Below are 70,839 nucleotides of genomic sequence, written 5' to 3'. Positions count from 1 at the left end.
TGGTCTGAATAAGTGAGGGACACAGTCAGTGGAAGGAATATGCAGGGAAGAGGTAAGAAGTAGTTAGGGTGAGGCTGGTTTTGGAGGACGTTCAAAACAGGACAGAATAATCTAGATGTGATGCAGTAAGATTTTCAGTTGAGACAGTGGTGTTGTGAAAGGCCTTGGTGGGGTAACTCATGCACAACTCACCCGCCATGGTGTGCAGGTTGGATGGAGACAATACAGGCACACCTTGGAGACAGTGCAGGTTTGGTTCCAGACCACTGCATTAAAGCAAGTATTGCGATGAAGTGAGTCCCACGAAGTTTTGGTTTCCCAGTGCATTGTAAAAGTTATGTTTACACTACACTGTAGTCTATTAAGTGTGCAATAGCATTATATCTTTAAAAATGTGTATACTTTAATCAAAAAATACATTATTGCTAAAAAATGCTAACCATCCTCTGAGCCTTCAAGGAGTCATAATCTTTATGCTGGTGGAGGGTCTCGCCTCGATGCTGACGGCCGCCGACTGATCAGGGCAGTGGGTGCTGAAGGTTGAGGTGGCTGTGCAATTTCTTAAAATAAGCCCCCAGTGTTGCTATCACCCCCAAACAATTACAGCAGTAACGTCAGAGATCACTGATCGCAGATCACCCTAACAAATGCAATAGAAATAAAGAAGCTTGAAGTATTGCGAGAATTACCAGAATGTGACACAGAGACACAAAGTGAGCAAATGCTGTTAGAAAAATGTCACCAATAGACCTGCTCAGTGCAGCATTGCCAGAAACCTTCCGTTTGTAACAAATGCAGTTATCTGGGAAGCACTGTAAACCAAGGCCTGTATTAGTGGCAGTGAGGTCATCTCAGAGGCTGTTGGCTTAATCTCAGAGGGGGACGACAAAGACTTCAACAGACCCCCTTGAAGGGAAAAATCAGTGGTACTTGAGAACTGGCCGGATTTGATTTATCAGGGAGAGAGTTGAGTCCAAAAGTGTCCCCGGGCTTTCAGGCAATGCTGTCCACCCTGGCCCAGTGTTGGTTGAAGGACGAGTAAGGGAGTGAGAGGTGATCGCTGAAGGGCGAAAATGAGTGACAACTCTGAGGGAGGAGATGTAAAAAGAGAGGGGAAATCCTGAGTAATCCCCAGTCTTATTTTTAATAACAAGTTTCACCTCTTCTTCTCTCCAAACATTTACTGGTAACAAGTACCAGAACTAATTGTAATTTTGACTTTTATTTGGTAATTGCTGCGTAGAGCTAAGGTTAAGGAGCAGAAGAAATGACCAGAAAATTGGCCGACAAAGAAGGGAGGAAACAAAAGATGTAACGCAGACATCGGTCATCCCTGTGCCAGAAGGTGCTCTTTCCTTCGTATTTTCAAGGAAGCTGTATCTTATCCTGTGCAGTTCTCACTAACTTGTGTTCAGTGTTCACAAGCACGTAAATGAAATTAAGAGAGTAAAAAAGCCTTAAAGCAAGAGAGAGGTGTCATCTTCCTACAGCAGATGTCCCCAACCTGGGGAGCTCACTGCCCCTCCCCACCACTGCCTCCTCACAAGAGACTGAGCGTTCCCATTCTCTCCCCAAATCAAAACCAAACCTCCCCCCAAAAGGTGGGGACACCTTTGATCCTGACTGTCCATGGAGGAGAAGGTCCCCTTCAGAGGAGAGTCAGGCAGCCTTCGGGAAACATGGCAGACATGAGCACTGTCTGGCTCAGCGTGTTCCCAACACCACCCTCCTTCCTCGCCCCCCAGAGGCGGGGAGCCCGTTGCCAGGGAGAATCTGAAGCCTGCTGCTCTTTCTCCAGAGTCTCCTTTCCTCTGCCTGCGGTAAAAACCATACCCATGTCTTGGGAGAAGTAGGATCAGCTGTGGTGGGAGGCCCCGGCCCCTCAAGAGACAAGTCATCACTCAACACAGAGGACGCAGGAGGCACGTCTGGTGGCGCGCACAGTTGGAGTGTTCCTTGCAGGGAGCAGCAGTGGCCAAGCCTTCGAGTTGCGTGTTGGGCTGTGGCACAGATTCCTGATAGTAGACTCTCTGGATGCCTCCTCACCGCCTCCTCGGTTCAGCCCCTAGACCAGCACCTCCGAACCCAGCGATGGGGCGGACAGACAGTGCCGTGGTCCCCAGAGCCCTGGCGACCAGAGCGAGGAGGAGCCATGGCAGAGAGCTGCAGCATCTTCTGCTTCCTCACCTCGCTGCGCAGAAACTGCTTTGTGTTTTGCTGCGAAGGATAATACAATACAAAGTGTCTGAGCCCCCCAAGCTGGCCGATGAACCACAAAGAAAAAGTGGAACCGAGAGCTGTGAAACTAGCCTGGGACTGTGTTCAAGTCACCATCTAGTTTCCCTCTAGCTGATTATTTTCTCCCAACACCTACTGAGACGGCTCACTGCCCGGCAGCCCAGAAGGATACTCTAATGACTGTTTCCGTGGCGTCTGTGCACACGTGAGGACGTGGCACCTCACACGCCGTGGCCAGCTTCCGTCTCCTGCGTGCTTCTACTGTCCGTATTCCTACGGCGTGACCCTTGAATTGCTTTCCACATATGTGATAGGATTTATTCTCGGCCTCGTGATCGTCCCTCCATCTTTCATCCGTGTGATGAATGTATGGCTAGTTTGCGGGAGTGGTGGTGGTAATGGGGTTTGTTTTGTTTTTCTTTCTTTTCCTTTGTTTTCGGGTTTTGCCATGAAGCTATCAGCTGATGACAGCAGCCTCTGGCAGTGTTTCTCTCCTCTATGTTGGTAGTGCTTATTGTTAGTGCTAAGTCTAATGAGACACCTCTCACGTAGCCCTTGGTCACACGCTGCATCTTCAGTGCCTCTTGTTTACTTTCTAATTGTGCCTTTGTTTTGTCAACTCAGCTAAGCTCTTCCAGGGCCGTAGGAAATTAGTCATTTCTCTGTGTGTCACAGCGCTCTTTACCTGGCCCCAGTACAGTGCACTGCAAGTAAAAGATAAAGGAATGAAGCCAAGCATATCCGTAGTTACACTGTGAGCTGTAGCCGCCAAGGGGCACTCAGGGCAGTCCAGTGCGTTCCAGATGCCCCCTTCTGCGAGGAGTCCCCATCTGCAGTCTCCCAGCAGTGGTCCTTTGAAACTGCTGGTTCCTGTGTTAGAGGGAGAAGGTGTCTCGTGCCCTTAAAGACCATATCAGCCATGCGGTGTGCTCTGCTCTCTGAGCCTCCTTGCGTCATCCCCTCCCACCCTGTCCATCCTGACACTAGGGCCTGTGTTACAACGAGCTGTGAGGTCTTTGCTGAAGAAAATCCCATAGAACTTATCTCAGCAATATGCTTTGCTGTGTATTTGTCCACGATTTAGTCATTCAGCAGCTATTTCTTATGTACTTGAATATGCCAGGTGGCAGGCAAGGCTGGGCCTGCAGAGAGAAGATGAATAATCTCAGCCTTCATGGGGCTCATCACCTGCTGTGAGATTCCTACCAGGGAGCATGTCACTGAAGGGTAATGTACCAAGTGCTGTCCTTGCAAAGGTACAGTGAGATGTGAGGGTACATGAGAGGAGCAGCTCACCCCAGACTCAGGGGAGTAGAGAAGCCTTCTGGGCAGGAGTCGAGAATGTGAGTCCGGAATGGTGAGGAAAACCATTGGAACGGTGAACAGGAGGCTGGCGAGCCCTGGTGAGAAACCTGAATTGCACCCTAAAGCCAGTAGGGACTTGAGTAGTATCAAAGAAGAATACCTACGCTTATCTGAAAAGGCTCTTAATATACTCCGATTTTTTTTCTAACTATATATCTAGACGTGGCTAGATTTTTTTATATACTTCAGAAGCCAGAGTAGCGTGTAACAGAATTGACTGCAGAAGCAGATACGAGAATCCAACTATATTTCGTTACGTCACACAAAAGAAGTTTACAAAAATAGAAAATAATGACATTCTTCTCATTAATTATTTTTCTGTTTTGGAAAACGTTTTTTTATAAAAGTATGTCACCAAATAGTGATTTTTTGCGATTGCTATTAATGAAGAAAAAAAGTATTTTAAGATTAATGAAAAGACAACGGGGAACCATTGAAGAGTTTTTAAGTAGATTCTTCATGACATTTTTTTTTTCTTAAATTCCATATATATGTGTTAGCATATGGTATTTGTCTTTCTCTTTCTGACTTACTTCACTCTGTATGACAGACTCTAGGTCCATCCACCTCATTACAGATAGCTCAATTTCGTTTCTTTTTATGGCTGAGTAATATTCCATTGTGTATATGTGCCACATCTTCTTTATCCATTCATCCGATGATGGGCACTTAGGTTGTCATGATGAGCTTTGTATCTCAGGATAATCACTCTGAAGCCATGCCCGCCCTTGATGGCCATCTAAAATAGGACAGTGAGAGTCAGGATGGAGAGAAATGAATGGACTCCAAAGGTATTTAGGAGTTATAATTACCAGAGCCTGGTGAGCTGGCTTGTGCTGTGGAAGGACATTGGTGTCATTCCCCAAGACTGGGGACAGAGGAAGAGGTACGGGGTTGACGATGAGTGTTGTTTGGGATACGCTCCATTTGACATGTCTCTGGAACACCTAAGGGGAAGCATCAGGAGAGTTGGTCATGTGGCTCTGAGGGGCAGCACCTGGAGGGGGAAAGCGGGTAGGAGTCTCCACCACACGCAGGGAGACTAAAACTCTCGGGACAGACATGGAGAGAGAAGAGGAATAATCCTAACAGAACCTTAAGGGACACCAGCGTATAAAGGACATGAACCGGAGAAGGCGTCTCTGAGGGACGCTCAGACCAGACGGCTTGAAAGACCAAGAAAGTGTGATTCCACAGAAGCCAGAGAGAGGTGTCGGGAGGGGAACGGTAGGGCCCAGTGCAGCCAGGGGTCATGGCGGGCGGACAGCGGAGGAGGTACCACTGATCAAGCAGAGGGTGTTACGAGTAACCTGGAAGAAAAAGAAAAAGCAATTTAATGGTTAGGATACCAGACTGGGAGCTTCGAGAAGGCACAGACATTGTCTTAGTTCTCTTTTTAGCTTCATGGTTTCAGGTACTACCAGGTACTTGAGTAGACACACAATAATTCCATTGATTTTTACCTTAACTGATGCACCTGAAACAATCTGGTCTCCTCTGCGTCTCAACTCCATGATAGCCCGTCCCCGGTGTAAACTGCTCACCTTAAATGTGCAAGTATTTCCTTAAGGTCTGTGGCAGAACTTCCCGAACACCGTGTCACGGTCACAGATGGCCTGATGAGGTGTTGATCCCCTCAGCCTTTGGGGCAGCTGGGAAGGGCCTGAAGCTGCCAGGCTGATTGCATGCAGCTTTCTCTGTCCTGTGTGTCACACAAATATATCTTTCTGTGTGTGCCATGATGTGGAAAATACTGGACAGCCATGGTCTATAGCAGGGTTAGTAGTTCCTGTATAGGTGCCACCTCGCCTCCTCCGTGCCCAAGGCAGGTATCACTAAGCAGTCATGTCACTGTTTCCTGATGAACCCATACCCTCCCCCAGAATCTTCCCGACATGGTCCGCAGGCAGCCACAGACAGTGCCGTGGAGGCGGCCCCGCCTGCTTTACAGTTCAAAACGTAGCCCTCTGATAAAGGGTTCCAGATCACCAAAGATGGAGAATAAAGGATGCATTTTTTTTTCCCAGTGACTGACCTTTTAAAAATAAGATGAGGATGCTTTTGGAAAGAATTTTAATTGTCCTAAACCATCACATTCATTGTGCCTGCTCTGTAATCATTCTTTGCTGGGGATTCAGCTCAGGCTGCACTGAGCTGAGAGCTGTGCCGGCCACCTGGGGAGTTTCATGCAAATCTTACCCCCAATGCAGCTCTCCAGGGTGCTATAGGCTAGCTGGGAAGACAAGAAATACCACTGTAAGATACAATGCAAATATTGGATAGTAATAATAGCTAATGTGTATGTAATAAGGTTTTAGAAGTTTTCAAGCTCTGTTTTAAATGCTTTACATATATTAACTCATATATTTCTCATATCCTTATGAGGTGAACGTAGTTATTATTCCCATAATACAGATGAGAAAACTGAGGTTCAGAGAAGTTTAAAAAAAAAAAAACTGAAGCCTAAGTTCACATAATAAGTGGCAGAGCTGGGATTTGAACCCAGGTATTTTGGCACTGGAGACTGCTCTCGGTCACTCAGCATCCTCTATTTTTCGTTCCTCTGTTATTTCTCCTTAGCGTTGCTTTGGCCCTTGAAGTAGGAATAAACCCATTCTCAGTCCCCTGTCTTTGAACAGGCTGAAAAAAATGCCTGGTTCTCCTCTCCATTGTTGAAATCATCCTCATCCTCTAAAACTCCGCTAAGCCCCCATCCTCTTTGTAGTTCTACCCCCGAGCTTTGGCTGTGCCCTTTAACTGATGCCTCGTGGCTTCCTTCCTGGTTACAGACCATCTTGCCTGCTTCTGGCTTTTCCCTTTCTGGATGTCATGCCTTCCCCGAGGAGATCAGGAGCTCCATGGGAGCAAGGACCAGAACGTGCACCTTGCTCCTCTCTCCCGTGGGAGCTGCAAGTGCCCCCAGAGGACCCTGGGGGGCTCTTCTGACCAGGCTTCTCGGTATAGACACTGCCTGACCTGATCGTCCCTTCAGAAACCCGCCAAGGCCTTTAGAGGTGGAGTTCTACTCCATGTGACTTCCACTTGATGAACCGTTAACAAATGTTTACTGCTCTCAGTTGGAAAATTAGTTGTTTATTAATTTTCACAAGAAATTTTACTTCATTTGAAGATCTCCTTACAACTAATAACATAAAATGGCTGTTCAAAATGCAAGCTGTTTCCTTCTTCCTCTTTTGAATATGTGGTTATTGCTTTTGAAGAAGACAAAGTGAAGGAAGCGTTTCCTGTTTGCAGAGGCTCAGGCTGAACCTACAGAAAGAGCAGATTAGTGTCAAAACATCCCAGAACCTAGAGCTCCTGTAACTTTCTGCTTTTTAAGCACTTTTTTACTATCACAGCTTGAGGTTTAGTTTTGTTTTGTTTTGCCTACTCTTTCACTCTCCCTTTGAAGAATAAAATGTTACAGAATCAGCCAAAGTTTCATTCCTCTTCCCAGCGTTCCATAGCAGTTGTGTCGTGTCTGATGCGTTTGTATGGTATCCACTGCCGGTGCGTGTTTGTATCTTCGCTACCTGTGAGTATATATCAAGGCTTCTCAGCCTGGACACTGTGGGCATTTTGGTCCAGGCCATCCTTTGTCGCGGGGTCTGTCCTGTGCCTTATAGGATGTTTAGCAGCATCCCTGGCCTCTACTCGCTGAATACCAACAGCACCACCATCATGTCCCCAACCTCCCACCCCCAACCCAAGACAACCAAAAATGCCTCCAGACATTGCCAAATATCCCCTGGGAAGCAGAATCACCACTAATTGCCGTATGTATATGTAAACTGTGTATATGTAAACTATCCGTAAAATAGTTTAAATAGTATACTATTCTAAATATATTTTAATTTATGTAAATGGTATTGTACATCCATATTCTTATACAACTTTCTTTGTTCATTGTATTTTTGAGATTTATCCATTAGATCTAGTTCATTTATTCTAGCTGCACATATATAATAGAACCACTTAATAATTTATTTCCCTCTTTAGGGACAGTTGAATTTTTTACATTTGCTTACTTAATATTATAATCAGTGCTTCACAGAATATCCTCATAAATGCCCCATTAGGCACTCATAGCTCCCTGGAGATGAAATTCCTAGATCAGAACATCCTCAGTTTTACTAGATCTTGACACATTGTCCTCTAAAATGTTTGTGCCCATTTAAACTCTCATCAACAATATATGGAGTTCCTATTTCCTTCACATCATCCGTATCCTTGGTATTGTTAGACGTTTTATTTTTGCCAGTCTTACAGGTATGAAATGACTTATTGCTGTTTTAATTTGCATTTCCTAATGCTAGTGGGGTTGAACATCTTTTCTTATGTTTATTGACTCAGGGTTTCCTCTTCTGTAAATTGTTTATTCATATACATTTATTCATATACGTCCGCTTTTCTCTTGTATTATTTATTTTTTCTCATTGATTCTTTACATATTCTGGATACTGTTTTGTCAGTTATATGTTACAGACATTTTCTCTTAATCTGTACTTTGCCTTCTAGCTTTATTTTTTGAATCATACAAAAGTTCTTGTTTGTAGTAATTGTTAGCAATCCTTTTTTATGATTGATCCTTTATATTTTTGTTTTAGAAATCCTTTCCTATCCCAGCAACATAAAGAATGCCTCTTATTTCTTCTAAAATTTTTAACAGTTTAGCTTTCCAGATTTAAATCTTTAATCTATGGGGTTTATTTTATTTTATTTTATTTTTATATTTAGTCATCTTGGCTGGTTTAATCACATTGTTGTTGTTGTTTATTTTTTGGCTGCACGACGCGGCGTGTGGGATCTTAGTTCCCCGACCAGGGATCGAACCCGCACCCCCTGCATTGGAAGAACGGAGTCGTAGCCACTGGACCGCTGGGGAAGTCCCTGTGGGGTTTATTATAAAATAAATTTGTTTTTGTATACGATATGAAGTAAAGGTCAAATTTTATCTCTTTTTTTAAATTAATTTATTTATTTGGTCATGCCGCACAGCATGTGGGATCCTAGTTCCCCAGAGATCCTAGTTCCCCAATCAGGGATCGAACCCATGCCCCCTGCATTGGAAGTACAGAGTCCCAACCACTGGACCACCAGGGAGGTCCTCTCTTTTTCCATCTCTATAACCATTTGTCCTAGTACTGTTCATTAAGTGGTGTGTCTTTTTCCTGCTGACTTACAATGTTTCCTCCATCATATACCAAGTGCCCATGTTTACTTTTGATTTGTTGACTGTCTCTCCTGTTTCTTTGACCTGTTTACCTATCATGTGCTAATACCGTCCTACTTTCATTCTTGTAGTCTAACAGTAAGTCCTAATAACTAGTAGAAAAAAAAACCCTCCCTTATACTTCTTGAAAATATTCAGGTCTAGTCTTGACCCTTGAGGTTGTCTCGTTCAACCAAAGCGCACATGCGCATGTGTGTGAATTTTGAATATATACCCATTAGGAATAGGTTTAGCTCCATATGACAGAAAACAAAATCACAGAAACCTAAACAAGGCAGAAGTTTGTCTCGTTTAAAAGAAGTCAGAGGTTGATAGCCCCGAGCTGGTGGGGCCCCTGCATGAAGTTGCACCCCGAGGCTCCTTTTCTCTGGCTCTTGCCCTGTCCTCAGCCCGCCTGGGCTCCAGGAAGGAGGAGGAAACAATGAGGAAGGGTGCATCCCTCCCTTTAAGATCTCTTCTGGAACGGGGTGGGGGAAGGATGGATTGGGAGTTTGAGATTAGCGGATGCAAACTAATTTTATAAGATGGATAAACAACAAGGTCCTACTGTAGAGCACAGGGAACTATATTCAATATCCTGTAATAAACCATAATGGAAAAGAATATGAAAAAGAATATATATATGTGTAACTGAATCACTTTACTGTACAGCAGAAATTAACACAACATTGTAGATAATTTTTTTTTAATTTAACTCATTTAAAAGAAATAAAAAGAGATCTCTTCTGGAGGTCCCAAGTGCCCTTTTTGCTTGCATACCAATAGCAGAACTGAGTCCTCGTGGGGGAAGCTGAGAAATGTACTAACTGTGCGTCACTCCCCCCCAAAAAAGTCCTATTTTTAAAGGAAAGGGAATGTGGATATTGAAAGTCAACCAGCAGTCTCTGCTACAGCCTGGAATTGGCCGAGTGTGAAAAGATGACAGTATTGAGTCTTCCAGGCAGGAATGTGCTGTCTTTCCACTTATTTAGGTCTTCTGATATCCTTCAATCAAGTTTACCATTTTTCATAGAGATCTTGCAAATTTTTTGTTAGATTTAATTCCTAAGTACCTAATGGTTTTTATTTCTCTTTGTAAATAGGAATTTTTTGCACTTATATTTTCTCAGTGATCACAGGCAAGGAATGTTACTTTTTTTTTTTATTTTGTACTCATTGGTTCTCATTTTCTAGGTAGACAATCATCATGTGTGATGACAGTTTCTCCCTTTCCATCCTTCTGCATTTTCTTTCACAAGTGGTTGGTTTCATCCTCATTATGCCATGACTCATGTTGAATGCAAGTGGTGATAATAGGCATTCTTGTCTCTTCATCAGGTTTTATTAAATTATTTTTATATCTGTTGAATGTGAGCATTTGGTTTTCCTCCTTTAATCTGTTAATGTGTGAATTACATTACTATATTTTCTAAGATTCCTGAGATAAATCCTAATATAGTATATCATAATGGATAAGATGATGATCTTTTTTGAACATTGTTGGATTGAGTTTGCTAATCTTTTATTTAGGATTATTGCATCTGTCCATAAATGAAAAATAGATTGTTTTATAATTCTTCTTTCTCATAATAGCCTTCTCTGACTTTTGGAAACAGCGTTATATGGCCTCAAAAAATTAGGTGGGGAGCTCTTCTTCTTTTCTGTTCTCTAGAACAACTTGTGTAAGATGGCAGGCCCTCAGAATTTTCATAGACTTCACCTGTAGATTTTTGGTAGGTAGATTTTTAAGTATTATTTCAATTACATTAATGGCTAAACGTCTAATCAGGTTTTCTATTTCTTTTTGTAACTTTCTATTGAAGTATAACATACAGAAAAGTTAGCATTATATAAAAGTAATCATACAAATGTACTTTTTGGTGTTTATTTTATTTAACATTTTATTTGAGAGATTTAGTCATATTGTTGCACATAATTGTAGTTTGTTCATTTGAACTGCTATATAATACTACATCATGTGACTATACTATAATGTATCCATTCTACTTAATGGGCATTTGGGTAGTTTCCAGTCTTTGAGGTTTACAAGCAACACTGCTGAGAACGTTCTGGTCCCTGCCCTTGGTGAGCATGTGTTTGCATTTATGTTGCCCAGGAATGGAATTTGCTGAGGCATCCACGTATGTGCAGCTTTAGTCGACGTTCCTGAACAATTTTTAAAACTGATTACCAGGGCTTCCCTGGTGGCGCAGTGGTTGGGAGTCCACCTGCCGATGCAGGGGACAGGGGTTCATGCCCCGGCCCGGGAGGATCCCACGTGCCGCGGAGCGGTTGGGTCCGTGAGCCATGGCCGCTGAGCCTGTGTGTCTGGAGCCTGTGCTCCGCAACGGGAGAGGCCACAACGGTGAGAGGCCCGCGTACAGGAAAAAAAAAAAACAAAAAAAAAAACTGATTACCAATTTCTATTCCTTCTTGAGTTTTGACAAGTTATATTTTTCTAGAAAATTGTCTATTTCATCAAAGTTGTTAGCACAAGTAAAGTATTCTTATTTAATATCTGTCATTATGTTCCTTGTGTTATTCCTAATACAATTTGTGCTTCTTTGTCATTTCACTAAGCATCAGGTTTATTCATTTTATTTGACTTTTTCAACAGTCAGCATTGGGTTTTCATTGATTCCTTCTGTTGTGTCTCTGTTTCCCACTTTATTAACATTTGCTCTGTACTTCATTCTTACCAATTTCTTTAGACCATTGTTACCTTCTCTAACTTCTTAAATTGTATTTAACTGTTTAATTTTCATTCTTCATTTCTTTAAGCTCAATATTTTAAAATTACATCAACTACTTAATTATATCCCACAAGCTTTGATTGGTAGTAGTCTCAATTTTATTCACTTTTAGATATCTTCTAACTTCCATTATGATTTTTCATTTTTGATCCCAAATGTGTGCATTTTTGTTTGTTTTATATTATAATTTTGATATTTATTTTTAGTTGCATTGTAGCCAGAGAATATAGTCTGTATAATATTTATGTTTTGGTATTTGCAGATATTTTATATAGGACTTAGTACACTGTCACTTTTTTAATAAATAATTTACTTATAACAGAAAAGAATGTATATTCTCTAAAAATTGAGTGCAGGCTATATATGTCCATCTAGACAAACTTGTTATTTATGTTCTATATTGTTATTAATTGTCTGTCTGCTTGATCTATCAGTATATGCTAAAAATTAAATATATGTCTAGATGTTTCCACTTCACTTGTAATTTTGTTAAATTTTACTTTCTGTATTTTGATGCTGTAATGTTATATATAAATAATATCAATGTATTTTAGTGGTTTTATCCCTAATAATGCCTCTTTTGCCCTTGAGGTCTGTTTATTTGACATGAATATAGCAACATCAGTTTGCTTTAATATTTCTTTTTCCATCTCTTTACATCAACTTGTCTATGTCTTTATATTTTCAGTTTGTCTATTGTTGGGTTGGGGGGAATGGGAGAGATTTCAAAACTGACAGTCTCAGCCTTTCAGCTTGTGAGTTTGTCAGTGTAAATTTAGTGTGATCATTAATATATTTGAATTTATTTCTACCAGTATCTGTCCAGAACAGTTTTGCATAATATCTCTATTTTTAGTTTCCCTATTTTTTAAAAAAACTATCTTTTTTTATAGTGTCCTATTCTTTTTTTTTAACTCCTTCTGTATCTCAGTCATCTTAAAACTTCTAATTTTATAGTTTTTCTCAGAATGTTGTAAATTTGCGTCCTTGGGGATCTAATCCTCCTATTTATTGTACACACTGACTCCTGCTCATGATGGGTGTTTTCCTCATGGGTTTTGTAGTTTGGGGTCCGAGTCTTCCCCCACTGGAGCTGTATCTGTGAATCCCATCTAATTCATCTAATTCCAGGATGAGAGAGTGTCTCTCCAGAATAACTTTAGATTTGCCTCTGCTTGGCTCCTTAGGTGTATCCATCTCCAATCCCAGAACGAATTTTATGTACTTTTCGATGGGTTCTTAGAGCAGATATGTGGTGTAACTTGAACCCCAAATTTCCCTGCAGTTCTCACCTCTCAGGCAGACCGAGATTTCTGCTCCCTCCCTCAGGAAAATCTGCTCTTTGGTGGGTTTTTTTCTCATCCTCTCTCACTGGGGGTGCTGCCATTTGAGGTTGTGCCTTTAAGGAGGTAATGAGCTTAAAGTCGCTGCCTCTTTCAGACCCAAGGCCTCCTCTCCTGAACCCAAATAGGTGATAAAACCCAAGTAGCGGGCTTCCCTGGTGGCGCAGTGGTTGAGAGTCCGCCTGCCGATGCAGGGGATGCGGGTTCGTGCCCCGGTCCGGGAGGATCCCGCGTGCCACGGAGCGGCTGGGCTCGTGAGCCATGGCTGCTGGGCCTGCGTGTCCGGAGCCTGTGCTCCGCAACAGGAGAGGCCTCAACGGTGAGAGGCCCACGTACCGGAAAAAAAAAAAAAAAAAAAAACCCAAGTAGCTCTGGACTAGCAGGATGTGCTCCCCCTCGCACCATATCCTCTCTTCTTTACTGCCCTGGTTTTCCAGAGCTTGTTTCTGGCACCTTGGGGCCTCCATCTTCCCTTTATGTTCAGCTATGCATATGAAATATTTTTAAATTTTATCTAGCATGTTTAGGTATTATAATTTTCCTGTATTATAATAGGAAAAATTTTAGGTTTTCTTAGTCTCTAAATCTTCCAGAACTAGAAGACGTCCAGAAACAGATTTAAGTTGATAAATTTAAAAGGTGGCATATAGGTAAGAAAGTCAAGTTTTTAAAAGCATCGTGCAGTGCTTTTAAAAAGCGGTGCATGCGGTGGAGGAGGCTGCCTGTCTAGCCACATAGTGGCTTTTTTTCATTGATGACGTAGAAAAGGCAAGAAATGACATCGCCACCAATGTGAAGTTATCCATAAAGCCACACAGAAGACAGGTGTGAACCTCTTGTCCCTGTGTGTAAGGTTTACCGTCACATTCCCGAGCCTGTCCCCCAACCTGGGTTTTATCTCCACCTGCAGTCTCTCTCCGTGGACCTTGCTCAGAATTTACTCAAATTTTTACAAAGAACAAGAACAGGGAGAAGAGGAGCTGGAGGAGAAAGGGGGAGAAGCACCATCTTAAAGAGCTGCTGAAGGAAGCTCCAGGTTTCTGGTTGCCTGCCCTGAATGAGCCTCCACTCGCGTCTTCCCGAGTCCAGCGGAGTTGGGACAGTGTCGGTGGGGACACCACGGGGCTGAGGTTAGGAGTGACTGCATGTGTCTTCCACTGCCTTCTGGAGTCAAGTTGCACAAATCCCTTTGGCAGTACCTGCTACCTTCTTTGCTCTCTGTGCACCTACTGCAGGCTGCCGATTGTAGCCTGTTGATTCAGCTTCCACTCAGCAGGTCCGTCAGACATTTTATTTCCAGTCTGCAGCTGTGACTGCATTGCAAGAGAAAGCTTTTTAGTGCGTCACCATGTTTCTGCTCCTCCCCTGTCTGATCGCTGTGCATTGATCTCTTTTTAGGGAGGAATGATCAACTGGAACCGTCTTTTCCCTCCTCTACGTCAGCGACGAAACGTAAACTATCAGGATGGTCGGCAGTCTGAGCAACAAGCGTCCCCCCCTCTAGAGGTTTCGGAGGAGCAGGTAATCAGTAACACCTGGTACTTACCCTAAACCCATGCTTCACACTCCAAGCAGTTTTGGTGAACGAGACTTGAAAGAAATCAAGCATATAAGTACAAAGATTTTGGTATCAGGTGAACCACCTGGTATCAGGTAAACCAGTGATAGATACTTGGGCCCTTTATTGGCTACTGTGGTTCTTATGAGTCTGAGGAAGGCATAATTTGAAAAAAAATGCATTGTGATCGCTTATTTTTAAATCTGTGATATTTCATGTTTACTGAAGTTGGTTCACTACGCAGGCTGGGAGAGAAGGAGGCAGAAGGACAGGGAGCTTCTCTGTTTGTATGGTTTTCACTTAGGAACCAAGTTAATGTTTTACATACTGAAAAAGCAAATCAGCAATGGGGACAATCATAAAGCTAAAAAGAAACTGAAATAAATGTTCCAGCTGTATCTTAAGTGAATAATATAATCAAAAGAGAGAGGGAAAATTAATTTCGGTAACTTTTGAACATAATATGCCCTCTTAGAAAAAAGAAAACTGCAAACCTCAAACTCTTCATGGGTTTATCTTTCATGGTGGTATGAGTACAGCAATTCTGAAATTATATTGTATGTATTGTAGATTAGAGGAAACGAGGAAATAGGATGATCTAAAGGGACAGGATGTATGCAGCTTAATCTCAGGTGGCTCAGGAAAAATAAATGGGAGTGTGTGTGTGTGTGTGTGTGTGTGTGTGTAGACAGAAAGCAACTGTGGCAAAGTAATAATTGGTGAATGTGGATGAAGAGTAATTGGGTTCTTTGTGCTCTTCTTGAAATTTTTCTAGAAGTTTGTAATTATTTCACACTGGAAAGTTTCTGAAAACCTAAGCTAGTAAGTTGAGAGCACTTCAGTAACAACCCTTTTAAATTTCATACTGCAAATGTTGCTTTCTTCTCATAAAAGCAAATCAAGGTCAGTGTTTCATAGCGAGTCACCCACTTTCCCATCCCCTGTTCCCAGAGCCAACAAAAGCCAGTCCGACCCAAGGCACTCGGTCTCTGTGGCAAAGCTGTATGTATCCTGACTTTTTCTGGAACTCAGGAGGGGCTTCTGGGCAGGGCCCCCACTGGCACCTCTGGGTTAGGCCACCACAAGTGAGAGAAACCAATGGAATATGCCTGATGAGCTGACCCAACCCCTCACCCTTAACTTCTCAGCTCAGACTCATCCTTTTAGCAGCTCGTTAGGGTTGAGAGATGGATTAAGGAGCCTATAGTTCTCTTCCACCTCCATTAGTGAATTTCCAAAAAACTGTTAGCCCCACGATTAGAAAATAAAGCCGAGTAACTCAGCATTTGTAAGGCATTTATAATAACAGATTAAAAAATAAACTAATACTCTCAAATTCAGGTGAAAAGAAAGTTCTGTTATATTACTGTTTCCTTGATAGAACCCAGGTCACATCCCTCACAACAGAGCAACCGTTGATGATAGAAAGTATTTAAAGGTGAAATAGTTCTTAGTTTTGACACTTGAGGGAAAAAAACTGTCAAAAAATGATAACAAGGTGAATGTGTGTAACTGAAGTCTTTAGGGTTGTTTTTTTTTTTAATGAATCATTCTCCTTGATCCTCCCAGAATGACGAGAGCGAGGTTAACACGATGTCGATATCAGTTCTAAATATCATTTACTTCTTCTTGGCTCTGTTATGAAAAGATGTAAATACGTGAGAGGTTGTTTTTAACGTGCTTCCTTATTCATTGACTTTTCTAGATCTTGTCTTTTCTATTTCTTGATTATCCCGAAATGGCCTTACAGACTGCCCGGCATTAAGACACGGAGGTCCCCCTCAACATTATCTCTGTAGACCCTCAGTAGTTTTTGTGGTAGGTGCTCAAGAGACTGTAAAAGAGAAGAAGGATGTTGTTCTTAGCTCAAGACATTTACAGTAACGTTTACAAGTGTATAGTTACATATAATCTCTTGGTTAGTTGGAGGCTAGACACTGTCTAAAATATTATTTGGGGCTTCCCTGGTGGCACAGTGGTTGGGAATCTGCCTGCCAATGCAGGGGACGCAGGTTCGGGCCCTGGTCCGGGAGAATCCCACGTACCATAGAGCAGCGGGGCCCGTTCGCCACAACTGCTGAGGCTGCGCTCTGGAGCCCATACTCCGCGGTGGGAGGGGCCCCCCCAGGGAGAGGCCCCGCGCACCACGACAAGGGGTGACCTCTGCTCATGGCAACTGGAGAAAGCCCACGCGCGGCGACGAGGACCCAATGCGGGCAAAAATACTTAAATAAATAAATTTATTTTTTAAAAAAATTATTTGTTAGTAACATTAAGATAGTTTGAATTAACAAAACCTTTTTATGCTTAATTTTTCAATTAGATGTGCTGTACTTTAAACATCAGTCATGTGATTTAAATGCATTTAAGAAACTTAGTAATTTTCTAAACCAAGGAAAAGAGAAATGATTATTTGAGTTTTTTCTGATGTGAGCAAATACTTCAGGAATTTTAGTGAGAGTTATTAAAGATAGGAAATGTAGTCCATCTATTTTGAAAACAAAGAATATTATAAGAAAGAATGTGCATCCCCCATTACGTCTAGTAAGACTCTAACATATGACCATAGAAATGTTTGCCACCTTTTCTACTATTGCTATTAAGTTTCTGGATTTTTAGTTCTTCACGATCCACTCCTACTATTTTTCAACAAGCACCTTTGCCAGTTCATCACCCCTTGCAGATGCCACCCCAAACCCTACTAGTATCTTAAAAATAAGTGTATGCATTACTGCGTTTCTGTCTCTTTTTATCTTTTTCTTCTTAACCAAGGATTTTCATATTACACCCATACGCAAAATTAACAAATAATGAAATTTTGTCATATTGGCCTCATTTTTTTTTTGTTTTAAATCAAAAGGGAAAAAAGCTTCCCAAGTTTGTCTCTCTTAAGCCCTCCCCAAGCTTAGAAGGTGTCCCTTCAGTTTATGCTTAATGGGACGCACAGGTGAAATCGGACCAGGAAGTTAAACAGGACTAACTGAGCCAATGCTGGCATTTAACGAAAGGAGGACAAACATGGACTTCACAAATGTTGGCTTCCTCACTTCCAGCCACGTCTTTCCTTCCTTGTAGTCAGCCAGCAGTTATCAGCTGTCCGCTCTGCCCAGTCTAACTACTGGGCTAGGTTCTTGAACTACGGAGATAGGTAAGGCAAGCAATTCCTGCCTGCACGTGATGCAGAGCCCAGCGTGGAGCCTGGCTCAGGGGCAGCTCTTGCCAACTGTGAGCAAATCTTCCGATGCTGCTGAAGGATTGCCAGTGTGGGAGGGCGGGGGGCAGTGCTCTTTGTAAAGACGTGGCCTGGTGAAAAGCACATCAGATCTGGGGAAGCACAGGTGTGCGGCGAGCCGCCTCCGACCAGCAGAATGACGAGTCGCCACACGCAAGATTCTTCTCGTATCACACTTTATTGGAGCACAGCTTGGTTAAAGAAAAGATGGAAGGAAGACACCGCAATCCTATAGCAGTCTGCTTATATAGGGATTAAGAACATGTGTCGCTCTGTGATTGGCTTTCGCCGATGGTGCGACTTGTGAGCCAGCATCGGATAGGTCGCTACTTTAAAACCTCATTAGTATACTTAGCGCAAGCGCAGTGGCCACAGGAAGGATGATTCAGCTTACTTCAGCTTCCTGCTGCGTGGCAGTTAGCTGACCGCGCCCTACACAGGTGGATGAGGTTGGAGCGGAGAGTGACTCCTGGGGCAGGGGCCTCACGTGGGGAAGAAGTAGGGAGGCTTCCCAGTGGTCCTCAGCGGGGCATGGACCTCTGCTTCCGTGCTGTAGGCATTAAGGAACAATACAGGATTTTAAACAGGGAATCCCAGTGTTGGATTTCCCTGGAGGATGGACTCGATGTGAAAGAAGGGGCATGTTATGCTCATAACCACGTATGCAATGTCTTCCATCCCTGCCCAGGGAACATGTTACAGTGCAGGTGCTTATGAGACTCTTGCCCACTCGAGATATGGTACCACTTCGTACGTTTATAATACGTGAGACCCGTCGTGTGGATTCCATTCATGTCCTCTGAAATATCCGTCGGCCCAAGAGAGATGGCACACAGACCCTCGCAGTCATAGTGGATAAGTAGTGAAATGTATTCAGTATGAGAGAATCTGAATCTCGGTGAGTCTCTCTCCTCATCTCTGGAGTCCTCACCACTGCCTCTGAGAAACCTGTCTAAACTTCAAAATGCTCACCTTATGAAAACTTAGTGCTTCTGCTCTGAGTATCTGGACCACAGTGAGTTGGGTGTTGGTATAGAGACGCCCATGTCATCTGGTTCCCTGGCAGACGGTGAGCTCCACGAGGGCCAGTAGCATCTCTTCCACGTTTCCCTCCTGACACAGAGCCTGACACACAGCAGGTGCCCCAGTGGCGGTTAGAGCAGGGCTGAACGTGAAGGTGTGGTTGGAGGGCTTCTTTTTCAAAAGAACAATTTTTTTCACTTAAAAATGTGTTAGAGGGTGGTCCTTCGTCAGACCTTTCCACCTCTAATCTCTAGTGCTAGTGTTAGAACATGTTATCCATTAGAATGAAATATTGAGTGGCAGTCAAATAAACCAACTTTCGGGGGTGCCTGATTCTGCTGAGTACTGAAAGATGCAAGCAAACGAGCCCCCCAGCCTGTAGCGAGGGCCTTCTCAGGACTAAACCCTGAAGCTAGCAGGAGAGTACAAAGATGAGGGGCCGCTGAGCCACCTGCGGCCGGGCGGGAGCGTAAGATAAGCAGGTCCAGTCCGCTCAGCCAACCGTGGGATCACAGGAGTTCAGCAGTTCCAAGGAGGAGAGAGGGGGTCAGCTGATAGGGAATGAGGGTGGCACTGACCCACAGGGGTCTGGCATTGAGCTTGCCCTGACTGGTGACAAATGACAGCTATAATGAGGGCAGGGAAGGGCAAGCCTACCTCCCAGGGCCTCTCTGGGGTCACTCCTCCCGGCAGGGTGCGCACATGGCCTGGGAAGCGGTCAGCCACCATGGGCAGCCCACAGGGGCCTGGTCGGGACTACCTTTCAGGTGGGCGTTGTTTTCTGCAAGAGTCAGAATTGGGGAAGTAAGAACCCCAAAAACGATTTGTTTCTGACACCCTTAGCTAAAGGGAAGTTAAAGAAAACCACAGTCTTTGAACAAAACAAGCAAAGGAGTGTTTCAAACTGAGAGGAATTGCTATAAATCTCATTGGAATGAATGTCCTACTTCACTTGTGTCAAAGAGTAGCAGAGTGTTAAAGTGGGGTTTTATTCATTTTCTTGAGTAAGAATTACCTTGAGGTAGTAGGGGCACAAGTTCCAACCACGGAGGACCACGACGGTGATTCTCGGTGTCCACCACGGGGGCTGCAGCTGTCTGCTGCGGCCCTTACCGTCCTGGCCGTGCGCTGCTGAGCCCCTGAGGAAGGGCAGCAGTGGGAAGGAGGCACAGCCCCCTGCCTGGCTGCGGCTGCCCCAGCCAGCGCTGTCCTCTGCAGGATGACGGGGCAGCAAGGAAACACCGTCGGAACCCCTCTCGCTGTCCTTCTGGTTTTCTGACTGTTATCCTCATACCCACGCCCGGGCATGCCATTTCATTTTTTGTAGATGTTTACAGTTTTGGACACTAAAGGAAACTTACAGATGCCCTTTCTTCCTGTGCTTGTTCAGTTTTTAAATAGCGTTAACACTGTTTCTACTTTGTGAGCTTTCTCATCTGGTCAAAGTACCAGGTCATCCAGCAGTGAAAATCCTCTGATCACACTCGTCTTCTCACCCCTGAAGAAATGCAAAAGGTTCCAAAGCCAGCTTTAGGCAAAGGGCTGCGATGGCCACTCAGCCACTGCCTGCACAGGACAGCAAACATCCTTTTCAGTGGAGACCTGAGAAAAACCCAGCTCAGCTGTCAAAGCCAGTGACGGCACGTGTGGTTGTGTTTCTGAAGAGAGAATGAACCCGGAGGAAGCCTTGTGTGCAGAGAACGCGTTTCTCCTCACACCAGACATCAGCCCCTCGGGGGCGGCCCGGCCAGAGCTTTTCCCTCGGGGCCGCAGTGCCACGGCTGCTCTGCTCTGTGTGTGCAGCAGCCTGTGCTCAGCATCTCCTGGATTTCGGACCAGACTCGGGAGTCGGTGGAGAGAGAACTCCAGTATGGTTGGAAGCTGTGGCCGGCAGCCCCGCCCAGTACTAGCGCCGGGGCGAGGCTCACACAGCATCAGCTCCAGGCTATGAATCGTGAATTGCCATACAGGTGGATTTGCTCCTCTCGGCTGGGTGCAAAGGAGCAGCCAGGCGTTAGCTATGCTTGAAGTACTAGAGGTGACAGCGAGTGTAGCATTTGCCACACTGTTCACCGTCACTGAGAGCGGCCACATCGTTGGCCCGTGGCATCATGTCCGTGGGTGACAGAGAGAAGGCAGGCAGAGCTGCCCACCCCCTCACTGGCCACGTTCACTCCACTAAAGATAGTGGTCCTTAACCGGAAGTGACTGGAATAAACATCGTAAAAGGTCATTTCCGTCCAGGAGTGTATGAAATAGCCTGGCCACAGTACCCAGACCAGTGAGGTGGTCTCTCCCTGTTGACGCACATCCAGCGGGTCCCCGAGTGCCGCTCAGTGTGAAATGACCCCAGGGAAAGGCAAGAGTGTGGATTCTGATCATTGAACGGCAAAACTCATGCGTCACGTGTGGCAGAAGCCTGAAATAGATGATCGAGGAGATACTTGCGAGAGGTAAAGAGCCTTGTGGTCTGAAGGCACCAAACTGATCCTGTTGACACAGGATGCCACCAAGACATGTGCACTTCTTGCCGCGTTGGGAGAGAGGGTAGTGACATTGCGACAGATAATAATACGAAGTTTGAAACTGGTTAAAGTTCAAGAAGCCTGTTGATGAGCTGCTGGATGGAAAGGGGAGGGCTGGTGAGTGCTGGGCCCTGCCCTTGCCCTCGAATGCTTGGCATTTTAACTTGAGTGACGTGAGTTGTCGAGCTTAGCAAGTGTGCTAATCAGATGTGGGGATGATAGAGTTTGAGGGAGCTAGCACAGGAAACAACAGAATTTAAGCTGACAGTAGTTTTGGTTGGCTAGAAAACGATCAGAGGAAGTTCGACAGAGATGCTCCCAGTCCCTGGAAGAACAGATACAGACGTACTCGGAGGCCCAGCCTGAGCGCATTTCACTCAGGGTTTATAGCAGGCCTGCTAACTCACCACCCCAGGATGCTGTAGCTACACACTCGGGACATGTGTACACGCACACACGTGCACGCACACCCACTGTGCCAAGGGCTGGGGTGGCACCGTCTAGCCGCCCTCTGCCCTGGGCAGACCACGCCAGCAGTACCATATTCTGCAGCAGCACAAATGGACGAGCGCTGGAAGGGGCGGGGCAGGCTGGAAAGTGCTGGATTCTGAAACACAGGGATGAACGAAGGCAGCCAGGGTCCTTACAGTATGGTGGTAAGGAGAAGCTGTCGGCCCTAAGTCACAGCTGGGAGGAGCACAGGACAGCGGTCAGTGGGACCACGAGACCCCTACTCTGGGTTTCTCCTCGGCTGGGAAACGTGGGAAAGGGCCACAGGCCGCGAGATCAGTGGATAAAGACGAGTTAACCAGGCCAAGGGCAAAGGGGAGAGCCTCCCAGCAGAGGACACACCGGCAGCAAAGGTGGGAGACACGGAGCCACACAGCCTGGGACGGACCAGGAGCTGCGTGCCTGCAGAGGTGGGGAGGCCACTCGAGCGCCTCGTGCAGAGAAGGGAATGGGGCTGTTTCCTGTGGCTTCAAAAGACAAATTAGGGCCTTTGAAGTCCCACGGGCGGTAACTAGTTAGACTCAGATTCGGCTCCCTTGAGGAAGAGCTTTGCATCCCGGCCAGTGCGTGAAGAAGTGTTCCTGAGACTCCCGAAAGGGCCACTTTTTCCCAGAGCGGGAGATGGAAGCAGGGATCCCTGCCGTTCTGCCCACGCCAGCAGTCAGTCGGTCCATTACCCCCGGAAGTTGAGCTGGAAGTCGGCGGTCTCCTCCCCCAGGCCGGCCCTTAGGAGGCGTGTGTGGAGGTGGAGAACTGGAATGAGGTTCCTTAGAGGGAGGACCCTCGCTGTGTGCTTTTTTTTAATCCTAGTCTCAACGATCCACTGATGAGGGATCAGAGTGTCAGTTTCAAAAAACACCAGCTAGAACCCCAGCTTCTGAAAAGTGGGCCGAGTCTCCTCCCAACCGGTTAGCCTCTCCCTAAGGCCCCCTGAGGGACGAGGAGTCTGGGGTCTCAGTCACCCCTGCGGCCACCCGCTTGACCCACCTGCCCTCGCCCTCCCGCGCACACCCCCCTCAGCTGGGGGGAAGGAGAGGCAGCGGGGCTCTGACCACTGGGGAGCCCCAGGGCATCGCGTTCTACCGGAAGGAAGGTGAAGTGGTGACTAAGTCCCCAGCCCCTTGTCAACTCACACCTCCTGGAAATCTCAACATTTATAAGAGTATCACTTTTCACTATATATTATTGCAAATGTAGTATATTTCAAAATAAGTAAAAACAAAAAACACCACCACCTGCGGCTAGTCCAGGGTCATAAATGTTTTTATAATACATTTTAAAGTGGGAAAACAGGTTACGAATACACTGTAGTAACACTGCCTGTTTTGACCTTGGAGACTGCCTGTATGTAAAAGTACAGGAAACCTCTACGTTCACAGACTCGGGATTTGTGGTCTTAAAGATGGAGGCCTCGGCCTCCCTGCCCTCGGTGGCTTTAGCTGCCTCCTCCACGCTGTTCTGTCCGGGCTTCGCCCCCTCTGCGCAGCTGCTGCCCGCAGGCCGGCGGGGACTCCGGGGACGCTGCACCTGCCGTGAGACGCCGGGGTTGGGGTTGGGGGCGGGCTCCCCAAGGCCGTGCTCTGCCTGAGCCAACAGGAACGCAAAGGCGCGTGCACCCTCGGAGCCCGCCAGCCTCGGGACGCCTGCAGCTTGGATACGCTCTTCCTCGGGAGTCAACTTCGACCCTAAAGGAGTGTGGCTGGTGCAGACCTGCTTCCCAGGCCCCGCGCCACAGCTCGGCTGCCCCCTGGCAGGTCACTGCCCCCTTCCTCGTCTCTAAAGTGAGGACTCAGTGAGGAAACGTGTATTTATCGGCTGTATATAGTGAGCACCGTGAAAGGTGAGCCGGTTGTAATTTTATAAGCTTCAGATTCCACACTAAAATGAAAACCGGTTGTGTTGTTGTTGCTGTTTAACCTGTCCTACAGAACTCACACGAGGAACATTTGGGGGCTGGTGGGTCAGTGGTAGTGTCGTCAGCCTCATCAGGCTTTTCTGGCTTTGTTTCTGTTTTCAGGTTGCCCGGCTCATGGAGATGGGATTTTCCAGAGGTGACGCTTTGGAAGCCCTGAGAGCTTCAAATAATGACCTTAACGTGGCCACCAACTTCCTGCTGCAGCACTAACGGTCCCAGCGGACAGCACAGGGGCCGGCAGGCTGCTGACCACAGCAGTGCCATCCCGCTACCGGCTCAGCCCCAGGACCTGGCACTCTCTGGCGAGATGTCCTCCCTGTCCTCCTGAGCAAAGGGTGGTCCCCGCTGCTCCCTCCCTTAATTCCAAGATCATTACCATTAAGTATCCAAGATAAGTTTGCCACGAAGGAAGCATGTATTTTCTATCTTTATTTTTTTATGGAGTATTTTCCTTGGTTTGGAGAATTCATCTCCCATTCCTAATGTGTTTAAAATGCATTAAAATTACAGATTTCTGCAAGCAGTTGAACAGCACTCCAGATGGGAAATTACTGCTCTTGTCATATTCTTTTTACTATAATGCATCTTCCTACATTATATCTGATCATACGCGCCGGAAAGGGGACTGGTACTCAGAAAGGACCTGTCAAATTTTCTTTATGGACTTTTTTCATTGCTTTTTTTTTTTCCCCCTCAAATTTGCTTTCAAACCCGGGTGGCAGTTCAGGGTCCCCCCTCCCTAGGGATGAGCAGTTCATATCTGCCACACGCAGAGTTGGCCAGACCCGGCCAATGAAGGAGAGACGGGGAACTGAACCCTCTTCCACCTGTTCCAGCCCACTCCAGTCTAGGGGATTTTTCCCAACTACTCCCTGCTTCCATTAAAAAATAATAATCAGGTACCGATTCGAGGTTCTGGAATACTCCATGAAACTTAACTGGAGTTAATTTTGCTTAGAATATGCACAGTTAGCCACTCAGGCTAGGAGTAAAAATGGGACAAAGAGAAGAGTGGGCTCACTGGAGCAGTACGGGGCGTCCTAGCTGCAGGGCCAGCCCCTCTGGAGGCAGGTTCCGCCTGGCCCTGGGGTGATCGGATATCAGCCTGAGGCAGGGTAGACTGACCCCACCGTGGGGAGGAGGGGGTGGCCGGAGCAGATGAGCCTGAAAAGATCTAAAGCAAGATTTAAGGAAACTTGCAACTCTTGTGTTCTGCAAAGCCAGCAGAAGGGTTGCAAACCGATGCAAATTTAGACATGCGTGGTACTTACAATAAAGTTTTTAATGTGTTTTACTTTTTGGTGTTTCTTTATTAGACTTACCTAAATAAAACTTTGTTCTAGTCTGTACTATTCTTTACGATCCAAGCAAAAAAAAATGTTTTTTTTATCAGACTGCTCATCTTTCTTCAGAAGATTTGGGTGCTTTCTTTGAAGTGAGAGGAGTCCTTTGATTCCTTTAAGTAGGACTGGCCCTGTGAGGCCCCATTCTGAGGCTTGTTGGGGCCGTCAGGCTGCTCAGAATAGGGCTGAGGTGAGTTTCTGGGAGCCTAGCTGGTCCCAAGCACAGGCCCTGACTTGATCTGAGTGTCCCCATCTCAGGTGTAAGTACAGTTGACAGTGATGGGACGTCCTTGACCACGGTCACTGGCAGGGCATGACTAGAGGGCCAAAGAGTGCGGATTTGTGTATGACCTCTGCAGCAAATCTAAACCCACCCTCTGGGCTTCCAGTGCAAAAAAGAGCGACCGTATCCAAAAATACACCATCTCCTGAGTTCCTTCTCACCTCCAGAGAGCGCCTAGTGAAGCGAAATCAAACCGGAGGCAAAATTCTCACTCGAGACTTTTCACTGCTTCTCTCTCAGAGGATGGGGAGCAGAGAGAGCCCGCTGTTGGGATCACAGGGTGAGGTGCAAAGAGGATTCACCACCCCAAGTTCTTGTTTGTTTTCTTGTCAGGATTCCCTCCTAAATGAGAGAGCCTTGTCCAGCTGAAAAGAGCCTCGGTGACCCTCGACTTCAGTCCTTTACTAGAAATCGAGGTCCGTACAGGTGGCGTGACCATTGGACATGCACCGACGGTGGCAGAGCCAGGACCCCTCAGGTTTGGCTTCCTTCAATCTCTTCCAGTTCCCTGCGGCTGCCAAGGTCTCACCTTCCCAGCGGTGACCCGTTATTTTAAATCCTTTTCCTGCAGCTTCCAGGCCGTTGTCCCCCTTCATCTGTCACCACCCTCTAGGGCGTCCCTGACCCCACCCACACCCCTGCACACCCTCCACGTCTGACTTCACTCTCGGACCAGTTGCTGCAGTTCCCACCCCTGACCTGCTCTTGCTTCCTGCACATTTGACACAAACGGCACCCACCGCCGGAGTGTGAGTTCCTGAGGACACCCACACCTCTTGTCAAGACACCCGGAAGTCTTTCAGGCTGATGGGACCCCTAAAGGACCCCATTTGCGTTCATGCATGGGGACGCGTGCCGTAGGGGTGCATCAGCGAGCCACTCGGTTTGGTTTCCTAAGAAAAGATCATTTAGGCTTTTGATTTTGTGCAAAAGTTATCAGATTGGGCCTGATGTGCAAGTGAGCAGATTCCAGATTGTAAAATAAGAAAGAAGAAATTGTCCACAGTGAGCCACCCCTCCCCTTCCCAGATAAAGGAAACCCTGCCTTCGAAGTCCTGATTCATAAACCTAGACTGAGTTCGGATTCAAAAGGTAAACATTTTAGGGAACTTGAGCACCTGTGCTCCAGTCCCTCAGGCCCTGCCCAGGGCTGCTCCTGGAATCGGGTCACCCCTCCCACAGTTAGCATCTGTCCCTCTGGCTGCTCTAGAGCTGGGCTCTGATAGCCTGCTGGGGAATTCCAGCCCCACATGCAACCTGCAGGGGCAGTGGGAGGAAAGAAGGAAAGTTTCATGTGTTCCACCTCCAGACTTTCCCCTGGGGACTGTCCTGGCCGCCTGCCTCCTGCCCCACTCCCCGCAGCTCCGACCATGTCGGGGCCACTGTGCGAGGCCAGGATTCCTCCTATGGGGCCAGAATTGTCTTTCCAAACCACTAAATGTCCCCAAAGCCAGGTCCACCCAGCTCTCCCCAACTACCCGGGGTTCCTGGGAAACCGCAGCTGCTCTCCTAACACTGTCAACATTCAAGGTAAGGATGTTGACCCCCCAGACTTCTCAGGAGCCTTGGTGGTGATGCAGTGTCTCCCCGTGAGATTAAATTGGCATTAAGGTCAAGTCTCCTTTTCAAAAGTGGCCCGGTAGACTGGCCTTGATGGCTAAACAGCGGACTGGACTTGATGTCTTTCGGGGTCTTTAACCGGAGGCCCTGGGTTCCTGTGGTGCCGCCTCACAGCCTTTGTAAACCCCTTATTCTGAATTTAGCACTTGAGTTCAGTAGGAAGATTGTGGCTGTCAGGTGATCCCTGTGACGCTTCCCCCTCACTTCCAGGCCAAAGGTAAAGGGGAGGAGTTATCAGAAGGCCGCAGGGAACCCAGGGGCGAAGGCCTGTGTTGTGGTGGGAAACGGGGTCCCAACTCCATGCTCCTCAGCCTCTCTGGTCCCCCTGCCCCTGCGGAGATGCACTGGGCCCCCTGGGTGGGCAGTGGGGGACCCGAGCCCAAGTGTCTGACTTTTCCGTCCTACAAGATTTCCATTTCATTTCTTCACAGGGGACCGTGGTCAGTTTTGCTCTTTTGCTATTCTAAGAGCTGTGTGTGCGGAGTTTTTATTGTAAGATTATGCAGTGACGTTCCACAGAAGTACTGTGTTGTGTCTGAACATTGCTCAGCCTAGTACTCTCTGTGCAAATTTTGTAAAACCCTTATTTCGGTAGCCTGTACCTGACCCCAGCCTTTCCTGTGCATCAAGCCGCCAGGGTCAGAGGTCCTTTCAAAACCCCCCAGTGGGCATGGAGGGTCAGGGCTCCCTCCTCAGCAGGCTGGGTCCTGTCCAGTTTAAATCTACACAGACATAAATATGACACCTAAATCAAGTGTCCATAAATCAACACCTGCTGGTGCCTTAAGGACCTGTTTAAAGGGGCAAAGCTCACTTGTTTTGTTCAAGCAAAACAGTCAAGCAAATAATTGGAAAAGCCAGCCCCTCAGCAGAGTGGACAGAGACAGCCCCGGTGTCAGCAGAACAAGTAACGCCCAACACCCACTCCCAGCCTGTCTTATTTCTGAGTGTTTCTATGAGGGGCCATTTTAAACATCTATGAAATTTCTAAATTTGGAGCTCAAAACCACTCCAAATTTGAGGATACTGTTGCTTTGGGCAGAGGAGGGAAGGAAGTGGATATATGGGAAGAGGGCATGGGGCATACAGGGTGCCTGTTTCACTCTTGTTTTTAATATTTTACATAGATGCTGTACGTAGTATAGGGGTTCAGAATGAGCTATAATGAGGATTATTTTGAGCTAAAGGCAGTTGAGATCCTGTGGGTTCAAGGGAAACTACTGCCCTTCCCCTTACTACCTAGAAGAGTTGAAGCTGGGCATTTTTCCCAGGAAAGAATTATTACCAGAGACAAATTTCACCAAAGTGGCCCCATCTGTGTGTCAGGACAAACATCTAATTACCCAACATCTGCTCTTCTTCTCGTCCTGTGAGTGACCCTCCCATCCTCAGAAGCCCCGACCCCGTTCCTCAGCTCAGGATGGCGTCTAGACCTCATTTTATCTTTCTGTCTCTGACCCTCTTGTGTATGTGGGCTTCCTGTACATACGAAAAACTAAATTGTATTTTCTCTGTCTAATGTCAATTTAATTCTTAGACCAGCCTGAAGAACGTAGAAGGTTAGAGGAAACCTAACCAACAGTACTCTTCTGTATTACAAAATATTCAACAAAAAGTTGAAACTCTCCAAAGAAATCTCGCATCCCCCCTTAAGAGCTTGCAGACTTCTTCCAGAGGTTCAGACCAAGAGGGCCTAGTGCATCCCCTACATTGGGAGGGCCCCAGGGCCCAGGCTGGCAGAATGTGGCTGCAGCCCCCGGGCATTAGAATGGGGGTGGTGGGGGGAAGACAGCATCCTTGGGGAACTTCTCCTACTGTGCCACTCATTTCACAGTGAGGACACTTCCAGCCGAGCTCCTGGTAGAGATCTGGGGAGGGCACAGCATGTCCTCAGGACTTTCCATGGATTCAGACACTTTCCGGGAGATTCCTTACATGGTCCAAACCTTATCCCACCTGTCCAAAGCTGGTGGATATCCTCAGAGTGCCAGACCCAGGCCTCCCCTGGACTGTGATATCTGGTGGGGCTTGTGGCTTGGGTGGGAATTAATCCACTTCGGTCCCATCTATGCTCCCAGCCTAACCATGTTGGGGTCCAGTTGAAACAGGAGGGAAGGGGGCAAGGCACAACCTTTAAAAGAATGACATAGCCATAGGACATGACAAAAACTGGTCAGAACCAACTAGGTCCAAGATGGCGGAATACGACTTCCAGTAACCTTGAGCCTCACTATACGCTCATTGTAATACATTAGCTGCTAAATGCCACACCCACCAGCGCCCTGACAGTTCTGAGGCCAACCATAAAAGGCCAAAAGGTGGGCAGTGGCCCAATACCTGGAAATCTCTGTCCCTTCCCCGAAATAAGTGGAATAATCCTCCCACTCATTAGCTGGTGAAATTACCCAGCCCATAAAAACTAACCACGCCATATTTCAGGTCTCTCTCACCTTCTGAGATGGGCCACACTCTGTCTGTGGAGTGTGTTTCTCTCTGAATAAATCCACTTCTTACCTATCACTTTGTCTCCCACTGAATTCTTTGTATGAAGCAAGACATCAAGAACCTCAAATTCACTGGGAACACAAAAGCGCCTCAGGTGCAGGACAAAGACCTACTGGGACTGAGGACTGAGGAAGGGGCTGGGACCCGGGGCCTGGGGCCAGCACCCCACAGAGCAGGATGACGCGTTCCAGAACCAGCTGCAGCGCTCCAGGGGACCCTCCCAGAACCTGAGCTGAGTGACGCTCCTGGTGAACCTGACAGGTAACCAGCGATTCTATGAATGCCAGTCATTCACCACTGCCTGCCTCACGCACCAAGGGATGAAATAACCGCACTAAACCCCTGTGGGCAAGGGCTTTGCCACCAGCTCTGCCCCCGCTTCGCCCACTTCCCCGGGGGTCCGACGAGCGAGTGAGTGAGGATGCGAAAAATTAACAAAATACAGTCTCCGCCATCTGGGGGAGTGGCCACTGTAAAGCATTCCTGGACGTGTGTGTGTGTGTGTGTGTGTGTGTGTGTGTGTGTGTGTGTGTGTGTGTGTGTGTGTGTGTGTGTGTGTGTGTGTGTGTGTGTGTGTGTGTGTGTGTGTGTGCGCTTCCCCACAGGACATTCTCAGATGCCAGCAGGTGTCCAAGAATTCAACTCAGTTCTAGCACAATCTCCTGGAGATAGAATCAGATTCCACAGGTGAAGGGCTCGGTCCCACGAGATGCTTCCACTTCAGATACCAGTCACGAGCCCAGGTTGACCACCTGGCTATAAATCAGAGTCCCCACAACCCCCTCCTCGGGTTCGGCTAATTTGCAAGCACAGCTCACAGAACTAAGAAAACTCATTTGCTCACTAGATTACCGATTTGTTTTAAAAGGATATTAAAAGATAGGAATCCACGGGCAGATGAAGAGATGCATAGGGTGAGGTAAGGGGAAAGGGTGCGGAGCTTCTGCGCTCTGTCTGAGCCCCACTCTCCCCAGATCTCTACGTGTTCACCAACCCAGAAGCCTCTGAACCCTGTCCTTGGGGTTTTTATGGAGGCTTCATTACATAAGCACGATTGATTAAATCACTGGCAATTGGCCGTTGATTCGACCTCCAGCCCCTCTTCCCTCCCTGCAAGTCAGGGGGTGAGACAGAAAGTTCCAACCCTCTAATCAGATGGTTAGTTCTCCTGGCAATCAGCCCCCATCCTTAGATGCTTCCAAAAATCACCTCATTCTCCTAACAAAAGACACCTACATCATTCTCTACACTTAGGATATTCCAAGGGTTTAGGAGCTGTGAGCCAGGAAATGTGGATGCAGACCAAATATATATGAGAAATAATTTGGGTCATCTGAATGACCAAATATATATATTTCTTATGACTGACAATATTGCTCCACTATTTTTAATACAAATGGCACCTGCCAGAAGCCCTCTCATCCTAGGCTGGGAACTGGTAGTCAGTCAGTTAATCTTAAAAAGTTGGGTAAAATGCAGAACATATATACACACACAAACGGGCCCTGATTTACAGTAGTTTGACTTATAATTTTCCGACTTTAAGATCATATGAAACTGATACATATTCAGTAGAGACCGTACTTTGAATTCTGAATTTTGATCTTTTCCTAGGTTGGCAATATTCTTTTCAGTCCGATCCTCTTCCATGATGCTGGGAGTGGCAGCCGCAGCTCCCTGTCAGCCTTGTGATCACAAGGGTCAACAACCATTCTGCACCCAGACAGCCATTCTGCTTTGCACCGTCAGTACAGTATTCAGTACATTATATGAGGTACTCAACACTTTTTTTAAAAAGTAGGCTTTGTGTTAGATGATCCTGCCCAGCTGTGGGCTAGTGTAAGTGTTCTGAGAACGTTTAAGGTAGGCTGAGCTAAGCTGGGATGTTTGGTGGGTTAGGTGTATTGATGCATTTCGACTTAGGATATTTTCAACTTACAGTGGGTTTATCATAAAGCAAGGAGGACCTGTATATATACATACATACGTGCATACATACATATATATACATACATACGTGCATACATACACATATGCTTATGTATTGTGTATATATACATACATACGTGCATACATACACATATGCTTATGTATTGTGTATATATACATACATACGTGCATACATACACATATGCTTATGTATTGTGTATATACACACAGAAGCCCATACAGTGAATATTTTAAGTTAAAACTTGTCAATGTAATTAATTCACCAGTCTTCTGGTGTTGATGTCGCCAAGGCCTTTTTTATTTTTTTTAATCATAGTTGTACTAATTAGAAACTTGTGTCTTTCATAATCCACACCCATACTGCATCATTTATGAGTTCCAGTTTGGATTTTTTAATTACAGTTAGCCCCAGAACTCAGCAAAGCAATCAGATTGTGCGTCATCTTGGATTTTTACATTTCTTCCAACGTCCTATAAATGTTACACTCATATCTATTTTGACAGCACATTTGGTTTTGTAAGCAATTCACCTTTATCAAACTTTCGAAAGCGTTCAACTGAGTTCTTGTAACAACAACTCTTTCTTTTTGCCTTTATACTTTATTGGTTTATGTAATACTTATTTAATTTTGATAGCAACTGATGTGAAAAGGTTTGGGAACAAACACAGCTGTCTCTTGGGGTGCACAGGGCCCCAGTTGTGGGCACAGAAGAACAGGGGCTGGGGAGAGGCCACCAGTCACAAGCAGGCTGTGAGTGGTGGGCGACCCTCAGACCCACACGACTCCTGAGATGGCTAAGTGCGGTCCGCTAAGAGAATTTCTATCGTAGCATCAATCAAGGATAACGAGAAAGGCATTCATATTAGGAGAACCGCCAAAGAGGTCTCCCAAAGGGCGGCAGTAAGAAAGTTTAGTGGCCTCTGCCCCTGATTCCTTATTCCGCTGCCTAGATGGCCCCCAAAACCTCACTGAGCTGGAACAAGTGAGTAACAGGGTGTCACCAGTTCCAGTGCCACGATTAGGGGACAGGGTTTCTTGCTCAGCATCCCAGGCGCAGCAAGCCTGTCTCCCAGCTCCCAGCTTCCCTGCCTCCAACCGCGAGGTCCTAGGAAGAGCACTGTTTGGGAGGGGGGTTTCCCCCTCTGACCCTTCTTGAGCTCTTGTGGCTGGACTAATAATAAAATTGACCCAAGACAGACTAACAGGAGAGAAAGAAACAAATATGAATTCTTACGCAGGGAGGTCTCATAGAAACAAGACCTAAGAAGTGGCCAAAGGAGGCAGCTTCTATACTTTTTAGACAAAGAAACAACTTTGTGAGGAAATGACAGGACAAAGACACTTTGGCTTTGGTGCTTAATTAGTGAAGAATCTAAACAGAATGTGGGCATGGGGTAGTCAATGAAATAAGCAACAAGGTTTGCTTATCCAGGCTTTCTGCCCGAACTCTCCCTCTCTGGAGTTTAGGGTGTCCTTCTACTTCCAGGTGCAGGGAGTGGACCTTTCGTAGGAGAGATTTATTTCCTGCCTTCAGGGAGACAGACAGGGTCAGAGTGTCCCTCTTACATCAGCTCTTTCTTAAGTAACTTTAGTTCAAAATAACCAATATGCCATTGGTGCACATTTGGGGACACATTTGGGGGCCCCCTGCCCTGGGCCCCGACAGCATCGACCAGACGTTCCGCGCAGTTGTTGCTGAGCGGGGCGTCCCCAGCCTCCCTCTCCCTGGCTCTGCCCTCCTCTCTCCTCCTCCCCTCTCTTTTCAGGTTTCTCTCCAACACTGTTTGATACCAGCCCCACGCCAGCCATTGTTTTCCCAGATGAGGGCGGACACCAGCCTGAGGCTAAACCTCTGAACTGAATCAAGTCCCCCCACCGAAGTCAAAACGAAAGCTGCCAAAGATACACCAAGACAGGCACCGGGCAAACCCGCGGACTCACAGGAAACCAGGCTGCGCCTGCTGGGCTTGCCCGTCGCGCCCGCAGAAATCCCAGTGCTCAGAGCTGGAAGGACATCAGCCGGCATCTTGATGAACATCCTCCTTTCGCCCTTGAGGCCAGGTTCTGGAGCTGCCAGCGACTCACCGAGGCTGCCCGGGGCCCAGTAGGCCTTTTAGAGAAAGAAAGAAAACCGGTGAGAATAATAACATTCACTGTGTCTTGGCTTCCGTCATTCTTTCAACAGGTGGTAGGAGGTGTGAAGTTTGAAAGAGACCAGGATCCACTTACTTTCCTTAAATCAGGTGGAGAGATGAAGACTACTGTACCGTCTGGCGGGGGCTGCCATGAAGTCCCACAGGCTGGGGGGCTTCAAGAACAGGAGTTAATTTCCTCGCCGTTCTGGAGGCTGGAAGTCTGAGGTCAAGGTGTCGGCAGGGCTGGTTTCCTCTGAGGTCTCTCTCCTTGGCTTGTAGATGCTGTCTTCTCCCTCGGTCTTCACATGGTCATCCCTCTGTGTGTGCTTGTGTCTTAATCTCCTCTTCTTATAAGGACACCAGTCATCTTGGATTAAGGCCCACCCTAATGACTTCATTTTACCTGTTTAAAGACCTTGTCTCCAAATACAGTCCCATTCCAAGATATTGGGGGGTTAGGACTTGCGCATATGAATTGGGAAGTGGGGAACACAATTCAGCCCCTAATACCTTTTCCAGCTTCTGGATTGTTGTTCTGTCCCTCACACACGCACATACACACACTGCCTTAGCAGACCTGGAAGGAAGTACACTGATAACGGTCACCTGGCCCTTTCCTGACCTTTGTATTTGATTCTGAGCTGGCAGCACCTCTGGGATTTCCTTTGTGCCTCAGAGTGTTGTTTTGTGCCTCAGAATCCATTGCTTTGATTTTGTCAAAAACGTCTCCCGGGCTTCCCTGGTGGTGCAGTGGTTGAGGGTCCGCCTGCCGATGCAGGGGACGCGGGTTCGTGCCCCGGTCCGGGAAGATCCCATATGCCGCGGAGCGGCTGGGCCCGTGAGCCATGGCCGCTGAGCCTGCGCGTCCGGAGCCTGTGCTCTGCAACGGGAGAGGCCACAACGGTGAGAGGCCCACGTACCGCAAAAAAAAAAGGACACGACACTGACAAAATGCCCCTTCTCACCCGACTCCACAGTGATGCAGAAAGGAGGCAGGTAACCTGCCTCATCGCACCTGAATAATAATAAAACCTACATTTTAAAGCAGACCGTCCACTCCCCCTGGAAATAACATCCACTTCATGCTCCCCAGTCTGACTGAAGTCTGACCCTAGACTTCTCTTCTAGGCTTCAGGCCTTAGATGTCCTGCTTTGTACTGTACACCTCCATACGTCCGTCCCAGGGGCACCCAAGCCCACCTTCTCCCTATAGCTTCTCCTCTGCTCCCAACCTTGGGAGTGATACCACCATCAATCCAACTGTCTATCCCCAAACCTGGGAGTCCTCCTGGTCTCCCCAACCTCTCCTCCTGTAGTTCATCAGTCTCCACTGGACACTTAGCACATTGTGTGTCCTTGTCTGGTTACAATTGTATGTGTCACCTTCTGGTCTGTGATCCATGAGTTTTAGGGGCCGTGGCTCCATTATCCCCACTGTATCCTCAGAGCCTAGGCTAATACTTGATAAATGTATGAATTAATGAAGAAGTGAATGTTGGGGAGGAATCTGGCCCCGAGACAGAATTGTAAGTTACAAGAGAAGCGGCGTGTCGCCAGCCTGTCCTTTCTGCAGGGCTCTCTCCCGTCCCCCTGAGCTGCCACCTACTGTCAGGGGCAGCAGCAGATAGAGCTGATGAGTGTTCCTGGGACTGAATGTCTGGTAATGTCCTACCTCTGTCAGTTTCTGGGACTTCACCCTTTATGTGCAGCCGGCCAAAGGGAATACTGTGAAGCATTAGCGTTAAGCACACAGACAGACACGCAGGAGGGCGCCTCGCTGGCTTGGGACGGGCCACCTCCCCTGCCTGCCCCACTGCAGAGCTACCAAGGCAACAGGGCACATGTCCGGGCTTCCTGGAATCAAAGAATGTGAGCACTGGAAGGTGGTGTAGACCTCAAAATTTCAACAATTACAGAGGAAACGGCATCCCTGTCACGAGGGATTCATGTGGCCTGAGGTGTGACCTGACCTTCAGGGTTGGAGTCCCCACGGGGGGGCACAGCCCATCCCTGAGCCTGGGCCCACAACCCACACACACGCCAGAGGGACTTTGTCTCTGTGTCTGCCCCGTATGCAGTCACTTGGCGAAGAGAGAAAACTGTAGTGAAAGCTGGACCGTGGTTAACTTGTGGTGTGTGGCGATGCCAGGGGAGCAGGAATTCTCAGTGAAAATGAGATTTCTGGAGAATGCCGAGAGCCCGTAGAGACATTTGGGTATCTACCAGCTCAATTTATGAAACTCCGTTCTTCCTCCTTAAAATGTCAAGCAATTAAAATGCTTAGACATCATCATGAGACCCTCCACCCAAGGGGAGAATCTCCCCGACACCTCCTCTGGTTGTCTGTGCCCCGGAATGGGACTCAGGGCTCCTCATTACAGAGCCCATGCCTACAGGGCTGCCCTGGGCCCTACACATTCCTCTGAACTCAGGTCCCACATGCAGAGTGAGGGGACCCTCCGAGGGGGTCACTCTGATGCTTCCATTTTGACATGAGGTTGTCTTGATTGGACCTGAAAAACAAACCATGGCAGTTCAACTTTTTTTGGACCAACTAGTGTTTAAAACAGACCCCTTTTACTCCTTCCTCCAAGTCTCATCTTGGACATGGGGCTCTGATGTGGTATAATAGGGGCTTAGAGCTGGAGAGGGGTCAGGGATGGGATGAGAGTCAGAGAAGAGTGTCTGGAAACAGGGGTGCTCAGAAATGGGTGGGTGTTATAAGTAGGATTTTGTCCCCCAAAATAAGATTAAGTCCTAACCCCCAGCACCTGTGAATATGACCTTATGTGGAAATAGGTGTAATCAAGTTAAGGTGAAGTCTTGGCAGGTGTAATCAAGTTAAGATGAGGTCATAAGGGTTGGCCTAATCCAAAACGACTAGCCATAAAAAGAAACGAAACTGAGTTATTTGTAGTGAGGTGGATGGACCTAGAGTCTGTCATACAGAGTGAAGGAAGTCAGAAAGAGAAAAACAAATACCGTATGCTAACACATATATATGGAAACTAAACAAAAAATGGTTCTGAAGAACCTAGGGGCAGGACAGGAATAAAGACGCAGACGTAGAGAATGGACTTGGGGACACGGGGTGGGGGAAGGGTAAGCTGAGATGAAGTGAGAGAGTGGCATGGACATATATACACTATGAAATGTAAAACAGATAGCTAGTGGGAAGCAACCGCATAGCACAGGGAGATCAGCTCGGTGCTTTGTGACCACCCAGAGGGGTGGGATAAGGAGAGTGGGAGGGAGACGCAAGAGGGAGGGGATATGGGGATATATGTATACATACAGCTGATTCACTTTGTTATACAGCAGAAACTAACACAACATTGTAGAGCAATTATACTTTCTTTCAATAAAGATGTTGAAAAAAAATGACTGGTGTCCTTAGCAAAAGAAGAAAATGCCGCATGAAGACGGAGGCACGTGGGGAGAGGACCATGTGGAGATGGAGGCGGAGATGGGGCGATGCTTTATAAGCCAAGGAACGCCAACAGCTGCCAACAAATCGCCGGAAGCTGGCGGTGACCTGGAACAGCCTCCCTCACAGCCTCAGGAGGAACCAGCCCTCCCGACACCTTGATTTTGAACTTCTGGCCTCCAGAACTGCAAGAGAAGGTTTTTGTTGTTTTAAGTCACCTGGTTGATGGTACTTTATTACAGCAGCCCCAGCAAACTCATACCGTGGGCGAGAGAGTTGCTGGCGTCTCCAAGGACCCCTCAGGCCAGTTTTCTCAAGGCTGAGCTGCAGCAGGAGGGCTTGTTAGGACACTGAGCGCTGGGCCCCCCCCGCCAGACCAGCCGGTTCAGCAGGTCTGCCGTGGCCCAAGAATGTGCATTTCTAACAAGTCTCCAGGTGGTGGTGACACTGTTCTTCCAGGGACCACACTTCGAGAACCCCTGCTCTGGGGGCCTGGGTGTGGGCTGGGCATTGGGACCTTCTGGTCCCGGTAATGATGAGATGTCTATCCCTGCTGATATGAGTTGTGCCAGCCCACTTGGCAAACTTCCGTAGCCACAGCCAGTTTTCAGTTAAATGCTGTCTGTAGTTTTGAGTGGTTTACACAGGTGCTGGTTCATGAAACACCACCTCCACCACACACACACTGACCCCATGTGGTAGATGTTATAGTCCCTATTGTTACAGACAAGGAAAATGAGGCTCAGGCGTGGGTGTGAGTCCTCAGCAGGACGCTTCTCCCTCCTGAGTCCCTGGGCTCGGGCGTCTGCGCTCTGAGCCCAGCTCTGGAACATCCCTGGCTGGTTCAGTCCTCAGAATTCAGATTTCCCTCTTTGTAAGTCACACCCGTCATCGCCTTGTCTGAATACAGAGCCATCACCCTCCTCCTGCGGCAGTGCTGGAAGCCGGCAGTGCACCGGGCCTCGGCTTTCCCCGACCCATTGTTGCTGCTTCCGGCCGGAGCTCACGATCTCGTCCTCTTTCCTGATCCTGTTTTGTTCCCAATTGCCCTCCGGATGTGACTTCCTCCTTTCTGTTTCCAGGTGCTCAGCACAAACCAGCCCCAAGCAGCTTTGGATGTGAGGAGCCTGACGAGCCTCGAGGACAGGTGATGAGAAATGCTTAGGAGGATGGCCAAGAAGGATTTGTAACGTCCGGAGTCAGACAGGTCTGCAGCCCTGCTGGCCTGGCCGCTCTCCACGGAGGAAGCCCCTGGCTGTGAGGGCAGCAAACTGCAGGCTGGCCAGGCCCTCTCTTGCCACCTCCATGCCCTTTGATGAGGGCTGGGTTAGTGCAAACAAGGTGTGTGAGCTTTTCACCCCAGCCAGGTGTGGACATGAGCTGTGGGCTCCTGTGAGAGGTACTCAGGGTGCAGAGATGGGCCTTTCAGCTGAGGTTCTGCACCTTCAATCCACAGGCCCCAAGAGCAGACTTGCAAATTCTTCCAGCCTTTAAACACCATTCCTGCCCCAGCCGCAGGCAGGAAGCACCCTCTACCACGAGCACCACGTCCCCAGGATCGATGTTCAGTGCTGGGACCTGTCTGGCCACAGGGGCCACAGCTCCGTGTCTGTGGGTCACTCTGGAGCTGAGTGTCCTCCCGTCCCCGAGCCCAGCGGAGCCAGAGTCGGGGGCTGGATGGAAGAGAAGCGCGCCCAGAGCCTCGACATGAGCCCCTGAGAGCCTCTCCTGGGACACAGCAGCGTGAGAAGAAGGAAGCTCATCAGCTCAAACCAGCGAGGGCGGACTGAGCACCAGCTCCCGTCCCAGGAGTAACATGGACTGTGATGCGGGGGGCTGAGAGGAGCAGGCCGTGCCCCGGACGTCTCAGGAGCTGACAGTCTGGTGCCCCGTGAGACAGCCCCCTCTCAGGAGAGCCACCATGAAGCTCTGCGCACGAGAGTCAAGTGCCCCAAACTTGGAACTTGGGAGGTGGAAGCAGCTGATTGTCTGGAGCAGGAGGCCACTGTCGGTCAGGGACCAGGGACGACCTCAGGGGGGACCCGTCTGGAGCCGGAGCTTTGGGGTAGGGTCAAGGGGGCGCCGCGGAGGCCGTGAGCATGTTGCTTTGGGCCCGTGCCGCGGAGACAGACGTCACACTGGCCCTGGTGCTCCCCGCACGTTGGCAGGGAAATGCGTGTTTTATTTTACAGAACTCAAAATCGCCCAAGTGGAAACGCTCTGTGCCTTGTTTTAAACTCAAGAAAGCACCGGAAAGGTTTGTTTTGACCGAATGGAAACAACACTCCCATGGATAAGCACTTTCTGACACACACAAAACAAATGAAAAGCTCGTGCCCACTTTCCTGACTTTCTCCCCCAGCGATGTCCCCAGTCACACATGTCATAAGGGGCTTGGGACCAGATTCAGACTCTTCCTACAAAAGTGCACAACACCCAGTCCCTCGCCCCACTCCCCCGACGCCAGAGGCGGCTGGGCCAGTAACTTGGAGTCAGTGCGTCCTCCCCATGTTTTCTGACTTTCTCAGGAGAACCTTGGCATTTTTGTAAACGTTAGCGCCAAGCTTTTAGAAATTTTGGGTTTTTTTTTTTTGAGGGGGGGAGTATTTTTACTCTTTCCAACAACTTGCCACCCCAATTTGGAAACCTTGTCTAAATTGTGGATCTGGTACTCAGCCAATGATTCTTTTGGTTGTGACTGCATTTGCTGTGAAAATATTCTTTTCCTGGAAGAAACCGCACACCCTTCAGAGGCCAAGGACGCAGTGGCGTTTGTTAGGATACATCAGAGGTCGGTTCACCGTAAAGCTAATGAGTGCAAGCTCCAGGGCTCCTCACTTACCATCCAAGACCTTGTACCTAATTTTACATCTATTGTTTTGTATTCTTTTTCTTAAAGAACCCACACCCGTCCAAATTGTATAAGCTTTGAGCCCCCAACCCTGGACCCCCTACCCCCAGATGCAGTCTTAAAGCCCACGACCTATTAGACCTCATTCTCCTCTAAGGGCAAGGAGCCTCCAGTCTGGCTGATATTTTGTGCTTCTGAGGAACTTTTTCCCGGAGCGGGGGAGTCGGAGGATGTGACGCTTTGAGCTTCCAAATGCTGAGGAGCCATTTCCTGTAACGCGTAGATGCGAAGAAGTAAATGATGGGGTCGATGCTGCAGTTCAAGTTCATGAGGCACACCGTGAGCTGAAGGCACAGTTTGAAAGCCCTCTGCTCGGGGCAGGTTGGCTGGTGGAGCACCTTTCTCACCATGACCCGGATGACATTGAAGTGGTAGGGGATGAAGCACACAAGCACGGCCACCAGCACCACCAGGGTGAGCAGGCAGGCCCTGCGGTGGTGCCCCTTCCCGCTTGTCAGAGGGTTGTCCCGGGCCGTCCTCACAGCTTCATGGTGATCCTCACGTAGCAGAAGAGAATGACGCCCACCGGCCCGCAGAAGCTCAGAGCGGAGATCACTAGGACCACGGCGGGCAGCGTGAGCACCGGCTGGACGCTGTCATACTCCATGCAGGTCAGCCTGCCGGCCACGAGCTTGGTCATGGAGAGCAGGAGCAGGGGCGCCGTCTGCAGAGACAACAGGACCCACACAGCCACACAGATGAGCCTGGCCCGCCGGGGTCCGCGGAGCCGGAGACACTGGTGGGTGCGGACCACAGCCACGTAACGGTCCACGCTCACGCGTGCCATCAGGTAGATCCCTGAATAAGTGTTCACATAGGATATGAAGGCCGTCAGCCTGCAGAGCCCTTCACCGAAAGGCCAGCTGAAGTCCAGCACGTAGTAGGCGATCTTTCCGGGCAGGGCCAGGGTGAACAGGAGGTCGGACACTGCCAGGTGGACCAGGTAGACATTTGTTGAGTTGATCTTCTTGCCCTTTTGATAGGCAAGGCGGAGGGCAAGGATGTTTCCCAGGGTGCCGAAGACCAAGAGGGCTGTGTAGAACAAAGAGAGCATCACGCTGGCCACCCGGGGTGGGTGGCGAGGAAGGCAGGCGTCGGCGTGGCGGACGAGGCTGTCTGGGTCAGCCGTGCAGGAAGCCATGTCATAGAGGTCCTTGGGGAGACAAAAAATTAAAATGTAACATTGTATCTGTGGGGTTAACGCCTCTATCAAGTAATACTTAATAATTTGCTGAAGCCACGTGCCCATGAATAGCATATATCTTTATTTTTAAATTTTATTGGATTATAGTTGATTTACAATGTTGTGTTAGTTTCAGGTGTGCAGCAAAGTGATTCAGTTACATATACATATACATATATTCATTCTTTTTTAGATTCTTTTCTCATATAGGTTATCACAGATGGAGTTCCCTGTGCTTTACAGTAGGCCCTGTTGGTTATATCTTACATATAGTAGTGTGTGTATGTTCATCCCAAGCTCCTGATCTATCCCTTCCCCCAGTGTTTCCCCTTTGGTAACCATCAGTTTGTTTTCAATATCTGTACGTCTGTTTCTGTTTTGTAAATGGGTAAAGAAGATGTGGTACATACAAGCCTACCTCTTTTGAAGTAAATTTATGTGGACGTGTGACATACCGTTCCACTCACTGTTGCTATGTAACAAATTACCCCCAGAATTTAGCAACTTAAAACACTTTGTTATTTTCACGGTCAGGTTTTGAACAGGACACAGTGGGATTGGCTTTTCTCTGCTGCCCACTGTTGGGAGCCTCAGCTGGGAAGCATCGACAGCTGAGGGTTACTCAGTGGCAGGGGCTGGGACCACCCGGAGGTGATTTTACTCAAATGACGCTGACTTTGGGCCGAAGCCTCAACTGGACTGTCAGCTACAGCACCTGCACGAGGGTTCCTCGTGAGGCGGGGGCTTCCTCGCAACATGGTGGCCTGCAAGTACCTCAGTTTCTTACACAGTAGGTGGAGGCTCCAAAAGAAAGTGTCCCGGAAACTAGGTAGAATCTCCGTCTATTAACCACGCCTTTTATTTTCTATATTCTAGTGCTCTGACATCTTGGGGCCTGGCTGACCCTGGAGGGGCTGCCCTTCCCTGGGTTAACCAGTCCCTTGAGTGTACTTTTCAAACGCAAACCAACCACTCCCACCACCTGCCCTAATCAACCCAGGGCCAGGTACCAGGGGCAGCCCCTGTGTCCCAGAGCCCCCTGAGATGATTTAAACAATCCTAAGCCTGCTGACCCTGCCTTGCCTGTTCCCTTCCACCGAAACCACAGTAGAGGCTCGTGACCACATTTCTGCTCCTCTGGCTCTGTCTCCTGACCAACCCCAGCTCTCCCCCTGTGGCCCCCCGTGATGTGGCATGGCCCCTCTTCTTGGGGTCTGTAAGTAACGAGCTCTCTTTTTCAACAGCAATCATCCCCTGATCTGTGGGCCTTACTGACCCTCAGATTTTCTATGAACACACTGTACTCAAAAACACTGCATCAGCTTTTCTAAGCTGGCCTGGGAAGTGTGGTATCAGCATGTCCGCCTTCTGCTGTTACAAGTGAGTCACAAGCCCACCCAGAATCAAGAAGAGGAGACATAGCTCCCATCTCTCAATAGGAGGCAGGTCAAAGAATTTGCAGCCATTTACAAATCACAACACACATGCAAAAGTGTGCACAAATCGTAAAAGTAGAGCTTGACGATTTTCATAAAGTGAACACGTCTGTGTGATTAGCCCCCAGATTAGGAGACACCTCGCCAGCACCCCCAGAAGCTCTCCTTTGCCCCCACAGCCTCTACCTCCACTCAAGGGTAATCAATATCCTAACTTCTAAAATCACAACTCAGTATGCCTGCTTCTGAACTTTAAGTAAATGAAATCATACGCCATGGGTATGTGTATTCTCACCCACAGAGCTTCTCTGGGTCAGCATTAGGTTGTGAGATTCACCCACGCTGTAGTGTAGTTGTGGTGTGGTGTAGTTGTGGTTTGTTCCTTCTCATTGCTGTATGATAGTCCATTGTATGTATGCATCACCACCTATTTACATCCATCCTACTGTTGGTGAACATTTCTGTTATATCAAGTTCAGCTATACATGTTCTTTCACATGTCTTTGATGACACATAAATATCTATTTTGCTGAGTACTGTACATAGCTAGGAGTGGGGCTGGTGAATCACAGGTTCTGCACGTTTCATTTTAGTAGGTACGTCCTGGCCATCACTTTCCCAAAGCAGCCGCTCTGCGTACTCCCGACGGCGTATGGGATTCCCATGGTGCCTCATCCTCACCAGCCCTGGGCATGGTCAGTCTTTTTCAGGTGAACCAGTGTGGTGGGTGTGCAGGGGTATCTTCTGGTGGTTTCAATTGGCATTTGCCTAATGACTACTGACAGTGAGCACCTTTTCACAGGTTTACTGGCCATTTATATATCTTCTTTTTTTTAACATGTTAGACGTTATTACTATTATGATTATTGTTCTATTACTACTACCACTACTACTATCATTAACTTTTTCTTATTATTTTTAAAAATTTCTTGTTGGAGTATAGTTGCTTTACAATGTTGTGTTAGTTTCTGCTGTACAGCAAAGTGAATCAGTTATACGTATACATATATCCCCTCTTTTTTGGATTTCCTTCCCATTTAGGTCACCACAGAGTGTTGAGTAGAGTTCCCTGTGCTCTACAGTAGGTTCTCATTAGTTATCTATTTTATACATAGTAGTGTATATACGTCAATCCCAATCTCCCAACGCACCCCACCCCCACTTCCCCCCTTGGTATCCATAAGTTTGTTCTCTACATCTGTGTTTCTATTTCTGTTTTGCAGATAAGTTCATCCATACCATTTTTCTAGATTCCAGATGTGGAGAAAAGGGAGCCCTCCTACACTGTTGATGGGAATGTAAATTGGTGCAGCCGCTATGGAGAACGGTATGGAGGTTCCTCAGAAAACTAAAAATAGAGCTACCATATGACCCAGCAACCCCACTACTGGGCATATACCTGGAGAAAACCCATGCTCTCCGTGCAGCAGGTGGAGCCTGAGTGACTGTCCCTGTGAGGCACATGTGAGCGCTGTGATTGCAGAGGGTGTGCTGTTTACCCAAGGGCCACAATAGCTCACGGGACCAGAGATCCAGGTGGAGGTGCTGAACTCCTGCAGTCACGTGCTGGCTTGAAGGGCACCAGCTCCGTGAGCCCCAAAACCTCACTTGAGTCAGGACACAGCTGTTCCCTCCTTTACCGATTTGGGGCTAGCTAGTAGGGACCCTGCTGTAGATTATGCCTCGTTGCAACCTATGCATATAGAGAGCTCTGTCTCTATAAGCATAAGGGCCTCCATTCAAATGGAAAGTAAGAAAAGTGCATCTGAACAGTAGAGAGAGGAACACTGAAAAGTCCTTTGAACCTCAGGATGATGGATGGATGGATGGATGGCTAGATGGAGATGATATAGTGAGGATGATTAGATAGATAGATAGATGGTTAGATAGGTGGGTAGGTAAATAGATGGTAGATAGATAATAGATTAGATAGATATAGAGATGGTGACTAGATAGACAGATAGAGATAGATGAATAGATAGTTAGATAGAGATAGGTGGTAGTTACGCTCTCCCAGGGGTCCTGCCAGCTCTGAATCCAGAGGGAAGGCGCTTCTTATTCATCCCTTCACTGAACAATCCGGTCCTCAGGTCGCACTGAGGTGGGAGCTGAGGGGATGGGCTCTGTGCCCCCAGCAGGGCGAGGAGGGTGTCTCAAGGGGCCAGTTTAGCTCAGGAGGGTCTCAGCCACAGGTCGACTCAGCCGCTGGAATCACTGGCAATCAGTCACAGAGCAGCGGTTTGACGCCTGTTGGAACTTTCTGTGTCCCTTTTCCTGTCTGTTCAGGACTCACTGGGCACAGGGGTGCGACTGGCTCCTAAGGAAACACCACCCTGAGCAAGTGTCCCCCGCTTCCTGACTTTCCTGGGCCTCTTCCCCAGGGCAAACCACACGCCGGCCCGCAGCCCAGGGCGCCGGGTACACCGCACAGCCCCAAGGCCCCACCAAGCGCCACTTCCTCCCCGAAACCTCCGGTCTCTGCAGCAGCCCCCACACCTGGTGCTCGAGCATCTGAGGGCAACTCACAGGTACCTGCTCCCCGTGACTCACCCCTCAGCGCCTTAGCAACCTCCGTAACCCCGTGCCCCTCAGGCCTCTCCGAATCTTCTTCCTGTTTTGGTATTTGGCACAAAACAAGCTGTCTGGATGGTGGGTGATGCTGGGAGCCCCGTGGTCCCCCTTCCCAGGGCACCCACGGAGAAGTCACATCCACATCCCGAAGAGAGGCAGGCGGGTGCTGTCACATATGTGAGTCCGGGGAGATCAGTCCCAAATGAGGAGCCGTCGAGAGAGGGCCCTAACGCCTCGGACCTGCCGCTCTGGCCTTCCTGCTTGTCGATGCGGGTGCAGACCTCCGCGTGAGCGTCCCTTCCCCAGCAGGAGCACTGACTGCCCAGTGGCTGACCGCTTGGTTGCTCTGTGCACCGTGGGCTCTGGCCCACACCTGCTGAAGGTGTGCTCCTTGGCCCCTTTCTGCCCCGCCCCCCCCGCCCCCCGGGTTCTCCCCCCACAAGCGCAAAGTATCCCATTTCTCCAACTCCATCCCATCTGCTCTTAGGAAATGACCCACTGTTGGTTTGTAGGGGAGCAGAATCTGCCACCCCAAAATACACGTGTTTGGCCTAAGGATTCTTTTAAGCTGGTTATTTTTAAGAAGGCACAGGCACAGAAGAAGCTCTGAAAGCCAAGTCGAAGTTGCCCTTTGTAAAAGATGCTTATATTTGTAAGAGTGTCTCCCCTGTCGTACCAAGAAGAGGGGTAATGACTCAATCTGTAGAAACTCTAGTCAACGCAGAAGGCAAGGACTTAAATCTGCAGAGCTCCCTTACCCTTGTTTACTGTGCTTTTCCCGCTCGCCTCTCATCTCTAGCTGCCCCACTCCTAACATCTTCTGTTGTCTTCAGCTGAGGAAAGCATTTAAGATGATGGTTTTGCCCATTTTGGCGAGTTACTCAGTTTTCCTGGGTCTCTCCCACGTATACACGTTATTCAGCTTTTGGGTTTTTTCTCCTGTTAATCTGTCTCTTGTCCATTTCGTGATGAGGCCAGCCAAAGAAGCCAGAAGGGAAGAAGGGACATGTCCCCTCCCCTACAGTCTTTTACGTCTTACTATGAAGCTACTGACGCATTTCCCACTCACAAGAGTATGTGCCTTTTGAGACTCACCCAGCTGTGACTGTGGAGGGCCAGGTGTGCCCCTGTTAGGGGTTATCAATTAGTGCAGCCATGTAGGGAAGAATGATCCAGAGAGCTTCCAGAAGGTTCTAAGGGTCTGCACCCCCAGGGTGTGGTCCAGTGAAAGCAGCCCAGTTCTGTCAGCCGGTTTTGCTCCATGACATGAGACTGACACTGACCTTTGGTCCTCCTGGCCTGACGTGTCCTTCCTCCCGGTCAGGCACGGCAGGGGTCCTGGCTGGTGGCTGGGGTCGATAGGGATGCTCTACCTGTTCCCAACAGAAGCAGAAAGAGAGGGTGTGTGAAGAGCAGAACAATCTCTCTGAGCCCCAGCAAGGGACGTCCTTCCCGCGGTGCCCGAAAAGACTCACCTCTGGTCCACTTACCTCACTCACCGAGGGTGACGCCAGGGAGCCCGGCGGAGTCTCGTGCAGCGGCCAGCTGCCTTCCCAGGGGGCCCTGGAGCATCGAAGGCGCCCCGAGCACTCTCCCCTCTGCAGGAATTGAATCAGTGCACCGCACTAGCCTCCACACTGTTCTTCCCTTCACCCACCCCTGCTGAAAAAAAAAAAAAGGAAAGAAAGAAAGGGGAAAAAAAACCACCCAGGGTATCAGCCAAGGTGATCTTCCTGCCACAGGACAAGCTCGCTCAGACACATGGCCTCCCACGCAGGCCTGTCTCCCACACCTCCCGAGAAGGAGGGAGTGGGGGGATGTTGCTCTAGGAAGCGGTTTCCCTTCTGTTCCATTTCTTTGCCCCCCACAGGCAGGGGTTTAGGCCATAGATGTTACTCCCAAGCCACCAGAGTCAGGAACTTCAGAAGCAGCCAGCATTCTCTCCCCCCCTCCCCTCCCCCCATGAGGGGGTGATGAGCGAAGTAAAGAAGTACCGTCTGGGGACCCTGCCAAGCTCAGGCTGGGGGTCGGGAAGCGAGGGGAGACTCGGCCTGGCTCGGGATTCCCTGGGTTTGTGATCCAGGCGAGGCGCTCTAACGGAGCCCGAAAGCCCACGTGCAGCTCTGATGGGCTGCACTCCCAAGGGCTGCACTTGGCGGTGGCTGGACAGCAGATGAAACCAGGGTGTTCCCCAGCCACCCCTTCTCCCCGCGCCCCCCTCGTTTCCCTACCGCACAGCTGGCGAATCAATGAGGCATCAGACCCACCCCCGGATCAGGGCTGTAACGCTGCCAAGTTGCCGCCCCAGGGATGTGAGCGTGAGCTTCTTTCTGAGCTTCTCTGCACGTGGAAGGAAGGCGCTTCCGTCAGCAGCCGGCTCTCCAGCCCGGCCTTGGACCCCAGCCCCACCCCCGAGCTCTGTGTCTCTGGTGTGACATCCCTCACGCCTCGGTTCCCCGCCACCCCTCCCCTGTCTAGAATTTGGGTCAACACGCCCCCCTAACTGACCTCCCACTGATGAAGGCCATGGGACCCCATTTTTCCCTTGTGTAGACTGGTCCCTAAAAGATGTCCCCCAAAGCTCCAGATCAGTTGGAGAGAAGTTTGGTAAAGAAGCCCTGTCTTACCTGCACCTTTTACCATCAACTTCCCTCCCACGGCCCGGAAGGAAGAACTAATGCCGTTTCCAGAGGTGCCTGACTTACACACAGATGGCAAACCCCAGGAGAACCTTCCTTCGTGTCCTCAAGACTTTTAGGGCTCTCCCACTAAAAGGGCAGACTAGCAGGCCTACGAAGGGCAACAAACTGTGGAATACCCTCACCCCACACTGTTCACTCATGGGTCGTTCAACAAGCGTTTACTGAGCGCCAGCTTCGAGCCGGGAACACGTACGTACCTGTGTGTGCTGGGAGGGGAAACTTTTCCTCCGCCCTCCTGGGTTTAGTGGCTGCAGTTGTGTCCGTTAATTGGACAAGAGACGAACGAACAGGAGAAGGGCGCACACATTTTAGCTGACGTTAACAATTTTACTCTGACTTGGCCCGGGAGGCTTCACAGAAAAGAAGTGAGCAGCCAAAGTGGATAGGAATAAGTTTATACAGCATTTTAACAAAGAGCAGTGGGGCTTCCCTGGTGGCACAGTGGTTAAGAATCCACCTGCCAGTGCCGGGGACACGGGTTCGATCCCTGGTCCAGGAAGACCCCACATGCCACGGAGCAACTAAGCCCGTGTGCCACAATTACTGAGCTCACGAGCCACAACTACTGAGCCCACATGCCACAACTAGTGAAGCCCGTGCACCTAGAGCCCATGCTCTGCAGCAAGAGCAGCCACCGCAACGAGAAGCCCGCGCACTGCAACGAAGAGTAGCCCCCGCTCGCCACAACTAGAGAAAGCCGGCGTGCAGCAAGGAAGACCCAGCGCAGCCAAAAATAAATAAATAATTTGTTTAAAAAAAAACAAAACAAAGAGCAGTAAGTGGTGGAAACTAACAAGACAGAGGAAAGCAGGGAGCGGGTGTGGGGATGCCGTAATAGATGGGGAAAGGAGTAGAAGATTGAGGGCTGTCTAGTAAGGTTTATCATGCACCTTCCTCTCTTGGCTCTGGGCTAAGAGACTAGAGTCCTCTCAGATGATTAAGAGTTGCTGTCTTCCTGGTAAGGAGGGTGAAATGCCTTTACAAATGGAAATTTCTATCCTGCTTTTAGCCAAATAGGAAGAAGGCAGAGATATTTTTTCCTTCTCTTTCTGCTATTTTTCTTAGTTGCCTTCAGCTCAAAATAATCCTTATGCCAAAGAGGCACAAGTGGGTGGCATATTCTGGTCCCCTTCGTGTGTACACATGACTGAGAAGTACATGGTGGGCTCTCCTTGTGTTCATAGAAACACATCGCTCAGTCCCCTAGCACGTGCTTGGCCTGGAACCTAGCAGATCCCTTACAAAGTTACCATCTCTCCTGCCCTTTTATGATCTTGTCCAGTCTAAGTAGCAGCCCTCACTGGCCGCCATCCTGTGCTTACCACCTGTACTATGCATGGGATTTCACGCTCTCAGGGGCTGTTCTCCAGTCACTTCTTGGGCAGGGGTGTTTCATTTCAACCAGCTGTTGAGTTCCTCAGCGGTAGGAAGTGCAGCGGCTCTTTTATCTACAGGGGCTGCTACAGTGGAAGGTGTGGGAGACCTCGCCTAGTCCCTGGGAGGCCAGGATTCAGGAGGCCTGTGAACCTGGGTGGGAGAACAATTACCTCTTTATTTTCACTAGGCTCTAACTGCAACCTGTCAGCCTAGGCCCTGGCAGCCGGTCACAGTGGAATGAAGTATACCTGTGACTCTGTCACTGACAGAAATCATGACTCTCTTCATAGCCCATTACAGGTGATTCAAGTACCTTGAAATATGTTTGCACATCACTGCTTTGAGATTACAGTTGTTATTACTTAATAATCATACGGAAGGAACATCATGTTAGAAATCTGGTTTTTAACATTTGGATAACTGTATTTTAACATGAGCAGTTTTTTGTCATCTTATGTACTTTACTTCATACATTTTAAACCATCACCCTGAGGAAGGTCCTTAGTTTCACCTGAAGGGTCCATGGCACAAGAAAAGGTAGAGAACCCTTGATCTAGTCTGACATTTTTGTCTTCCAAGTGAAGAAACTGACACATGGGATTTTTTTTTCCCCCAAATCCTCCTGGCTTTCTCCAGCGAGACGGGACCAGAACCCTCAGCTCCTGGTTCCTTTTCAGGGCTCTCCTCACAATGCAGAGCCCTTTAATCCCTACACCCACCTCCTCTCAGCCCCAAACACATGATGACTCAGCAAATACTGTCCCCCAAAGGCTAGAATTTGGACCTATGGTACGACTCCCTGACCCACTGATTGTCCTGATTTTTTCTCAAGGTGGCTTGACAACTTCCTTCCTTGTAATCTATAATATTTGTCATCTTCCACCTGGCCCAGAAAATCAATACCAATGACAGTAATAGTAGTGGCACCCTTGATTGAGGACTTACTCTCTGTCGCCCTTAACTATTATATATTTATTTACACCTCAGTTCATCGACAAAGAAGCACTATTCGTCCCATTTTACAGATGAGGAAAATGAGGCTCAGAGAAGTTAAGTGATTTGTCTAAGGCCACACAGCCAATTTCATCAAAGATCCAGGTGCTTCTTCTGATAGGTTCAATTTCAAGGAGGTTGCAGCTGGGGCTGGAGGTTAAGGAGGTGGCCAAGGGATAGTATCACCCAGATATGAAGGACACGAAGGACTCGGTGCTGCTGTTTCTGGGGCGGGTGGAGCCACTGCAGCTGAGGCTGGTGATGTCTGAGCTTGGCGACCGCCCTGGGTGTTACCCTTAAAGCAGCTTCACAGGGCATTGATTTCTGATGTGATCTGTGCCTGCCCAAGGGAAGCAGGGGTGCACCCCTATCTCATCTCTGTGGTTTGCTCTGTTCCATGAGCATCTTCAGCCCCAAGCATAAGCAGAGAGGCACCACGTGGCTTAGTTCTGGGTACAGCCACTGCTGGGGGAGGGGAGCGGGGGTCTGTAAAACTAATGCCTTTTATCCTTTTTTCTTTTTTTTTTGTGGTACGTGGGCCTCTTACTGTTGTGGCCTCTCCCGTTGCGGAGCACAGGCTCCAGACGCACAGGCTCAGCGGCCATGGCTCACGGGCCCAGCCGCTCCGCGGCATGTGGGATCTTCCCGGACCGGGTCACGAACCCACGTCCCCTGCATCGGCAGGCGGACTCCCAACCACTGCGCCACCAGGGAAGCCCTTTTTTTTTTTTTTTTAATGATGGAGGAGGAGAAGGATTGGGGGTGGTTACAGATGTATTTGTTTCTTCCTCCTTTTTAAAATCCATTTAATCCTTGATAGACTTCTAGACACTTGAGTAACCTATTTATTCCCTCAGGTGGAGTGAATGTCTACATTATGCTGAACTTCCAGAACCAGCTAGAGATACAACAGCGACAGAGTCCTTCCTTCTGGTGAAGTGGACAGATGAGCAGGCAGGCGACCTCTATGGAGAGACAGACGCAGCTGAGAGAGTGAGTTCAGGGCACTAAGGGACCACCCGAGGGGATGCTTGTCCTGGTCCCGAGTAGTCAGGGAGGTTTCCCAGAGATGAATGGTGAGGATGTGGAAGAAAACTTCCCTCTGCCTTTCTAGGTTCTTCTGGCTGGTCTAAGAATTAAATTGAAATAAGACAGATTAACAGGAGAAAATCACATTTAGTTTCATATATACAGGAACCCCACATACAGGAGAAGGTCAGAGACCCACACATACATGAGAGGGTCAGAGACAGAAAGGTAAGATGAGGTCTGTACGCCATCCTGAGCTGAGGAATGCCATCAGGACCTGGGGTTTCCAAGGACGGGAGGGTCATTCATGTGGGGATAAGAAGAAGAGCAGATGTTGGGTAATTAGATGCGCTTTCCCTGACATACAGATAGGGCCACTTTGGTAAAAGGTAACTCTGGTAACAACTCTTTTTCTGGGAAAAATCCACAATTGAAATTCTTTTAGGTAGTTAGGGGAGGGGCAGTAATTTCTCTAGAACCCGCAGGGTATCGATTGCCTTTAGCTCAAAATAATCCTCATGCAAAAGTGACACATTTTGGGGCGGGGGGTTCATTATGAACCCCTACGAAATGCACCCATGTACTAGCAACTAGATAAAAAGCCCAGAAGAGTCTATGCACCCCAGCAGCCCCATCCAGTCACTGACTCCCAAGGTTACTATGTTAGTGATGATACTAGATTATTTTTGCCTGGTTTTGAACTTGATATAAATGGAATCACACGGAATGTGTTCTTCCAGCTCTGGCTTCTTTTGCTCAACAGTATTTTGGTGCAACTCATCCATACTGTTAATAGCTGTAGTTCATTCACTCCCATTGCTGTCTTTATTCCTTTGCTGGGATAGATCAGTACTTATTTATTCATTTTCCTGCTGATGAACATCTGAGTTGTATCCAGCTGAGGCTGTTACAAATAGTGCTGCTACAGACATCCCTGAGCACATCTTTGGGGGAACATATGCACTCATTTCCTTTGGGATATGCCCAGGGCAGAATTGCTGGGCCACAGAGTATGCATGGGTGCAGTTTTAGTTGATGCCATACTTAGTTGATATTTAAAAGAGAAAAAGAGAGCAAGGGAGAAAACATTTTTAATTATCTGAAAAAAAAATTAAGCTTAATGAACATTTTATCAAAGAGGCACTTTTCCTCTGTGATTGCACAATTAGATTTTAAAAATAATAATTGGAGGAGAACTCAGGGATGGTGTAGCCCAGTGTTTTTCAGCCATTGTAAAATTCACAATGGGTTTTTCAATTTTTTTATTATGGTAAATATACATAACATAAAATTTACTATTTAACCATTTATAGTAAGTTTTGAAATTATTTTAGTTGGTCATGATCAAATTTTTTTTTTAATGGAACAGAATTTTTAAAAAGTGTCACAATAAACATAAATACTATTGAATATTTCATGGGACTTTTGTTATGGGTGTGTGAGCTCTGGGTCAAAAAAGCTTGTAAAACACGGGTCTAGTCCAACTTTTTAAATTTACAGAGTGGAAGGTACACTCAGAGATGTAAGTGATGTTTCTAAACACAGCTTGAACTAGACCATGACATCCTGGCTTCCAGTTCAGTGTACTCTCCAACTTCCATCTCACCACCTGAGATCACTGCCGCTGATCTTGTCAAAGTTACAGGCTAGATGGTGCTGTGTGTTTGTGGCCCCGTACTTTACCCACGAGAAAGGATCTCAAGTCCCCTGACCCTTGAGTTGGTCCCCAGGAGGCTGCCAGAGCCAGGACCCAACAACCAGCACCTTCTGAACCATTAAAACTCGGGGCACCCATTTGACCCTTTCTACTTTAGGGTCAACCAGGAATAGTACAAACCTAGAAACTTGAAGAGTGGGGAAAGAACCTGTGGTTTGACATTTTTCAGAATTTTTTTTCTCTTTTGTGTGTGTTTCAAGGACACCTTTCAAGTGCAGAGATCTGGAGAGGAAGCGCTATAAATAGAAGGGGCCTCGAGGTGGGGGGGAGGGGAAGGGAGGGCTGGGGGAGGAGGAAGTGCGTCCCCAAATCTAGGGCCCTGGCAGGGCTTTTCAGGGGGCCCTTCCTCACCATCAAAACCAGGGCTGGCGCCAAGTGCGCTGGCCTGGGTCCCCACGTTCCAGCTCCAGCCAATCCCCACCACCACGTCCACCAAGACAGCCCCTGGGAGGAAAGGGATCCATCTCACCTCGGACCTAAGTTCCCGGGGCCACTCGGCTGAAAAGGACTCCCACGTCATTCGCCCCTCAGCCATCAGCGGTGTTATAACATCACTTGGGTGTGTCTCACCCTAGTCAAACCTCAGCAGTGCCTTCCCAAGGTCTTAGAATAAACCCCGCCCCCAGCCCACCGACGGCAGATTCATCATTTTTGACCAGGTAGACGCAGCAGGAAGGGAGAGGGTGGAGAGCAGGTGACGTGAGGCTGTATTTGCACGGCATCCCCTGTTTTTCCGGGGAGTGTATCTCTCCTCGGGGGCCTGGCTTTGGTGGGAAGAGGCAGAAAGGCCGTGGAGGTTGTTGGGGGAGGGGCTAGAGTCCCCCTCCCCCCCAATCACTGACCGCCTTTCACTCCTCCCAGGTGCACCTCCTCACCCAGGGCCTTCTCTCTGCTCCTCACCTACAGCTCCTCTCAGCCTTCCAGCCTCCACCTCAGTATCACCTTGTTGGGCCAAGTGCTCTTCAAGGACCCTGTAAATTAGAACCTCTTGTTGCCCGATGGGCCCTTCCTTCCAACACCTTATGTGTGTGTCAGCGTTTGATTTGTGTGATTATTAGGTTAATATCTCCCCCAACAAACTGTGAACTCTGAAGACAGGTCCAGGTTGGCTTTGCTCACTGCTGTATGCCCACCTCCTAGCTCAGTGTCTGCACAGGAGATGGTGCCCAATACCATACAGGTGGGAAGAGGGAGGGTGGAGGGAGGGGAGGAGGTAGGAGAGAGGGGAAGGGGAAGGAGAGGAGAGCAGAGGGGATGCCGGGAGAAGATGGAGGGGAGGGGGAGGGGAGGGGAGGGGAGGGGAGGGGAGGGGGAGGGGGAGGGGCCAGTTATCATTAAGAACTGAGCAGCTCTCTCCCTCTGTCACTCCCTGAAAATGGGTTTACAGTTTCCCCTGTTCTAACCAGTCAGCTTGGGAGCCAGTGAGTGGTGTGCCCTCGGGTTCCCGCTGCCCTCGGAGAACAAGCCTCATGGGCTTCACAGGGGCACCTGACATCTGCCAGAGGCCAGTCGGGCAGCTGTGTGGACCTGGTGGAGATGCAGAGCCCGCCGCCCTCGGCGGGAGCCCTGTCAAAAGTTAAAGGTTAGGAGAGGACCTCCGCCAAGGTGACTGGGCACAGAGAGAGACCCCAGGGCGCAGTGTAAAAAGTTGGGTGGGTCCAGCTGGCCTAGGGCTTTGGTTTGGCTGGGAGGGGTGTGTGATTTGGGAGCCAAGGCTGAGCTGTTTGAGATGCTAAACTGCACCCTTCCCCCAAGCAGCCATGGAACCCCAGCTGTCTAACATTCTCCAACAGCATCCATTTGAAAGAGGGCTTAATTCTACTCAGTCTGGTGCACTCTGGAAGTAGGATCCGTATACCATAAAAGTGCGATTCAGTGGTATTTAGGTGTTTAGTAAATTTAGAGTTGGGCAACCATCACCACGATCCAGTTCCGGAACATCCCACCTGTAAAAAATGAATGAGCAGAAACCTCGATTAAATAGTCAGAAGGGGCAGCTGTCATGTCCTGTGGCCATAGCAGAGCCCAACAGGAAGGAAACAGACTCCTCTTCTTTCTTGGCAAGAACTCAGCCAATGAAAAGCCATGGACTCTGTTTACAACAGCAGCCCTCCAGACTTCCTCTTCCCCTCTATAAAAGAGTTCTCCTTCCCTTGCTGTGTGGAGACTTGCACGTGGCTCGCCATGGCTGCAGAGGCGGAAGTGTAATTCTCTGCTGATCCCAGATAAACCCATCTTCGCTAGAGAAATATCTGGCAGTTGGTTTGTTTCAAGTCAGCACCTCCAGGAGATCCCTTGTGTCTGTTTATGGCCCTCCCATTACAGCCCAGACCGGCCAACCTCTAATCTGCTCTCTCTGCATATGTTTTTGCCTTTTCTGGATGCTTCATGTAAACAGAATCATCCACTACATGGCCTTTGGCATCCGGCGCCTTTCACTGAGCATAACGATTTTGAGGTTCATGTGTGGCATGCATGTTTCGGCAGTTTGTTTCTTTTTGTTGCTGAATGGTCTTCCTGGGTCTTGGTTTCTTATTAATGGAAGGGAAAGATATTTTTAGTCATACAGAAACCATGCCTTCCTCTAAGGACCCAAATGAATGAGAGGTTGGTCCGGGTGAGGCTTCTGTGCCTAGGAGACAGAGAGAATGTCCCATCATGGTGATGGAGACGCAGGAAGATTCTCTGGATGGAAAAAGTTAAAACACATCTCAATGGGATAGAGTGATGAACAGAAACCAGTTAGGTCAAATGTCAAAAAAGCCTCTCCTTTGGTTTCAGATATCACTTGCATAAGTGAGAAGTGCCGGACTAGGTAACACCTTGAGGGCTGTAACAGGAGAACAGAGGAGCCCTGAGTTCAGAGAGATGGCCCAAGGTCAGGGCCACCCCTGCACCAAAGAAATGGGAATCCCCTGGTGCAGATTAGGGTCAGGAGCTTGTCAGTCCTCACACGGGATTCCAATGTACAGCCAAGGGCAAAGTCAAGGATGACTGTGCTAAAGGTTACGGGACGCCCAAAGTAACCGACTGCTGTACCAGAAGGGAGGGTCTCAGGTGGAATCCTGGTGTTCCCTTAACAGCCCCACGCAGACCTCCTCTTCTGGAAGGCCAGCAGGAGGCCTTGTAACTATCGTCCTCACCTCCTCCACCGATGCCCTAATGCTGGCTCCACAGAGAGGACCTGGTAGGTGCATAGACAACACCAGCTTGTCACAGGACTGAGAAAACTGGTTCTTCCTACTTTATTAAAGAAAAAAAAAAATCCCAAGTATTACCTGAATACATTCTCATAGAAAATTCATAAAGGACAGTTCCCCTAGGACAAATCACAACGGTCTGATATGCATACTTGTAGACACTTTTCCATGCATTTACCTCTCTAGGTAATATACAACTACATAGCTTTTATTTTGCCTATAAACAAATGAGATTATGCTCGAGGAATTATGTGAAAACTTGCTTCTCAATATATCACCAGGATCGTTGCACGTCAGGACGCACAGCTCTGATTCGTCTCTGAAACAGCTGCAAAATGGGAGGTGACTTTCCTCACTGAACCATGGGTTTTATCCTACATCGCTCTCAACGTTGCTCACTTCTGCAAATGTCATTTCTGTGGGCCTCCTTGTACATATGTACCCAGGCACATGTCTACACTTTTTGTTACTAGGACAGATTCTTAGAAGTGGAGTGAGGGGGAGTTCTGGACTCTGCATTCAGCTTTGTTCATTTATTTGCCTGTAGAGCTACAGTGACTGTAACAGGAGAGTCAGTGGTTTCAGTCTTGGTTATATTATGGATTCTGTTGCTCTTGTGAGTAGGATCCCTTTCCCCTTACCTTTTCTAATAAGTTAGAGTTAGTGATTAAGAAAACCATAGGTTTTTAATTGTGGTAAAACACGTAAAAGGTGAAAATTGACCTTTTTCACCCTTTTTAAGTGAATGGTTCTGTGGCATTAAGTACATTCACATTGTTGGGCAACCATCATCACCATCCAGCTCCAGAATTTTCTCATCTTCCCAAACAGAAACTCTATACCCATTAGACACTTACACCCCAGTTCCCCCTACTTCCAGCCCTCAGCAACCACTGTTCTACTTTTTATCTTTATGAATTTGATCTAGGAACCTCACACAATATTTGTCCTTTTGTGTTTGGCTTCTTTCACTTAACATAATGTCTCCAAGTTTCGTCCACAACGTAGCACTCCACTGCTTTTTATGGCTGAATAATAGTCCACTGTACATGTATGATGTATGTCACATTTGTTTTATCCAGTCATCTGTCAATGGACACTTGGGTTGCTTCACCCTTTTGGCTACTGTGAATACTGCTGCTGTGAAGAGTAGGAACCCTCAGTGTACAAACATCTGTTTGAGTCTCTGCTTTCACTTCTTTGGTTATATATCCAGAATTTGAATTTGAACTCCTTGTTTAATTTTTTGAGGAATCATCACACCATTTTCCACAGTGTCTGTACCATTTTGCAGTCCCGCCAGCAATGCACAGGGAGCCAATTTCTCCACATCCTCACCAGTACTTGTTATATTCTATCGTTTTTTAAAAACACCCACACAAATGGATGTGAAAGCCATTGATCTGTGTATGTTGGTCTTGTGTCCAGCCACCTCCCCAAATTCTCCCATTAGTTTTTCATTCGGGGTCTTGGATTCTCTAGGTAGTTCATCACATCACCTGCAATAGTGACAATATTTTTCTTCTCATTTTAGATTCAGGCCCTTTTGTCTTATTTTCCTACATTGTCAAGGATCCACATTACAAGGTTGAAGAGAAGCGGTGATGGCAGGTACCCCTTCTTTCTAGTGTTTTACTATTACATGTCATGATTTGTGCAAACTTCTGGTAGACCCTGGTTAGGGTTAGGAATGTGGCCTCTGTGCCTGCGTTGCTAAGAGTTTATCAACAATATCCAGCTTGTCAAATGTTTTTGGAGTGCCTACTGAAATAACTATGCCTCAATTCCGTGAATTACACTGATAGGTTCCCTAATAACCAATTCCTGTATTTGTTAGATAAACCTACTTGTCATGAAGTATTTGTGTTTAATGTAGAGACTGAGATATAGTAGATCACCCCAAATGAACAGGAGGCCAATGGCTAATGAAACAGAAGAGATAGTGACAGATACGGATCGTATCTTTGTTCCAAGAAGGGCACATCAGTGGGGGAAAAATCCCAAAGGAGCAAGATTCTTCAAAGAACCTTTGACCCTGTTGTAATAAGATGGAGAAAATTGTATTCAACCAAGTTAATATCGAGGAGAGTTCTAGGTGCATTTGGAAGAAACATTTTGATAAACAGTTTGCAATTGTTGAAATGTCTACCCAAGAAGAGCCTCATGTTGGGCTAAGAACCTGAGCTGCTGGGATGGGCAGGGCTGGGACAGAGCTGACTTGTCTCTGGCATGAAAAGGAGAGGAAGAAAAGGTAGAAGGGGAAAGCCAAAGAGACTGGGCAGTGCTGGGGAGAAAGGAGAAAAAGAAAAGGAAGCAAACCCTGGCATTGGGGCAGCCAAGGAGGGCCACTGGGGAGAAGGGATTGTCTACTGGGCTATAGGTTGTTTGGTGTAGTTACCTGCGACTGATGCTTTTGCACATCTGGGGCCCAGTGGGGGAGCAGGGAAAGGGCCAACTTCTGTCTGCAGCTGGAGGATGCCATGCAGGTGGAGCATAGGAGCTGAGGGCATCTGACTTCTAGATCAACCCAAGGTTTGGGAGTTGACAGAACCTTGCACCCGAGCTGGCTTGGGGGTTACAAGGGGAAAGGGCTAAGTACGACTTGGGGGATGAAACTTCTGGTCTGGAGGATCTTAATCACATGTATGTGGATCCTTCAAAGAATCTATGACTAAAACTCAGAGGGTTCATGAACTTAAATAGGAAAAATTTACATCTTTATTTTCCCTAACCTCTCACTGAAATTGAGCATTGCCTTCTATTATGAACACAGGCAACAATCCCTAAGGTTTAGCCGTGCCGAGAGAAATAACAGATTTTCACACCACACTTTAGTTGTTGCCAATATCTCAAAATATTTTTTATACTCGTTGCTGCTTTGAAATCACGTGGTCATAGACCCACCATCTGGGCATCAGAAAGAGTATGATGGGGCTTCCCTGGTGGCGCAGTGGTTGAGAGTCTGCCTGCCGATGCAGGGGATGCGGGTTCGTGCCCCGGTCCGGGAAGATCCCACATGCTGCGGAGCGGCTGGGCCCGTGGGCCATGGCTGCTGAGCCTGCGCGTCTGGAGCCTGTGCTCCACAACGGGAGAGGCCACAGCAGTGAGAGGCCCGCGTACCGCAAAAAAAAAAAAAAAGAGTATGATGGTGCTGGACCCTAAGGACCAGACCGAAGGCAGGGTGGAGGTACTCCACCTGGTTTTCTGTTTTGTCATTTAATCCAGCACATTCTCTGTGCCAGACACTAGTAGCCCTAGGGCAGGTACATAGACAGTAAGGCAGAGAGCCTGCCCCGTGGAACCCAGGGGCTGGGGGAGGCGTACAGCTCATCCAGACAAACAACCGCACCACACGGTGACACGCTGCAGGAGCACAGAAGCAGGGCTGGTGGGCTCAGACAAGGTTTCGTACAGGAAGTGACACTTGAACTGAGTTTTTCAGAGTATATTAAGAAATGCACACAGGACATAAAACTTCCCTCTGACCAGAAAAATCCCTCATCAAGCATGTGCGTGTCTCAGCTTAGAGTTCAGAAGAGCAAAAAGCAGAAATTTCCCCTGGCTGTGGGGCTGAAACAGGAAACCACCCAGAAACCCTCAGCAGAGGAGGCCGGGAGTCCCCAGTTCCCTGGGACGGAGTGGACATTTCACAGGAAACACTTCTGGGTGCAGCCCGAGTCTGTTCCCATCCCTCTGTGTTGGAATAAAGGCTCCATGAGCTCATGGGTTGTCTGTTTCGCTGGTGAATGAATCACAAGCACCTGTGCCCGGCGCAGATCTGGCCCCTGCAGAGTTCAGTTGAATGAGTGAATAAATCCAGCTGCAGCCTTCTAGAGCTGATGGGGGGCAGCCGGATAGGGCGGCCCTGACTGCCTCTCTGCGTGGCATTTGTGTCTCCAAATCACCATGGTGCCCTGCACTCTGGATGACCTGTAAGACCCCCTCCTCCCCACCCCCAAACTCCTGTGGATACAGAATTGCTTCAAGGCAGTGGGCAGGTAGAGTGCCCATCACCTGGGCTGCTCTAGTGTGAATGTCTCTGCCCTCTTCCAGGACGGCAAGGTGTTGTCGCAGAGATCTGCAGGGTCCTAGAGGGCATCTGAGCTGCCTGGATTAGGGATCCCTTTCCTCAGAGCATGGTCTGAGCTGGAAGCATGAGTCCCAGTTAGTAGAAGCAGAGGGCTGGGAGCATCCGCACCGGAGCCTCCATCCTGAGCTCACAGTGGGTGGAGAAAGTCGCCTCCTAACGGGGCCTCTCATAGGCTGATCCCTGATCCATAAAGGATAAAGCAGAGCATTTCTATGGCATCTCTGTTCCTCCCAGCAATGTTATGGGCTGAACTGTGCCCCCCCCACTCAAATTCATCTGTTGAAGCCCTAACCCCCAGCACCCCAGAATGTGACTGTATTTGGAGATAGGGTTTTTAAAGAGGTGATTAAGTTAAAATGAGGTCATATGGGTGGACCCTAATCTAATATGACTAGTGGCCTTATAGGAGATTAGAACACAGGCATACACAGAGGGAAGACCACATGAGGACACAGGGGGAAGACGTCCGTCTACAAGCCAAGGAGAGAGACCTCAGAGGAAACCAACCCTGCTGACACCTTGATCTCAGACTTCTAGCCTCCAGATTTGTGAGGAAATAAATTTCTGTTGTTTAAACCCCCCAGTCTGTGGTACTTTGTTACGACAACCCTGGCTAACTCATACAAATGACCTCACTCAGTGAAGTTTCTCAGTGGGCTCCCTGAGGTGACACCCACACTCTTGTCACCACAAAGGAGAAGTAAACAGAAGTGCTTTCAAAGACTCATAGGTCAGAAAGGCCTCAGGACTCAGGGATGGGTTATTGGGTTATTCGGTGACCTTACTGTTTCTCTGTAAGAAAAACAGGCTTCAGAGCTTGAATTTCCGAGAAGAGCAAGCTGCTCCTTGCTGATGTCAGAAGACTCACGCTCAGCAGTAAGCTGATGTTTGCTCACGTAGATTTTACACACAGAGAAGGAGAACCACAGACCCTGAATCAGGTTAAAAGTCTGACATCTGCGGAGAGGTTAGTGGGTTTTAATGTTTAAAAAAAAGTCTTATGGGGCTTCCCTGGTGGTGCAGTGGTTGGGAGTCCGCCTGCCGATGCAGGGGACGTGGGTTCATGCCCCGGTCCGGGAAGATCCCACATGCCGCGGAGCGGCTGGGCCCATGAGCCATGGCCTCTGAGCCTGCGCGTCCGGAGCTTGTGCTCCGCAACGGGAGAGGCCACAACAGTGAGAGGCCCGCGTACCACAAAAAAAAAAAAAAAAAAGTCTTATGCGTGCCTTAGTCTTTTACCGGGTTTATTAGTACAGTGCCTGAATTTACAGCACAAAGAGAACAATAAGAGTAAGTCCAACTTGGAATTCCGTTTCATAAGGTACTCGGCAGCCAGTCTTTAAGCTTTAAGTGCATTTCACTGATTACTTGGCAATGCCTCCAAGGGCATTGGGGACACGTGGCCATCCCACCTCTCACTGCCCCTCCCCCACCTCCAGCTCAGTTTGCCTTCAATTGCCAGGCAGGTAACAGCCTCCAGCTGGGCTCTGCCTCCTGAGAAAGTCCAGGCGGTTTTGGTTGGTTTTGGTCGGTAAGTGACTGAAGGGCACGCTGGGTTATGCCGCCTCCTGCTGCACCCTCTGCCCAAGGTGAGTGAACTCTCATGGGCCCGGAGTTGCCAGGGTGGGAGGTGCAGGGTTTGCTGCTACCTGGCCCAGTTGCTTCACTTTCTGGGCTTCCGTTTCCTCCTTGTAAAGTGAGAAAAATAACAGCCCACCCAGCGGCTTTTTGCAGGAGTTAAGGGAGTAACATATGAACGGACTGTGTCTGGGATCTCGTAAATACTAAGTGTCCATTCCCTTTTTTTCCCCTGTCCTGTCTCACCCAACACCGTGCTGGGCACACGCTGAGGTTGGGATAAAGAGTGTTGATGAATTGATGTCCTGATCTCATCCACATCCCACCTGTCACTCACCTGTGTCCATCTCAGATGGGATTGTCTTTGAAGAACGTGAACTTTAAAACTATTTTTCTGATAAAAGTAACTGATGCTCCTTGCATTCAGTTTGGAATATGTACTCAAGCATAAAGAAGAAAAGAAATATTATAGCCAACCCTAACATACAGAGATAATCATTGGTTAATATTTTGCGGTCTTTCCTTCCAGTCTCTTTTCTATGCATATGTGTACCCAAGTCCCTTTTACTCAACTGCCTGAACGTTTGCCCCGAGCATCTTAGAGAAACCCTTCAGCACCTAAGGCCTCAAAGACAAGACCTTACTTATATAGCAGAGCTACGTTTGACAGCTCTTTCTCTCTCCATAGTTGATGTGCCTGCACACACCAGGGCCTGTCGCACACTTCTTACAGAAGTAAAATCACTCTCCTATCAAAAACGCAACAGAGAAAGCTGCCGGGATACTTCCAGCCTCGCAGCTTGTGATGAGTGCCTTTTAAGTTAGGCAAATGATTTAGAGAAAAGAATTTCTCTGGGTTTCTTGACCTCTTGTTCTGTGCTCTGTTATTTAGATGAAGAAATACAGTCATCTAGGTTTTAGTCTTGTTGAGAAGAAACTAGCTGCTGGGACCTCTGGCCGGGTCATTTCCCCAGATCAAAGTTTCACGGAGGAAATCGGAGGGCAGGCTGTTGGTTCCCGGCACCCCTGCACCACTCACCTGTGCAGGTCAACCAGGGCGTCCAGCCAGGAGGTGAAGTGGGCCTGCAAGGCTGGGCAAATTAATCTGATCCAAAGCATTTTTAGGAAATAACAATGCAAAAAGCATTTTGCTCAGGTGTAACACATTATGGAGAGCAACAGGGCTGGCACGCATCCTCCTGATTTGATACAGGGTCCACAGTTTCACACTGGAAGTGTAAACAGAACCATAGCTGTGATTCTCACATAACTGAAGCTTGACTTGGTGGGTGACTTTTTTTTTAATTGGAGTATAGTTGGTTTACAATATTGTGTTAGGTTCAGGTGGACAGCAAAGTGATTCATTATAGGTATATATATTTTTTCAGATTATTTTCCATTATGGGTTATTACAAGGTATTGCATAGAATTCCCTGTACTATACAGTAAATCCTTGTTGCTTATCTATTTTATGCATGGTAGTTTGTATCTGTTAATCCCATACTCCTAATTTGTCCCTCCCCCCTTCCTTTCCCCTTTGGTATCCATAAGTTTGTTTTTTATGTCTGTGAGTCTGTTTCTGTTTTGTATACAGATTAATTTGTATTATTTTTTAAAGATTCCACATGTGAGTGATATGGTATAATATTTGTCTTTCTCTGTCTGACTTCATGAAGTATGATATTCTCTAGGTCCATCCATGTTGCTGCAAATGGCACTATTCCATTCTTTTTATAGCTCATATTCCATGGTGTGTGCATATATATGGCATCTTCTTAAGTCAATTTCTGTTGATGGGTACCTGGGTTTCTTCCATGTCTTGGCTACTGTAAATAGCACTGCTATGAACATTGGGTTGCATGTGTCTTTTCAAATTAGAGTTTTTATTTTTTCTGGGTATATACCCAGGAGTGGGACTGCTGGATCATATGGTAGCTCTATTTTTAGTTTTTTAAGGACCCTCCATACTGTTTGCCATAGTGGCTGCACTAATTTACATTCTGCTGGTAACTTTTGATTCCTGAAATCTGTCCTTGGTAACTGTGACCCTCCAGCTGTGTGCTGATGAGCCCAACTACCCTTCAGATATATTTGTGTGTGTGATTTTGTGAGAGTGTGTGTGTGTGTGTGTATAAAGGGAAACACTCCAAGGTCACAAACCTGAGTTACACGCGGACCCCTTTAAATGAAAAGACTTCCTTGTGAACCAAAGAAAACTGAGACTTCTCTGAGAAACCGCGTTACAAGTAAAACCCTGTAAGCACAGGTGATCTCGGGCGTCATCGCAGCCATCCACATATCACAAAGACCCCCCTGCATGGGGCTTCCCCAGATGGAGTCATTCAGTTGGTCCTATGTTTTTTTTTTTTTTAGATTATCACTGAAATGAAAACATAGCTAAATTTAATTCTTAAGGGCCATGTGCCTCCTTCATCAACTGTGCCAACTATTTTTAATAAACTCCTAGTCCGAGAAATGCCGGTTTAGAATGTGTGTAAAGAAGGGAATGGTTGGTGTCACGCTGCCCATTTGATAGTGCTCATGAGACTGTTCCTGATTGGCTGATCCTTTAATCTCATATTTTTTAAAATTCCGTAAGGCTTTGCTTGGATTTCACTTGAATCCAAGTCTTGGAGGTACAGACTTGCCTTTGCCTTGGGGGGACTCTGCCTGAGCTGAGACAAAGGTTGTGTGCTGCAGGTAATTTGGTTGATGGGACGTGATCCCAGACGGCAGCAGTGAAGGAACGGGTGAAGGGAAATAAGAGGAGGGAAAACCATAGAAGGCGGGCTTGCGAGTTGCCCACCAGAAGCCTCTGCAGAGGGCATAGGATGATCTCAGAGTTGTCCACCTGCCCAGGGAGGACTGAGAGAGTGGCACCCCTTGCTTAGTTCACTATCTGGCCCCCCACTGGTTGAGAGGGCCCCTGGGGGCCGTAACCCATGCCTGCCTAGGCTGTCTGCTGAGTGCCAGCCTCTGGAGATGCCCTGGGAGATCCATTCATTTCCTGCTGCTGCTGTAACAAAAGCACCACAAACTGGGTGCCTAACAGACATTTTTTCTCTCATACCTCTGGAGGCCAGGAGTCCACCATCAGTTTCGCTGGGCCCAAATCAAGGTGTCTTGGAGATTTGCTCCTTCTGGAGGCTCTAGGGAGAAATCTACTCCTTGCCTCCAGCTTCCGGTGGCCACGGCATTCCTGGGCTCGTGGTCGCATCTCTCCAACCTTTGCTTCCACCTTCACGTTGCCTTCTCCTCTGTGTGTCAAACCTCCCTCTGCCTCTTTCTTACAAGGACATGTGATGGCAGTTAGGACCCGCCTAGGTCATCCTCCTCATCTCAAGATCCTTAGTCACAACTGCAACGACCCTTTTCCCAAAGAAGGGGACATTTACAGGCTCCAGGGACTGCAACATGGAGAGATCTTTGGGGGCCATTTTTCAGCCGACCACAGGTGAGAAGCAAGAGGCAAGCCTCGCTTGCTGCAGGTGAGACCCATCAGGGCCGAGCAGAGCGAAGCTTGTTGGAGCTGCTCACCCTCCCTGGGGCTGGAGGCAGAGGTGAGGCTGATATCACCAGGGCAAAGGGCATCTGATAGAACCAGATGCCCTTTGGTTCTATCAGATGTGGACACCTCTGACTGACAGACCAGGCCTGGCAGGATGACGGTGCAGGCAAGTCGCTGCAGGCCTGGGGAATTCTGCAGTTATGTTTCAGTGCTGGTGAATGTTTTCCAGGTGTTGTGGCATCTGCTTGATTTATTTCTGCGGGAGAGTGGTTTCACATATCCCTGTCCAGGGATGCGTAATGAAGAGAACCTGGGATAACACCTCGGTCATCTTTTTCTACATGTGCTTGCTTTTCACTCATGTGGAACGTTACTGGAAAAGTTGCAGTAGGTACCTACCTCGTATCCCTGCCCTCACGTGCTCCACCCTAGAGAACTTTATCTCCAAAAAATCTGCTCACGCCCCACCCCGGTCAGGCCCTTCAGTGGTTCATGGTGCTGCACTGGGACAGCACTGGGATGGCACTTTGCACCACAAGCCCTGCTTATTTTAGTCCCCTGCTTATGGGGAAGGGACATTTGAAGACACGAGAGACTGACAAAGATAGAGAGATACAGAGACAGAGAGAGACACAGAGGAGACTGACAGCATCGTAACTCACTGAGGTTGCACTGTTGAGAATTGGTCACCGTGAGTCGGGGAAGGGTTTCCAGTGGGACGTTGTCCATCCTGAGACGCCTGAAGCTCTAAAGACCTGTGAATTGGAAGCAGCTGTCCCAGGAGAGCACGGGGCCGTCCCACTGTGCTCATGTTTCTGCATAACTACTGGCTGAATGAATAGAATGAATGGATAAGCAAAAGTAAGTTAATATCAACACTTGTAATTTGAAAATCTTACCAAAATGCAGTCTGCTTATTGCATAGGTCATGCACCCACAGAGTTGGAAATTCACAAGGTGCAGAAAGATGCACACCCCCCACCATCCAGTTGCTGTAGAGGCAACCAGAGCTGTCTGCCCCATGTGTATCCTTGCAGAATGCTTTATGCATAGATGAGCCAAAATGTGCATGCATCATTGCTTTTTCCATTTCATCTTATCTTGGAAATCATTCCCTAGTAGTTTTTAAGGAACTCTCATTCTTTTGTCTTATGAAGTTGCCTAGCATCTCATTGTATAGATCTGTGCCAGAGGTTATTTAACGTGCTCTGTTAATGGACATTCCTATCATGTCCAATCTTTTGCAAACAATGGAGCAGTTAATAACCTTTCACAAAAGTAATTTCTTGCAAATATATCTGTAAGATAAAGAAGTGGAACTTCTGGGTCAAAAGGTAAGTGTGCTTACAGTGTTTATAAAATATTGCTAAATTGACATCCACAAAGATTACACCAACTTACACTGGTATAAGATATTATACCAATATATTCTTACATTATAAGAATGTCTATCCCCCCACACTGTTACCAACAGAGCATATTATCCAATGTTTTGATCTGGGTCAGTCTGAGAGATGAAAATGGCATTTCAATATAACTTAATTTGAATGTTTCTTATAAGAGTGATGTTGAACGTCTTAGTATATGTTTAAGAGGCTTTTCTATTTCCTTTCTGTGTACAGTTGAGTCTTCTTTGACCATTTTTCTTGTTCTTTTTTCTTATTGGCTTGTAGAGCTCTTTATAGATTAGGAAAATTAAGACGTTGCACGGGATATGTCAATGATGAAATAGATATTGCAAATCATTTCAGCAGAAACTTTTTACTTAATTTTGTAAATAGTTCATTGTTAATCCACATGTAACTTATAGTCAGCCCTCTGTATCCGAGGTTCCTCTACATCCTTGGATTTGGCCAACCACAGATCATGTAGTACTGTAATATTTACTATTGAAAAATATCTACATACAAGTGGACACACACAGTTCAAACCTTAGCTGTTCAAGGGTCAACTCTAATTGATCACACCAGGCAATTTTATTTCTGGGAATTCAATTAATACTTTTGATTATAATGATATGTTTTTATAATTGGTAAGCTTTTCCAAACTTAATTTTTAGGCTAGTTGACTATTAAATCTTTTTGGGGTGTCTGACTTTCTTTCTTGAGGTTTTATTTTAGCTCATACCATTTCCATGGTCTGACACGTGTCCTGATGATTCACATCTTGCGGCCATCCTAAACCCACATCAAGTCCCAAGTCCTCAATAAAACTTGCCCAGCTGTCCCACCCATGTGACCTCTCCCAGTTCTCAGTCCCTGAGCCCATAAAGTATGAAATTCATCCCACAATGTTTCCCAGTGCCCTATATTGCTTTCTGGTTGCTCTACAGGTGTAAGGCTTATCCCTTCTAGGAAGCTGGGACATCTTTCACGTTCTTCTCAAGACTTAAGATTCTCCTGGGAACAAAGTATGAACGTGATAAATACGTATTAACTGGAAATAACTTTTAGAGGTTCTTAACCTATGTTCCATGGATAGAATTCAGGGTGTCCTGAATTAGACTAATCTATTATATCATATTATATTAATTATATTACTGATGTTCTTATACGAAGAGAGAGATTCACACGGCCACAGAGGGAAAATGGTCATGTGAAGACAGAGGCAGATGTTGGAGTGACATTGCCATCAGTCAAGGAAAGGCTGGGACCACCACAAGCTGGGAGAGGCGAAGAAGGATCTTCTCCTAGCGGCTTCAGAAGGGACATGGCCCTGCTGGCGTCTTGATTTTGGATGTTTAGCCATCAGAACCGTGAGACAAAAAATTTCTGTTGCTTAAGCCACCCAGTGTGTGGTACTTCATTATGGCAGCCCTAGGAAGTGAATACACACACTACCTAAAACTTTGCCACCAATAGAAATCACAGATATTTTCATGCAAGTTTATGTTTGCTAAAAATATCTCAGAATATTGCTTAAGCTCATCACTAGTTTGAAATTACAGTAATTAAACCCAAAGCTGGATATTTTTATTTAATTGAGTAATAAGTAACTTATAAATTAATCTTAATATCCTCACCACTATATTTCAATATAATTATTTTTAATTTAATTTCTTAATTGAATTATAGTTGATTTACTCAATATAATTATTTCCCTTGTTATTCTCTTTCATTTATTTTATGCATTTGAAAACATTATCCAGAGAAAGAGTTTGTAGGCGTGAGCAGAATGCCAAAGGAGTCCATGGCCCAATAGTTCAGCCTCACCTGCAGTACTCAACTGTGTCCAGCAGGAGACACTAGAGCACTTACGCAAAGCTGCACATACAATGCTGCCTGTTATACTGTGATTTTCCCCCATTGGAGAAACAAAAATGTCCTTTAAATTCATATTATTTTTAGAATAGTAGTAATGTATGCACAGTGATCAGAATATGGAAATACTTACCGGCCTGCTATCCTATTTCTTTGTTGACTCTTAAAATTTCCATACCGTTTTTTAAATGCTTAAATGAACAGTTGGTACTAAAGCTATTTTTAAACTGTATCTTATAGCTGGAGCTACTTTGAAATTTCTATGTCCTATATGAAAGAATGCAATGAGCACAAAATGGAAATTAATATAAAGAATAACCTGACCACATTACAACTACAAATATATACAAAATGCCAAATACTGTGATCCATAGTGATCACGGTATGGAAGGGCTTTCTAGGTCTTTGGCCAACCCAGCTAGAACATTATCTAAAAGCTTCCTAGTGTACATAATGAAGTCATTTTTTTTCTTGGCAAAAGAAACCCTTTCCAACTGTCCTTTCTCGGAGAGTCTGATCACCCTGATATTTGTTAAATTATCCCAACAAACTGCATGCTGGGCTATTCAATTGCCTATTCTACAGAACAGTTTTGACAGGAGGTCAGTTTGAAGGCAAGACCTGTTTGCCCTTCTCTTTCTCCCATCAATAGTCTAACCCCCAACTCACGGCCCTTCACAGACAGCAAACTTCACAGACACTTTCTGCCTGGTTTTCCTGGTGAAGCAGGATCAGAGAATGAGGGAAATGCAGTAACCGGTGAACCCCACCTATTTCTCCTTTTGACGTTGGTAAGGCCTCTCCTCTGTTGAACAAATTAACAACGGTCTCCTCAGTACGCCAGACCCGTATCCTGAGTATCCCTGTGACCCAGGACATGGCAGAGAAATATTCCTCAAACCTAAAAACTCTACACATGGCAGGGCCACCTTCTCACACTGGATGGCAACCATGTGACATAATTTGGGGCTTAGAAGGGTATGACTTCAAATCTTAACTGCAAATCTTAAGTGATACTTGTCAAATTACTTATCTTTGAACATACTCTCTGAATAATAGTTATCTCCGATGATACTTATCTCTGAATAGTATTTATCTCTGAAATTATCTCTGAACATGAGTTGTCTTCTCCATAAAATGGAGTAGCAATTGCTGTTTCCTGGGATTGTGCATATTCAATTCAATTTTGTTTGTAAAGTAGCAGGTGCACAGAACATATTCAGGCAATGTGAGCCCCCATCCCTTCCTGCTTCCCCAAAACGCATGCTTTCCCCTTGGAGGGGCTACACAAACCAACTTGAGTGTTTACTTTATCATCCTAGAGAGACTTAGAAAGTGGAGGCTGTTAAAGACAAATTTCAGGAGAAGATAAACTCATGACTCATTCAAATAAAAAAAAAAACGGACACATGTCAGAGATACTATTTAGCTCCTCATTCAGGGAGGGAATCAGGCAGATTTTATGGCTGTTTCAATTAAGAAGTCAAGAAGCACAAATATACATGGAGTAAAAGCAAAGTTGAATAGTAAAGGAAGCAAAGCTGTTTTTTTTTTCCATCAGCAGAGGAGGGGGAGTCAGCTGGACCTCTTCCAGTTAGGATGGAATTTACATGGCTACCAGTTATCTGCTGCTCTTAGAGTCGTCAGATAGCTCAGAATCAGAAGTAAAAAATCAGAATCTGCTAAGACAGAGGGTATGTTAATAGACAATGCATCGTTTTCCGTTAGAATGCACTTTTTTTTCCCCCTACCGCTGAAGGTCTGTGCAGCAGTAATGGGCTCCGTTTTTATTTCCTACTTCCTAGAGCTAGATCATACAGAAACTACCCTGCTATGGCCCAGGTTGTGAAATCACTAAAAATCAAGGTCCCGGGTCCTGGAACAAAGCTACGGGCTCCAGAGGCAAACAAAGCATTTTGCTAAGAATCAGTGCGTTGCAACAAAGTCCCAGCAGCGCACAGCCCATCAGGCCCCCAGAGCCCGTCTCCCGCGTCCGGGCTGCAGCCGGGGCAGGTGGGCTGCGCGCGGTATCGCCCTACGGGAAGCCGTAGCCTTCCGTCCGCTGGCAGGAAGGTTGACCTGTGTGGCCGGCTCCGAGTCAATTTCACGCCCAGCGGGCTGCTCAGGTAAGGCACTCCGCCCAGCAGAGCGCCACCACTAGCTCCCAGTTTCTAGCTCCAGTGGTCTGCTTACTAATACAAAACCAATTCTTTCCACAACGTCTTCTACGATTCTTGAGACTCGCCAGAAGGCCACGCCACCTAATTTGGGACCGTCCCACTTCCATTCCTGAGCTCGGGAAAATGTTAGTCCTAATGTGGCTCCTCAACGTTGCCAGTGGATGG

General features: G+C 47.6%; 2 protein-coding genes and 2 long non-coding RNA genes across 7 annotated transcripts in view; 3 read left to right on the top strand and 1 right to left on the bottom strand.

Annotated features, from left to right (window-relative positions):
* The window catches only part of UBAC2 (UBA domain containing 2), a 153,106-nt gene extending 128,138 nt beyond the window's left edge, over positions 1–24,968 (top strand). For all 3 annotated transcript variants that reach the window (XM_027115934.1, XM_027115936.1, XM_027115935.1), the window contains 2 exons: positions 14,310–14,432; positions 23,777–24,968. In XM_027115934.1, coding sequence (XP_026971735.1) covers positions 14,310–14,432; positions 23,777–23,884 — 231 coding nt within the window. In that variant the 3' untranslated portion in view covers positions 23,885–24,968. The remainder of the gene's footprint in view (positions 1–14,309; positions 14,433–23,776) is intronic.
* A 4,396-nt stretch (positions 24,969–29,364) lies between these two features.
* LOC113625414 (uncharacterized) lies at positions 29,365–39,937 on the top strand. Of its 2 annotated transcripts, none has more exons than XR_003434664.1 (4): positions 29,365–29,686; positions 31,040–31,199; positions 33,144–33,511; positions 38,022–39,937. It is a non-coding gene; the product is annotated as an uncharacterized LOC113625414 (long non-coding RNA). The 2 variants fall into 2 exon arrangements; XR_003434665.1 differs by lacking the exon at positions 38,022–39,937 and adding an exon at positions 36,910–37,316.
* A 311-nt stretch (positions 39,938–40,248) lies between these two features.
* LOC113625411 (G-protein coupled receptor 183-like) lies at positions 40,249–41,180 on the bottom strand. Its single transcript, XM_027115941.1, has one exon. It carries the CDS (start codon positions 41,106–41,108, stop codon positions 40,329–40,331), a length of 780 nt encoding a protein of 259 aa, XP_026971742.1. The 5' UTR covers positions 41,109–41,180; the 3' UTR covers positions 40,249–40,328.
* A 2,573-nt stretch (positions 41,181–43,753) lies between these two features.
* On the top strand, positions 43,754–59,077 carry LOC113625402 (uncharacterized). Its single transcript, XR_003434659.1, has 5 exons — positions 43,754–43,796; positions 44,851–44,997; positions 49,307–49,419; positions 50,970–51,105; positions 57,593–59,077. It is a non-coding gene; the product is annotated as an uncharacterized LOC113625402 (long non-coding RNA).
* The last annotated feature ends 11,762 nt before the right edge of the window (positions 59,078–70,839 follow it).

The sequence above is a fragment of the Aethalodelphis obliquidens genome, unplaced genomic scaffold (assembly GCF_003676395.1).
Source record: "Aethalodelphis obliquidens isolate GAN/ISIS:26980383/991018 unplaced genomic scaffold, ASM367639v1 scaffold15, whole genome shotgun sequence".
Lineage (NCBI taxonomy): Eukaryota > Metazoa > Chordata > Mammalia > Artiodactyla > Delphinidae > Aethalodelphis > Aethalodelphis obliquidens.
Note: the sequence above shows the minus strand (reverse complement) of the source record. Positions and strands in the feature narration are given on the sequence as shown.

What these genes read in the sequence shown, in the direction of transcription:
- LOC113625411 (XM_027115941.1), bottom strand. Translation starts at nt 41,108, where the DNA reads ATGCTATTCATGGGCACGTGGCTTCAGCAAATTATTAAGTATTACTTG.